Source organism: Leopardus geoffroyi, chromosome E2, assembly GCF_018350155.1.
Source record: "Leopardus geoffroyi isolate Oge1 chromosome E2, O.geoffroyi_Oge1_pat1.0, whole genome shotgun sequence".
In the NCBI taxonomy this organism is placed as follows: Eukaryota; Metazoa; Chordata; class Mammalia; order Carnivora; family Felidae; genus Leopardus; species Leopardus geoffroyi.
The window spans coordinates 23445429-23517517 of NC_059335.1; the positions used below are offsets into that span (position 1 = coordinate 23445429).

The 72089-nt window shown below is 44.1% G+C and overlaps 1 long non-coding RNA gene across 1 annotated transcript; it reads right to left on the reverse strand.

The window, feature by feature from the left end:
- Nucleotides 1-5567: 5567 nt before the first annotated feature.
- LOC123578390 lies at nucleotides 5568-20473 on the reverse strand. Its single transcript, XR_006702356.1, has 3 exons — nucleotides 20296-20473; nucleotides 13795-13801; nucleotides 5568-5580 (listed from the first exon to the last, which is right to left on the reverse strand). It is a non-coding gene; the product is annotated as an uncharacterized LOC123578390 (long non-coding RNA).
- Between the last annotated feature and the right edge of the window lie 51616 nt (nucleotides 20474-72089).

The following is a 72089-nucleotide window of genomic DNA, read 5'->3' on the forward strand; positions in this document are numbered from 1 at the left end:
ATGCCAACTCTGCCACTTAACAGCTGTGAACTTGGGGAAAATTACTCTGGTTTCTCCAAATCTCAATTTTCTTATGAGTAAAACAGGAATTATAATACTTTTCTTATAAGAAGTATAATGAGCTTCCCTTGAAGGATTTTTGGAGGAATTATACGGCATTGTTTTTTAATTTTTAAAAAAATATTTATTTATTTTTGAGAGAGAGAGAGAGAGCACGATAGGGAGTGACACAGAGAGACAGGGAGACACAGAATCTGAAGCAGGCTCTAGGCTCTGAGCTGTCAGCACAGAGCCAGACACAGGGCTCGAACTCATCAACCCTGAGATCATGACCTGAGCCAAAGTTGGACACTTAACTGACTGAGCCACCCAGGCGCCCCTATATGGGACATTTTTAAAGCATCCAACATAGGACCTGTTTGTAATATATGCTCATTAAATGTTACTTGTTGTTGTTATATTTATTTGTTCATTAAACAAATATGAATTGGGCATTGTGTAAGGTGCCACAGGTACAGAGATGAACAGTCCCTGTCTTGAAGGAATTTACAGGCTAGTAAGGGAGAAAAACGAGATTCTATGAATTGCAGTTAAATGAGGTAAATTTAATGGTGGAGATGGGAACCTTCATGGTGCTGCCCAAGGCAGAGTTGGAAACTCTGCCTCATCTTGTTGTCGGCTTGGGTGTAGCTATGTGTACTATGGGCCCATAGGTTCCTGATGGGCAGGGGCAGTATTTCTTCGATTTGATTCTAAGATTTTGGTAAATGATTAAATAAACGTATAGCCATTGAATTCAAAGCAGAGAACTTGGGTGTTCCTCATCTTCCCATGTTTCCATCACAGCCCATCTATCTCTGCCTCTTCAAGCTGTAAGTAGCACTAAGTTCTGAAGGGCACTTGCAGTGAGGATAAGGCTTTAAAATTCCAGGTTATCTTGAGCAGATGACCATCCTGGATGGCATGGAAGGTCCCTGGTGGGCGCTGTGCCAAGTCAAAGTTGACTCAGTGCCCTTTCTCTCTGCCAAGGTCAACACTATGGGCAAGCGATTTCCAGGAGCGGGACTCCCACCCTGGTGGGTAGTTACTTAAGTTTTTATGAGCATGGCTTGATTAATTAGCTTCTGAAAGGACAGTAGTTATTCCCAGAGAGGCTGTTAGGAAGCACCTATGTTATTTGGTCCTTGCAAGAAACGATTAACTAAAATTCACAGTCTGCAAAATAATTAACCAAGAACTGTGACACTACATTATGCAGTCATTTTGAAGAAAAGGTCTCTTACATTGCAACTTAAAACTTTAAATTATTTTGGAGACTAGCTTTGGCTTTTAGATAGATTATAATAAAAGCAAATTATTGTACATTTTAATAACTGGCTTCTTTGAAAAGGAGATCTGATACAACGCTGATGACTGTGATGTATCTCATAAAAGCTAATTGACAATCTAGTTCTTTAAATACCACAAGAATCCATCATGGTTAATATTACTACGATGAGTTCCAAAAGAATTAAAGATGATTTACCAGCCATTGAGACATTTTGCTAATATTATACATACTGAAGGAAGTAGTAAAAGAGATGAATACTTTTAGCCATCTCCAATTGCCTAATTTGTAAACAGATGCCATGCTCAGCACCTGCAGTTCAAGGGCATGTACCTGGTTAGGATGAAAACAGCACTGTGATTACGCACATGGCTTTATCTTGTCTCTACATTGTACTTTCTCTGGAATTTCTACAGGCCCATTGGGATATGGTGGTTCTCTTCTTGGAAACAGCTGTCTCCTTTATTCATTTTGTTGTATTCTGTCTCTCTTCTCTGTGCCTCTCCTAAGAGACTCTATTGCAAGAGGTGCACTGTGATACACTGGCCCCCCTTGGGGACAATTCAGTAGACACAGTTAACACTTATTGACTTTACAAAATGAGCAGGGGACTGATAAAGGAAAGAAGGGATTTAACAATGGAATAATTCTTCTTCAAAGAACACTAGAGTGGGGTCCCAGCTCAGTTGGCCCAGGGTATTCAAATCTTGGTATATTGACTAGAGGTCACAATCTGATGAATGCAGAGCAATCCATCCTCAAAGAGTTAAAAAAGGTTTTGAGTCAATGTTTAAAAATCTAGACTTTTGGGGGCAGTCTTTCTTAGAAAACCAGAAATGTGATAAACCTAGGCTCTGAACCCCATAGAGTAGGAAGCTCTACCTGCTTTAGACAGGACACAGGTCATCTCCCTATCCTTGTCTTGGTTTAATAACTATCTTCTTGCACTTCAAATATGGAGTCTGGGGGCTCTATCAGAGACCACTAACTCTAGAACTTGAAAAAAACTCTAGGGAACTTAATTATACGACGATTTTTCTTTGCCCTCGGAAAGAGTCTAGAAACTTGCTTGATGCGTGAGGCACTTTGATTTGGCCTCCTGATTCCTAGACTCTACTCTCACCACTCCCCTCCTCATCCCCAAAGCTCCAACCATGTATTTCTCTAGCTGAGAAGAAACATGGCCCAGTTGAATATTAGAAAACAAAATAATCTGAATGCTAAAGCATGCATATATCCTGAGGGCAAAAGTATGGGAAGCCATACGCTCTACCTATGCCATGCTGACTTTCTGTCACACTTTGGGTTCTTTGTGGACAGAGACAGCAGGGGAAGTAGCAATTATGTTAGGCCTTTTCTCCTTAGTAAGAGGATTTCCCCTTCTCTCTGTTAATTCCGGTAGTTTAGTTTTACAGAATTCTCATCTTGTGATATTAATACATTGTCAACTTGCTCTTGTCACTAGTTAGTAAGCTCATTGAGGGGCAATCCATCTGGGTGTAAAGTGGGTTTCCCTAGGCCTCACTTGCCTGAAGATACAATGGAGCAACATGCTTCATTATACACATTTGGCTCTGCTGCTATCTCAGCACTATAGTATGCTACAAAACATCATTCAGCAATTCTGGAAGGTTTCAGGAGGTGGCTCATGCTTGCTCACAAATGAGAGTGTTCAGCTGTCTGGAGCTACCTGCCATTTGCTTCCACTTCTACTCCAGGCTCCCTTGGTTGATCCACCATACCAACCGGGATGCTGTGTTTATTGAGCTTGGCCACTGAAGCCCCTGGACGATTGGGCCCACCTGGTACCCAGACTCTGTTTCTGACACCACTTCTATAGCAGGGTGGGTCCACAGCTATTTCTGCTTTGTCTCCCACTCTCTCCTGACAGGAACCAAGATGGGGATAACCAGAGCAGTCTTCTAACTACAGCTCATTTTAAAGAATCAGCATTCCAAATGTGTGGTACGCACTGCACTGGAGGGTTCCAGAATGGGGGATGCAATGCACAAATCTTGTACCTCAGGAAACATAGACCCGCAAACATGCAACTACATCATGATAGGTAAAGTAGGAACAAAGAGGCAGGACCCTGCATCCAGACTCCTCTCTAGGAAAAGTAACATTAGGCTAAAACCTGAAGGCACATAGGAATTAGGTAAGAAAAGGTGGAACTAGAAGAAAGAAGGCAAAAAGGAAAGAAGAATGAATTGCAATGCATTTAAAAACAGAGAGAGGGAAAGGGCATGGGTTTTTCTAATGACTGCAAGTAGTATAATTCAGTTCCAGTAAAAAGAGGGTGCTTGGGTGATTGCTGATAAAAAGAAAAAAAAAAGGAGACTGGAGATGTTGCAGAGGCAGGAGGAGGAGCTTAAAAACCACCTTAAGGCTGTGAGTTTAGACTTAGAGTGATATGGAACCGATGACAGGCTTTAAACAGGAAGGCTGGCACAGAAACAGACACTCAGATCAATGGAACAGAACAGAGAACCCAGAAATGGACCCACAAACATATGGCCAACTAATCTTTGACAAAGCAGGAAAGAATACCCAATGGAATAAAGACAGTCTCTTCATCAAGTGGTGCTGGGAAAACTGGACAGCAACATGCAGAAGAATGAACCTGGACCACTTTCTTACACCATACACAGAAATAAACTCAAAATGGATGAAAGACCTCAATGTAAGACAGGAAGCCATCAAAATCCTCGAGGAGAAAGCAGGCAAAACCTCTTTGACCTTGGCAGCAGCAACTTACTCAACAGATCTCCAGAGGCAAGGGAAGCAAAAGCAAACATGAACTATTGGGACCTCATCACAATAAAAACCTTCTGAACAGCGAAGGAAACAGTTAGAAAAACTAAAAGGCAATCAACGGAGTGGGAGAACATATTTGCAAACGACATTATCAGGGTTAGTATCCAAAATCCAAAAAGAACTTATCAAACTCAATACCCAAAAAACCGAATAATCCAGTGAAGAAATGGGCAAAAGACATGAATAGGCATTTCTCCAAAGAAGACATCCAGATGGCCAACCGACACATGAAAAAATGCTCAACCTCAATCATCATCAGGGAAATACAAATAAAAACCACACTGAGATACCACCTTACACCTGTCAGAATGGTTAACGTTAACAACTCAGGCAAAAACAGATGTTGGTGAGGATGAGGAGAAAGTTGCATTGTTGGTGGGAATGCAAACTGGTGAAGCCACTCTGGAAAACAGTATGGAGGTTCCTCAAAAAATTAAAAATAGAACTACCCTATGACCCAGAAATTGCACTACTAGGCATTTATTCAAGGAATTTAGGCATGCTGTCTTGAAGGGACAAATGCACTCCAATGTTTATAGCAGCACTATCAACAATATCCAAAGTATGGAAAGAGCCCAAATGCCCATTGATGGATGAATGGATAAAGAAGATGTGGTACATATATACAATGGAGTATTGGCAATCAAAAAGAATGAAATCTTGCCATTTGCAACTACGTGGATGGAGCTGGAGGGTATTATGCTAAGTGAAATTAGTCAGAGAAAGACAAATATCATATGACTTCACTCATATGAGAACTTTAAGAGACAAAACAGATGAACATAAAGTAAGGGAAGCAAAAATAATATGAAAACAGGGAGGGGGACAAAACATAAGAATCTCTTAAACATGGAGAACAAACAGAGGGTTGCTGGAGGGGTTGTGGGAGGGGGGATGGGCCAAATGGGTAAGGGGCATTAAGAAATCTACTCTTGAAATCATTGTTGCACTAGATGATAACCAATTTGGATGTAAATTTTTTTTAAATTTTTTTTAATTAAAAAATTAAAAATTTAAATTAAATAATATATCATAAATAAAGCATGCATCTGGGTTATAAAAAAATAAAAATAAGCAGGAGGGGGATTTGAATGAACGTGAACCTTAGATATACCATTCTTGTGTAAAGAATGGGTGAGAGCTGCAATTCCTGCAGAATGACAGGCTAGGGACTCTGTCAAATCCTCCTGCTGGAACGCTGGATATGTAACATTGGAGAAAGCATCTTTGAATTGGCACGTTGGTTGGGAATAGTCAGAGTCAAAAACTAAATAAAATCAAGTAACCAGGAGTAAACAGGGCATGTAAGCCAGCTTCCACCTTAAGTGTGTTTGCCAAATTGAGGGACCTTGAATCTTGGATTTTGTGGCTCTACAGAGTACATAATACAAGGCTTATCCAAAGTGGGGAGTCTAGTAGGAATGCTTTCCCTCACGCTTCCTGTGTCCCCACTTAAAGCTGATACCTCAAATGGCCACACTGTCCATGAAAGTGTAAACTAGAAATAAACCACCCATCTCATCACCAACTACCTCACCAAGGAACTGCAAGGAAAATTGCCCTTCTCAAACTTTGGAGCTGAGTAGGTAAAGGGAATAAAGAAAAAAAAAAAAATCTCTTCTTAAAACTTATAACACACCAACCCTTATGTAGGTTTGCATTCCAAAATCAAACTATCCATTTACCTAAGAATTTAGTTTAAATTGATTCTGGCTGGTAGATTCCTCCAGGCATGTGGCAGAATCAAATTCAAATCTTCCCTGGGGATCTAGCTTTCCTACCGGTCTCAAATAATTTCAACAGATAAAGTTCTGGAAATAAAAAATAACACATACCTCTACACACATATAAGGAAATGAAGCATAATGAATAAAAATCAGCAGAAATATAAGTATTTGACCTGAAAACATTTCAGATAGTGGAATTATAGAACAGTCACCATAAAATAAGAATGTTTAATGGTTTTCAAGTAACAGAAATGCAAACAAAAAGTAAAACACTATAAAACAGGATGGATTATATTAACAAAAGCATTTAGATATTGAAATATGATGATTGGCATAGAAAAGTATAATGAATGAGTTTAACAGATTAGGCACAATTAAAAGAGAGAATTAGTGAACTTCAGATAGATCTGAAAAAACTATCCAGAATAAAACACAGAATCAAAGAAAAGAAAAATCTGACAGTTAAGGAAAGAAATTGCAGAGAAGAGAGAGAGAATGGGGCAGAAGCAATATTTGAATAGGCAATGATTGAGAATTTTCCAGAAGAGATAAAAGAAGCCATTGTACAGCTTTGCGAATTCCCACAAAAGCAGAATTAAAGAAAACAACAACAACAACAATGACAACAACACACCCTGCACATCATAAAGAAACACCAAAGGCAAAGATAAGATTTTAAACAGAGCCAGGCTAGAAAAAAAGAGATAATTTCCAAAGGAATGGCAATGAAACTGATAGCAGACTTCTACACTAAAATATGGAATCCAAAAGACTGTGGAATAGTATCTTCACTGTGTTGACAGAAAAACTTGTGGACCTGGAATTATATATCCAGAACAATTATCTTTCTATAATTAGAGTAAAATATAGATAATTTCAAATGAAAACTGAGCACATTTCCCCACAGCTTACTCTAATTAAAGAAGATTCTAAAGAGTTCACTTCAGAAGAACTGCAATCACAAATGAAAAAATATGATGTGAAGGGAAAAATCATGAGCAGAAGATGGGATAAATATGCAGGCGAATTTCACAAATTCTGGTGGCATAAAACAATAAAAAGATATGGCATGAGGTTTTAAAAACAAGATGTCATACACACCTGTAACAAAATAAAAGTGAGAGCGCTTGCAGTCAACATGATAACATCTTAAAAACAATGTTTATGTAAAAGCAAGTTACAAAATAATCCATGTGATATTATACTTTTTAATTAAAGTTTGAGAGCTTGCAAAGTAAGAGTCTACATCACATATGGCTGCATACCCATATAGTACAAGTATGTAGCATTCACGAGTAGCATACACACCAACTTAAGTTTGTGGTTTCCTACTGGCAGTGATCAGAGAAAGAAACAGGGAGTTTCAGTTGTAAATACATGTTCTGTTTTGGAAATAAAAATATATCTGAAACAAATATGTACAAGTTTAAGATTTGTTCAATCTGGGTAGTAGGTACACAGATATTTATGTATATTTGAAATATTGTAATAAATTATGTTAAAGTCAACATGGCCAGAAAGGAAAGTTTAAAGGGTATTAATTGGAGAATATGGTGGCTTAAAAGAGTCCTCTTCCTTCTTTTTAAAGTAAATCTGACTGAGAATTCAGCGTGCTCAAATGCTGCCAGGGTGGAGCTAGCAGAAAGGGCAATTGGTACAGTGTGATCTCTAAGGGGGATCAGATGCCTGGATTCTAGAACAATGCTTCAGGAATCTGCCTCATATAGAAGAGGAGTCCTTCTTTCTTGATAAGAGGTGTGTAGAAGGAAACCAGGTGAATTTCTGAGTTTGGTACAGTTTAAGGTGTTCCCATTTGATACCTTGAGTCAACTCAGAGAGAGAGGACAGATGTTTGAGGAGCCTGAAAGGGGCTTGGTATAAACTGAGAGGTGCCATGGTGTTCTTGGCAAAGTGGGCCAAATGTGTGTCACGTGCTCCCAGTGTACCAAAGCCCTGTCTCTCCTTTCCTCAGCCAGTTAGCAGAACTTTTAGTGAAATAGCTCTTCTGGAGGTGCCGCAGCTTTTAGGTATGAGCCTGAATGGGCTGGTGGGAAGGCTGTCTGGTAGTAGTCACCTTTACCTGAGTACATCATCCCTGTACACAACCAAGGACAAACTTAGTGGTTCTCAGATTTTACCTGGAAATATCGTTCCAATCTCTCACTGTTTCTTTCTCCTCTCTTGGGAGGCTCTTTTTTTCTCCGTCCAAATAGAGTTTTGCTACATTGCCTCACCATTTTTTAATTTTATTTTTATTTTTTTAAAATTTACATCCAAATTAGCATATAGTGAAACAAAAATAATATAAAAACAGGGAGGGGGACAAAGCAGAAGAGACTCATAAATATGGAGTCCATTGTCTCACCATTTTGCTACATGTGCCCATCCTGATCATAACACCAGGCTAAATGAAACTTTGGATCAAACAAGGTCCTTTGCTCCATCTGGGTCCCAGTGCCCAGCCCTGGTTTCTGGTCAGAGCAGGGGCTCGCTCATCACCAGGCAAATCTCACATCTTACCTCTCTCCTTTGTACAGCACAGCACTGCATCAATGTAGTCAGAAAATGAGACCCTCAGCACCTCTTTAAGCCTTTGATCACATGATCCCCACTTATCCCATTAACAGAAACAAAATCAGCAATCAATAGTACTGATTGACCATTTTCTCCAAGACCTGGAAGACCATTATATTCATGAAATATTAAGCACCTCTTAGTCTGACAGTACTTGTTCACTTCTTACATAACTTTAATTGCTTTATATTCATGGCATTATGGAAATCATGCACCACTGCCTCTGAGACTGTTTGAATAATGTTCCCACATTCAAGTAACAGGTAAAAGCTATAGATCCTGTATCACCTCAAATCTGTACAAGTCAGTAGTCTCAGATTTTAGTTTCATTCAGTTATATGATGATAACAGTCAACTCATGGGTTCTTTGATATTCATCTTATAGACTGATATCCCCTGACAGAAATTCTTGGGAAGAAAATACAGAAGTGATCAGTGTCCATAGACCAGTGGGTCTAATGGTGGTCAGTATGCTTCTAGAACGGGGTTTCTCAATCTTGACACTAATGACATTTGGGGCTGGATAAATCTTTTTGTGTGAGTCTGTCTTGTGCATTGTAGGATGATTAACATATCTGTGGCCACTACCTACTAGATTTAGGTAGCATCCCCCCCAAATTGTGACAATCAAAATGTCTCCATACATTGCTAAATGTCCCCTGATCGAGAACTGCTGTTACAGAAGATTGTCTGAAACTGAGAGACAAACACAAATCAGTTAGGTGAACTTGATGTTGGAGGATTCATTAATTTAGAGAGATTGCAGGGAGGACCCATCTGTACTATAAATATGTTATTTGCCAGTGCTATCAGTTAATGCATTAACCAATGAGGCCTGAATGCTGGTGATTCTCAGGTTTTTGCCTTGATCTTCTTATTTCCTTGATTGATCCCTGTGTATCTCATTTACTTCTAAAGTTCTAGTGATTCTTGTAGGCTGGAGAATCCATACCAACCTAAACATTTCTGGTGAGCTCTGGACCAATAAACCCAATTTCTTATGGAATCTGGATGTTCTCTGAACACTTCAAACACAATTTTCTCCAGATAGATTTATTGCATTAGCCAGAAGGATATTTTGACACTAAAAATTTGATATTTTTCTTCTTCTTGAAACTTTTGTTCATACCCCATTACTCTCAAATAAAATCCAGCCTGCTTAACACAATAGACAAGTCCCTTCATAATCTGCCTGTTGGTCCTCTTGTTTCTTACTAATACTTCTCCTTTCTCTGGCACCTTGCTCCAGCTACACCCATGTTCTTTCTTGACTTCAAGCATTTGATCTGTTTCTCCCTTCTCCTGGCTCAGGCCTGCTGAATATTCCAGTTATAGCTTGGATATTACTTCCTCCTGAAGTATTCTTAGAGCCCACAGATTGGGTCTGTAGCTTGGTCCTGTGTCTCTTCCTTTGTAGTGGAAAATTTTCCCAAGAGATTTACTTTTACTAAGAAGATCACATTTCCCAGGGGCTCCATGTACTGCCCTCCATAAAGAGAAGAGGAAGATTAGGGCAGAGAGTCCAGTTTCCCTAGTTGAGGTCCCCATGGTCACTCATTGTGAATTTATGTTGTAGAGACTCTGAATTCTATTATGTTCCTCTGAAGAGTGTTGAGTCTTTTTCAATATCAGGCAGTTAAATTGCTGGCAGGACAACCAGAGTTATTGGAAGCTAGGCTTTATGTTTTATTAGAGCTGGTGTGTTGCTTTACCCCTGGATCTAGGGAGCACTACTTAGTTTTGGGCAGAATCTTAACTTCTAAGGAATAATTATAGTATTTCAATGGAATGCCTAAGATGTTTACCAAGTCCTTCTAACTGGCTAGGATACATACTTCAAATTTAGTCTCCCATGCACTGAAGAGGAGCTGACATAGGGCATCAGTCTTTTTACTGTGTTTCTTGGAGTTCCCACCGTTCATAGACAGTTTAGGGATGGACCAAGAGATGGAGGGAAGTTTCTAGACAGATATGGGGACTCCCTCTTCTCTATAGCTTCTCTGGTTAACCAGGATTTGCATCTTGAATTACCAGCCATTTTGGCAGCTTCAAACTCCCTCTCAAGTCAATATGACCATAGCTTTCAGCTTGTACCTTAGTGGCCAGCTTGTATGACTATGGTTCTCACTCTCTCCAGCACTTTTATTTCCAAGGAAAAAATTGCCCCATGTTCTGTCAACTTTTGGGTTCTTCCCAGTTCCCTGAAGTAACTATGCTTTATATTTTTCCCCCAGAGTTTATAATTGTTTTCTGGGAAAATTCTACCATTCCTGGAACTGGAAATCTTAAGAAATATTGAAAAGAATTTAAAAAAATAATAAATAAATAAATAAATGTGTAAGTTTTGTATTAATATCAAAAGCAACATAGGGAACTTCTAATTAATTGCATGTAAACATTGTACAAAACATATTTGTGGTTGATTGGAAATACTTCTGTCTCAATTATTTTAACTATACTTTGGGATTTTTATCTTTTCTTAAAAGTGTGTTGTAGAGGCTGACTCAAACACAAAGTTTTGCTACCTCAATATTCCTTGATATTAGACAATAAATTAAAGGGTTTTTTTTTGGAAGGCGAGTTGGTGAGCCAGCAGATCACCTAAGTACCTAATGTAACAGCAAAACTCTAAGAGTGGTTGATATTTTCTGTTTCCAATTCTTCTTTTCTTTATTTTCATAGCTACACTAAAACTGCAAGTGACCTACACATTGATAACCAAAATTGCCAATGATCAGTCTTTATTTAACTTGACTCTTTGTAATATTTGAATATTTTTCAAATATTTGCAATATTTAAGATGTTTTTCTCCAAAAACACTTTTTTGCTTGGCTTCCAGGAAAACCAGACTTTTCTAGTTTTTCTTCTACATTACTTCCCAGATCCCTTTGCCATTTTCTCTGTTTCCCTAATTGCTAAAATTAGAATGCCCCCAGGTAAAGTCTTTATACACAATTTCTTTTCTATTGACATTTTGTGCCTCGGTAACTGTATCATGGCTTTAAATATCATCTATACAATGACAAATTCCCAACAGTCCTCTCATTTCCATCTCAGAAATCTCCTCTGAACTGTAGAATTGTATATCCAGCTACCTACTCTCCTTATTCATTCTGATATCTAATTAAGCATCTCAAACTCAACATGTCCAAAGTAGAACTATCTTCCTCCACCCCCTCACAACCTGGCTATTCTACAATCTTCTCCATATCGGTTGGTAGCAACTCCAATCTTTCATTTCCTTAGGCCAAAATTCTCAGAGTCACCCTTGACTACCCTCTTGGAAAGTACCCAAATGCAGTCTTTCAGCAAATCTTGTTAGTTTACCTTCAAAATCTAACCAAATTTTCCTAGTCACCCCATCATTTCTAACCTAGGTTACTGCAGAAGTTTCCCAACTGGCCTCCTTGTTTGGTCCTTTACCTCTGTAGTCTACTCCAGAGTGATTATTTTTATTTATTTTTACTTCTTTGTCTTTATTAAACTGGACAATCCCCCAATTTGACTCAAGTATAGAAAATACTATGTTTCCCAGACTTTGTTTTGGAGTATTAAAAATATCTGTATTGTACATATTAGGTTGTAAAGCATGCAACATGAAGGGTTTTGTGTGTGTGTGTGTGTGTGTGTGTGTGTGTGTTGTTTTGTTTTGTATTTTTTTTTTTTAGTTTTTATTTTAATTCCAGATTTCAAACTACATTGCAAAGCTGTAGTAATCAAAACAGTATGGTCCTGGCACAGTAATAGACACATAGATTAATGGAACAGAACAGAAAGCACAGAAATGAACTCACAACTATATGGTCAATTAATCTTTGACAAAGCAGGAAAGAATATATGATGAAAAAAGACAGTTTCTTCAATAAATTGTGTTGAGAACATAGGACAGCAACATGCAAAAGAAAGAAATGGGACCACTTTCTCACACCATACACAAAAATAATTCAAAATTGATTAAAGACCTAAATGGGAGACCTAAACTATAAATATCCTAGAAGAGAACACAGGTAGTAACCTCTTTGACATTGTCCATGGCAAGTTTTTTTCTAGATATAGCTTCTGAGGGAAGGGAAACAAAAGCAAAAATAAACTATTGGGACTTCATAAAAAAAAAAAAAAAACTTCTGCAAAATGATCATTATTTAAGGTACCCACTTTCTTCCCATCCATTCAGAGTAAAAGCTGAGGTCCATACAATGTCTACATGTTCTTCCCTACCATTCTCATCTCATGTACTATTCTCTCCTCTCTTGTTATGCCACACAGGTCTTCTTAAAGAGTCTAGGCACACTGCTGCCTCAGGGCCTTTGCACTGGCTGTTCACCATGCCTGGAATATTCTTCCTTTAACTTCCTTTGCTTCATTACCTTCTTCACAACTTTCTTAAAAATCCCTACCATATGATTGTGATGCTATTCCTGTCCACTCTATTTTAGTCATGTCTTTCCCTCCTCCCCTACCCTGTTTTTCCCCAAGCACTTATCATCATCTTACATCCTACATATTGTACTACACTTTTCTATTTATTGTCCACATTAACTGAGTAGACTCTAAGTTCCATAAGGGAAAGGATTCTAATCCTGGAATATAGATGAGTACCCAGTACAAGAAATTGACTCAATATCTATCTATCTATCTATCTATCTATCTATCTATCAATCTACCTATCTATCATCTATTTTTATTTATATTGAAGTTAGTTAACATACAGTATAGTCTTTACTTCAGGAGTAAAACCCAGTGATTCATCTCTTACATATGTACTCAGTACTCATCCTGAAAAGTGCCCTCTTTAAGGCCCATCACCCACTTAACTCACCCCCCATAACCTCCCACTCCAACAACCCCCAATTTGTTCTCTATATTTAAGAGTCTCTTATGATTTGCCTCCCTCTGTTTTTATTTTTCTCTACTCTCACCCATGTTCATCTGTTGGGTTTCTCAAATTCCACATATGAGTGAAATCTTATGATATCTGTCTTTCTCTGACTGACTTATTTCGCTTAGCATAATACCCTCCAGTTTTATTCACATTGTTGCAAATGGTAAGATTTCATTATTTTTCATTGTCAAGGAGTATCCCATTGTATAACTTCATTGTATCGAATAGTATCCCATTGTCTAACCCTCAGCCCAGAGAGGAGGCCAACTCTCTCCCCAAAGACCTGGACCAGCCTACATACAACTTCTTCTGCTGGGAAAGTTCAAATGCCCTGAGCCTCTGGATATCCACATAGTTCTAAAACCAAATTAATTAGTTAAGAGTGGGCCCTGTGGCAAAACCTCTCCCACAGTCACAAGGTCTGGACATGACTCCCACGTTGAAGGCAGAGGATGTGTCTCTGAGACACTCTCTCTGAATGGATTCAGGGAAGGACTTATTTCTAAAAAAAAAAAAAAAAAAAAAAAAAGGTGCAAAGAAGTGTAAAGGTATATATGGAAAGAAAGAGCCCTTCAGACATTGGAAGGGAATTATGTGGAGAAGGCAGTGCCCAGCACAATCTCCTAACAACCTGGCTGTGTGAAAAAGAAGAAACATCTGAGGGCTTAGGGAAAAAATCCCTCTAACAGTCTCCATGTGGGAGCCCTATCAGCAACAGGCCTGTCTTCTTCTTTCAGAAGGACTGGAGAGCCCTGGAGCTTTGTCTGCTTTCTTGCTTTTCCCATCAGGGAGTGGAGTGAACAGTGACTGTGCTGCACTGTGAGTTGAGCCCAGCTGTTGATCCAAAGTGTGAGAATGGGCATTGGTGCCATCTTCCTCTAAAGGGCTCTTTCCTTGATGACCAGTTCCTGAGCCTACTACCCTGTGTGAACTGTCTGCTTTGCAGGATGAAGTCACTGCATTTATACAGGCTATTGAGGCAAGCTGGCTCCCATCCACCCCACCCACATTCCAGAGAAAGCCTACCACCAAGCTTAGGGATCGGAGGGCTTCTCCTTTGGGATATCAGATGGTGATGGCTGTAACTGAGTGCAGAACAGAGTGGGAATCATCTGCCCATCCCTTGGTGCTGGCTGAGTGAGTACCAGCTTCTTGGCTCCAAAGGGTGAAGAAAGATATAGCTACAAGTGCAGTAAGGGGAAGGGAATGGCCACACAGGGGACCAAAGTTGGTTTGCCATTTCCATCCAATGGGAATGTGATCAATGTAGAAAGATGTTTAACTTCATTTCTCCTCTGCCCAGAAAATGGGCTACCTCCCTCCTAATACCTCTGGCTCAGCCTCCACACAAACAGTTCTCAACCAGATCTCTTCCAATGCCTTAGGGCTTTGGATGTCCATGTAGTCCTGAAACCAAAATTCCAGGGACACTGTGTCTCAACCTATCTCACAGTCAAAAGGGCTGGACCAGATTCGACATTTGCAAGCAGAAGATATTACTCTGGAAAACTGAATTTATATGCACCTCAAGAAAAAACCTAGATTGATAATAAAGCAATGTGGTGAAAATGGATACATGCAAGGCCAGAGTTCTTCATTATGGGTGAGAATTGGATAGTGTTGAGAATGGACTGACTAGCAGAATGTATTGGCAAGGTGGCTGCGTCAGGAATCAGAAGAATCTTGTGTGGGTTTTGGCTAAGGAGTACTCTACAGGCTGTCTCTTGGCTCCCTGTGAGCAAGAGGCCCACATTCTACCTTAAGAAAGTGAGGGAAACCTTTGGCTTTTGTCATGTTTTTGCCCCTAAGATCAGTAGATAGGAGCAGGGGTGATTCTGGGGTATATATCAATTACATATTCTTAATCCATTCATCAGTTGATGGACATATTTTCCATACCTTGACTATTGTCAATAGCATTGCTATGAATATTGGGGTACATGTGCCCCTATGAATCAGCACTCCTGTATCCTTTGGATAAATTCCTGGTAGTGCAATTGCTAGGATGTAGGGTAGCTCTATTTTTAATTTTTTGAGGAAATTCCACAATGTTTTCCAGAGTGGTTGCACCCACCAGTTTTCATTTTCACCAACAGTGCAAAAGGTTTCTCCTATCTCCACATCCTCACCAACATCTGCTGTTTCCTGAATTGTTAATTTTAGTCATTCTGACAGGTGTGAGGTTGATTTATATTTTCCTGATGATGAGTGATGTTGAACATCTGTTTTCCATCTGGATATCTTCTTTGGAAAAGTGTCTATTCATGTATTCTGCTCATTCATGGTATTATTTGTTTTTTGGGTGTTGAGTTTAATAAATTCTTTACAGATATGGATACTAACCGTTTACCTCTGATATGTCATTTACAAATATCTCCTCTCGTTCTGTCAGTTGCCTTTTAGCTTTGCTGATTGTTTCCTTCATTGGGCAGAAGCTTTTTATTTTGATGAGCTCCCAGTAGTTCATTTTTGCTTTTGTTTCCCTTGCCTCCAGAGACATGTTGAGTAAGAAGTTGCTGTGGCCTATGTCAAAGAGGTTGCTGCCTGTTTTCTTCTGTAGGATTTTGATCGTTTCCTGTCTCACATTTAGGTCTTTCATTCATTTTAAATTTATTTTTGTGTGTGGTGTAAGAAAGTGGTCCAGTTTCATTTTTCTGCATGTTGTTGTCCAGTTCTTCCAGCACCATTTGCTAAAGAGACTGTCTTTTTTCCATTGGATACTTTTTCCTGCTTTGTTGAAGATCAGTTGGCTATATAATTGTGGATCCATTTCTGGGTTCTCTATTCTATCCTATTGATCTATGTGTCTGTTTTTGTGCCAATACCATGCTGTCTTGATGATTACAGCTTTGTAATACAGGTTAAAGTCTGGAACTGTGGTGCTTCCAGCTTTGGTTTTTCTTTTTCAACATTACTTTAGGTATGTGGAGTCTTTTGTGGTTCCATACACATTTTAGGACTGTTTGTTCTAGTTCTGTGAAGAATGCTGGTGTTATTTTGCTAGGAATTACATTGAATGTGTAAATTGCTTTGGGTAGTATTAACATTTTAACAATATTTAACAAATTGCTTTGGGTAGTATTAACATTTTAACAATATTTAGCAAATATCCAATTTTTCCCATTTCTTTGTATCATCTTCAATTTCTTTCATAAGTTTTCTATGGTTTTAGTGTACATATCTTTTACCTCTCTGGTTAGGTTTATTCCTAGATATCTTATAGGTTTTGGTGCAATTGTAAATGGGATAAATTCCTTAATATCTCTTTCTGTAGCTTCATTATTGGTGTATAGAAATGCAACCGATTTCTGTACATTGATTTTATATCCTGAAACTTTGCTAATTCATGTGTCAGATCTAGAAGGCTTTTGGTGGAGTCTTTTGGGTTTTCTACATAGAGTATCATGTCATCTGTGAAGAGTGAAAGTTTGACTTCTTCTTTGCCAATTTGGTTGCCTTTTATTTTGTTTTGTTGTCTGATTGCTGAGACTAGGACTTCCAATACTATGTTGAATAACGTCATGAGAGTGGACAACCCTGTCGTGTTCCTGATACTAGGGGGAAAGCTCTCAGTATTTCCCCATTGAAGATGATATTATCTGTGGGTCTTTTATATATGGCTTTTATGATGTTAAGTTATGTTCTTCTATCCTGAATTTTTTGGGGGTTTTTATCAAGAAAAGATGCTGTATTTTGTCAAATGCTTTTTCTGCATCTATTGATGGGATCCTATGGTTCTTAAACTTTTATACATACATTGTATATAATTTTTAATATATATATATGTATATATATATATATATATATATATATATATATATATATAATAAGAATTGACCAAAAACAAATCAGAAACTCTGAGTCTGATTCCAAAAGAAAAAAAAGAAGAGGGAGGAAAGAAAAAGAAAAAACAAAAACCACAACAAAAAAGGAAACAGTTGTCTGTTGGTGGCCGTGCTGGTCTGGAAGAGAGTTGAGTCAGTCAGACCCACTCAAGTAAGAAGTTGCCAGACAAGGAGGGGAGGAGTTTGATGTAAGCAGGTCCTGCCTCCACGGGGGCCTCTGTGCTGCTCTCTGAAGTCCCACCATGTTGGTGTTGGAAGGGAAAATGGCGACGCTCCAATCTCTCCTCCTTGGACCAGGCATCTCAACCCACACTGTTCAGGTAGCCCTCAGAGAATAGAGGATGGTCAACTTGTCCTGCTCCACAGTTCTCCTGCACTTTCTAGGTGCTCAGCTGGGATTCAAAACAAGAAATCTTAAAGGACCCAGCTCCGTGTAGCTCCTCTCCCCTGTTCCAGAGTAGAGCCACTCCACTCTGCTGATAAAAGGCTTTTGGCTGATACCTGCAAGGTCTATTGTCCTTGGGGAGGCAATAAACCCTTTTCCCAAAGTACTCCAGGAAGGGGACTGTTGTCTCTCAGTGTGCCTCTGAGATCACTACACTGGGCTATACATACCGGGGCTGGCTCCCTCCTCCCCAGGAGTGTGTGCTATGGCTTCCAGTTCTGTTCCAGAGGAAGTCATGCACTGTGAAACCTTCGAGTTTCAGCTCTTAAGGCTGTTTGAAAAAAAAGAAACTGGCACTCTCTGTACTTCTCATTCCCCTGTCTGTGGTCCAGAAAGGTTTTCCTCTTGTGCTAATCAATGCTGCATTTTCACAACCCTTCTCTCTTTCTCTCCCTGGTCTCTCCACAGAAAGGGTTCCCTCTCCTCTGTGCCTATGCTGTTTTATTTCCCCAAATTCACATACACACATCTCAATCTTGCCAAGCTGTCTCCCTCCAACTGTGGAGATCCTTCTGCCACTACACAGATTGATTTCCTGGGAGTTCCAAATGATATCCCCTCAATACAGCTGTGTTTGAGGGATGAGAAAATCCTGGTTCCCCTACTTCTGTGCCACCTTAACTCCATCCTCAATAAACATTTATTGAATGACTACAAATGCATTATATTTAGGTTGATATAAAGCAACTAGATTCTTAGGTGCATGGTGGTTAGGTACTGAAAGAGATGACTCTTGATGAACATATAATGGTTTATGGGAAAACAGAGGATCCAAAGAAACTAAACTCAAACCAAGGAGGCTCACAGATTCCTCTTCAGCTTCAGCAGCATTCTTGTTACAACACTTCTATTCTCTCCCCCTTTGGATGCTGACTTGTATTTCTTTTAGAACATTTGTAGGAAGCAACTGTTTTTTGCCTATTTTCTCCTCATTGTGATAATAGCACCTTGCTTTTCTCTGAGGGCATTACCCATCCTCAGAGTTCAGTCCATGACTTTTGGATGGAGCCATGATCTTCTTTCCCCAGGCTCTTGGAATGAGTCATGGACCAGTCCTGGGCAATGAAATATTCCATCTCCCTGAATGGCTATTAGATTAGGGATGGCTTCATAATTCAAGTTGATCCAGCTAGAACAAGCAAATTCTGAGATATTTGCTAGAAGCATAAGGGAAACTTTTTTTTTGTGATTGTAGTAAGACTAATGTAAATTTGACCTATAGGAATCTATCATGTAGAGACAGTCTATCTGAGAATAAAGCCAACATAGGAAAGGAGAGTAGAGAGATACAGACTGATTTCTGACAATAATGTTTAATCTCCTGGATCCATCTATCCTTAAACCCATCCCAAGCTATTCAGTTATATGAGCCAATAAATTCCCTTTTTTGATTGAGTTGAAGGAGGTTATGTCACTTATAACCAAAGAGTCCTGAGACAGTACTTAATAATTTTGCCATCAGTTTCTTATGTTCATGGCACTTCCAACTTCCATAGAAGCCTGTTGGATTCATCTTTGAATCTCCAGTTGCACTCATAGTGATCCAGGTAGGAGGTGCTTAATAAATAAATACTGAGATGCATGGATGATGGATGGATGCATGGATAAGGAGAAATGTCCTGGTCCAAATTGTTTATGCTTTATTTTATTTTTATTTTTTAAATATGAAATTTATTGTCAAATTGGTTTCCATACAACACCCAGTGCTCATCCCAACAGGTAAAGCAGGGACTGTAGTTTATCAAATGAAATCTGTAATTGTATGTCCTGTGTCTATAAATTCAATATACTTGAAGGAAAATATTCTTTCAGTTAGTGAAATTTTTTTTTTAATTTTTTTTTTCAACGTTTATTTTTATTTTTGGGACAGAGAGAGACAGAGCATGAATGGGGGAGGGGCAGAGAGAGAGGGAGACACAGAATCGGAAACAGGCTCCAGGCTCTGAGCCATCAGCCCAGAGCCCCACGTGGGGCTCAAACTCACGGACCGCGAGATCGTGACCTGGCTGAAGTCGGACGCTTAACCGACTGCGCCACCCAGGCGCCCCTCAGTTAGTGAAATTTTTAAAAAACCTTTTGAAAACGAGTTTCTGGATTATCTTCTGGGGCTAATACTATCAATGATAAAAATCCGTTACGAGTAGGAAGGCTGTGACAGGATAGTAGAGATTCTGGGATTCTGGCTGGTTTCTTAAGAAATGATATGAATGTATAAGAATGGTTAATTACAGCCAACAAGGGGGAGGTGGTTGTGACTTAAGCTGGTTTGTAGGGTGTGGTTTTGTTTTCTTGTAACTCCTAGAGGCTGTCTGGGGTATAGATGTCACAGATCAGATTGCTCAGTAATCTGATAGTTATCTATACATCCTATTAGTGTACTTTGAATTAAAGACCACTACTTCTTTAGTTTCCTCATATTGAGAGTGCTTGCTATGGTAGTCCCTAGATCTTCCTTCGCAACTTTTTTGTGAATGTATGATTATGATAAAATGCTTTTTTATTTTTATTTTTATTATTTTGGGGGGAGCAAATAATTTTTAATTTTTTTTTAAAGCAAATACACCAAAGAATCGTGCAATGCTGCCAGCACTGGATGCAATCCTGACCCACAAGTCTGCACACTTCTTTGTAGCTGGTCCTGTGATAGCAGAAGCTTTCATTTCACCTTTGTTGTTTACTATGATCCCTGTGATATCCTCAAATAGAGAAACATGCCTTCTTTTCTCCGGTATGAATTTCGTTGTCGAATTACCACTGCTCGATGTAACTTCTTTCTCAACTCTGGTTTGCCTTTGTTCACTGTGGCCATCACCATGTCCCCCACAGCAGCAGCAGGAAGTCTGTTCAGTTGCCTTGATCCCCCTTCACAGAGACGACACACAGATTTTTGTCTCCTGTGTTATCAGCATAGTTGATATTGCCTCCTGCCAGAAGACCCAGAGAAATTTGGAATTTCCCACTGGACCACACACCATGTCCTCGCTTTGACATCTTGAACACCAGAAAGGGACAGAAAAAGCAAAATGTTTTTTAACTAATTGCTTAAATGGAATTATTTTACATTGTTTTGCATATTAAAATGGATACCTCATTCAAAGGCTTAATTTATTCCTCAGCCTCCATTAAATCCCTTGTTTTAATGTTAAATTAATGTTAACTTAATTTTCAAATACCACCAAAAAGCCTGTGGTAGCTTTGTTAGTGATAAACTCATTCTAACGCTGTCAATTTTCTCTTATTAAGTCTTTGTTCAAATGTTCTTGCCACCAGAAAAACATAAGCAAGACTTTCCTCTAGGCAGACTCATTTTGCTTCCATGCATTCTTCTGTGTTTCCTTGGCCTCAGGATGGCTGATGTTGTTGGGGCAGGTTTTAAGAAAGCCCAAGGTTGTGACAGAATGATGTTGGAACCATTGCCTCCTTGGCTGCAGGTGTGATGAGGTTGCATGAAACCAGGCTCCTTGAAAGTGACTAGCACTTTCCCTGTTCCTGAGAGGCATCTGCTTTCTTATGGCTCGCATTTCCTCAGACTTTGCAAGTCAGGTCTGTGACCACTGAATGGGAAGGAGGATTGCTAGTCCTCTTCCCAGAGGCTGACCTGTGACAGGAACTGTGACTGACCTGTTTGGGGCAGCCATCCAACTGCCTATAGGACCAGCACATGAAAAGCTGATGAGTGAAGTGGCCATTTGGCAGCAGGAGACTACATACCCTGCAGAGCAAACGGTTGCAGTTAGCTCTGTGCATTCCCAGAGCAGTTGGGTCTTCCTGAGATGCCAATTTTGAACTCTTTTTTTTTGAGGTGGGGGAGGTGGGGGGAGGAAGGGACAGAGAGATTGAGAGTCCCAGTTAGGCTCCACACTGTCAGTGCAGAGACCAATGTGGGGCTCCATCTCAGGAACTGCGAGATCATGACCTGAGCTGAAATCAAGAGTCAGACGCTTAACAAACTGAGCCACCCAGGCATCCTTCCAATTTTGAACCTCTGTATGCAGGTACCTAAATGGAAAATATTAGCAACTAACCCAATATTTTATAAAACTCGGTGCAGCACTGTGTGACCTTTCCTTTGTCTCTCACAATTAGTGGCTGAGTTCTAGCCCCTGGAGCCCTGCTCCTCTGTCCTTGGTCTGCTCCTTTAGAACCTCACCCCCTCTCTGGCCTGCTGTGTGAGTTTGGCAGTCATTTGGCTTCTGTGTCTAAGTTCATTCTCTAAGAACACTTCAGCCCTCCCAGTAATCGAGGGATAATTATAACCATCATGATGCCACCTCCAAGGACTGGGATGAAAATTAATGAAGTGCTTCTCACATGCTCTCAAGCAACTTCAGAAGAAGTTGCTACTTTCTCACAGAATGTTATTCATCCCCTACCAGGTGGAAATTAGAGAACTAATAGGACAATGTTTCTGGAAGCTTGGCAAGCCTACCATCTGCATCAGGATCCCCTGGGGGAGACAAGGGATTGAGTGGGGGAGGGACTTCCTCCTTGAAATGCAGGTTCCCAGCTCTACTCCACTCCCACAAAATCAGATCCTGAGAGAATGGGGCTTGGGAACTTGTGTTTTAACAAGCACACTCTCACCCCCAGGTGACATTAATGTCATTAAAGTTTGGGGAGGACTTCTGAGCCTTCAGAGGAAAGTGAAGGGGAATTGCTATGGAAAAAAAACTTTGGGTGAAAAGGGGGCATCTCACTCAGCTTCCTTGAGCCTGTGAAAATGGCTTAGTAAGACATTGGAATTATTTAAAATAGAACAAAAGGATAAGCCTGGAGATTTTAGGTGGTAAATGTAGGTAGTGTGGACAGTTTATGGAGACCTAGAGAGCGGGGTTCAAATTCAGGAATGAGGCGAGAGAAAACTTACTTTTCATCTCTGAGCTTCAGTCTCCCCATATGGTTCAAGGATGAAAGGCTAGGGGTACAACTCTCCCATAGGAGTTTCTTGGGATCAGAGTACCCACATTTAAGCCAGGAAAATGGACTGTGGGTGTGGCTATTGCTACCTGGATCTGCCTGGAATCAAATAGATAAGAAATAAATAGATCTTCCAGAGAGTTCTGCTACCAAAAGAATCACCGACCAGAACAAATACAGGCCAAGGCTGTTTGCAACTTAACCCTTAAGCCTCCTCTGGCCAGGAAGCAGACTGAGAAAACTAAACACTTCCCCCAAGTAGAGCATATTCTCTGTTGCCTTTTTTAGAGATGGACAAGAACAGCAGAACAGAAAGGACCTGAAACAAAGGGCTGCAGAAAGCAAGGCCCTAGGGGCCCTCTTGAGGAGCAGGATTGGTGTGCACCAAGTAGGGCAGCTGGAGTGTGCTATGGGTCCATCCCTGTTCCACAGCTGTATGTGGGGTAAGAGAGGCTGCTCCTGCCCACAGAGACAGCCCCAGGAGATGGCCTCCCAGTGATGCCTTGAGGGGGTGGGCCATCTCCCCTGGGTAAGGGGTGTGTGTTCCCCACATGGGAGGAAAGCAAACTTCACATCTGTTACTAGGGGAAAGGCTTAGATGAGAGGATTAGCTTGTTGTTCATGATTATTTGCTTCCCCTCCTGGGGTGGAGGAAATGGGAAGGGGAAAGTGGGGATTATTCTTCCCTTTCCAGGGATGTTAGGCTTTGGCCAGTGAACTGTGAGTGGATAACTTCTGTTATTTCAGAGCAGAAGCCATGTCTGTTCTCCCTTTGCCAGCACAATTGGCAAAGCTCCAGATAGGACATGCCACTATAACCAAGGCAGAGAAGGAGGGTTGCAGGATCCATGGCTGCCTCCAGTGATCGGCAGTGGGAGCAAGACATAAACTGTAGTTGCTCTAAGCTGGGGTCAGCACCATTTCTGTAAAGGGCCAGGAAGGAAATATTTTTGGGTTTGTGGGCCATGTGGCCTCTGTCACAACTACTCAGTTCTGCTTCTTTATCAGGACATTGGTCATATACAACATTTAAACAAACGGGCACGGCTGTATTCCAAGGAGACTATTTACAAACAGAGAATGGGCTGGCTTTGGTGCTTGACCATAGTTTACCAACCCCTGCTATAAGACATTGTGATTTGGGGGTCCTTCATTTTCCCTAGGCTGCTGGATCTCATACTTGAACATATATCAGAATCACCTGGGGGCGTGTTAGAACATAGATTGCTGGCCCTGCCCAAAGGTTCTGGTAGATATGCCCGTATGGGGGGCCCACGGATATACATTTCTAACATGTTTCCAGGTGATGTTGATGCTGCTGATCCTTGACACCTCTTGAGTATCACTGCTCTGGTCCTTCTTGATTGATATATTATTTGTAAACTGGGGATAATATCAGAACTTAGCTCATGGTGGTGGTGTCCTAACTAAAGGAGATAACGTTGTAACATTATTAGGGGAAGTCCTGGGACTTTGTAAGTTCTCAGTTAGGCACTGTTACCATAACTTACATACAAACACACTCTCTTTCCTGTCTGAAGACACAGAATAGTAAATAAAAGGAGGACCGTTTGCTTCACAGGTGAGTCCTCACTTCATCAAAGACTCTACCATAGGATTTATTTAAAAAACACAGTGTTTTAGTCCGTTTGCAATGGGCCCTCAATGTCAACTTCATTTCCAACCAGGAAGATCGCTATTACTAGGAACAGGTGGGCCTTTACCATCTCACTGAGAAGGTGGTCATTAGCCCTCTGGCTTCTTTGAGGTCAAGACACTCTAGATAAACTTGATTTCTTCAGGTAAGCACTAAAAATAAAACAAAACAGTTTAACCCAACACAATTTGTGGCCAGGAATGTTACAGCTGTTCTGAGAAGGTATTGTAAGCACTATCAGATGGAGACATGGGTTACAACTGTAGGATTAGGGTGTTCTTGGGAGTCCAGAGGAGATCCCACCAAGCTACCTAACATCTATGACCTGGATCCTCACCTGCAATGGGGATAATATGATTCATCACAGGCTCGTTGACAAGATTAAATGAGAGTGTGTGTTTGACACTTGGGAGTCAGTTACTCTCAGGTTCCGTGCCCTCTTCTTCCTGGAAGTCAGCAGGGTGTAGGAATCAAGGATGTAGCCTCTGGATTCAGCTATCTGGGTTCAAAGCGTGCCTCTTCCATTTTGTTGGCTGTGTGTTCCACTCACATTATTGAGCTGTGCAGTCCTCCAGTGACACTATGTTCTCCTCTCAGTGATGATGACTATAACCTTTATTAGACTCACCACATGCCAGGGATTTTGCTACACAGCCCTTATATCTCCTTTAGTCCTCCACGACACCCTAGAGTGGGTGCTTTTATCACCCCCATTTTATAAATAAGGAAACTAAGCCCTGGGGAAGTTAAATAATTTGCCCAATACAGGCAGTCTGCAGGTTATGAGGGCTGAATTCTGATCTTATGTTTTGGGAGTAGAGTCCACCCTTTTGGCTGTGACACTGTATTGTTTCAGTCCCAGTTCTTACTCTATCCCCTGGCAGTGTGCTTTGGGGCCCACCTATGCACCCAACCCCCATGAGGCTTCCTTCATCTGTGCCTTCTCAGTAAATGTTTGTTGAGGGAATGTAGGAAGGTATAATAAATGCATGTATGAATGTTAATCTGTCTTCAGCCTCTGTGGTGTGTGCCCAGACCTTCCTGGGGAAAGAGGCACAGACACCAGAGTCTTTTTTCACACAGTAGTGAGAAGAACAGACTGTGATCCTGTCTTGGGAGTTGCTCCCAAGTTCCTCCAGGTTCTGGTAACTGTCTCCCACCTGATGTCAGCTGTAGGCACATCACAGTTGGGCCTGAGCATGGTTAATCTTTTTTTCTGTCTCAGCCAGCTAAATCCACATTTGAGTCTCCCAGAAATGCTTCTGAGGATGTACCACCCTCCCCTCCACAAGCACCAGACTTAGTGGCAACACAGGAACTGACAGATCCAGTGCTGAACTGGGGCTGGTTGTTCTCAGGCCTGTGGAGAGATAAGGATATTACCTTCCCTTCAAGGAGGAGGAGAGAGCAGCCAGTTCCCTGAGCAGCCCAGCTTGGAGGGCATCTCTGGTCAAAAGTGAGGAAAACCAATGTCTCTGTGATTTATGTGAGTTAACGAGGGTCATGTTCTTTCTTGTGCTTCCTATTGGGGGTCTTCTATATGTTAGGCAATTTATGTCAATGATTTTTATATGATTATTATTGTCAAGGAAATTAAAGCCATATTTAGATTGGATGCATTATTCAGTTTCTTCATTTATTTAAAAGTCAGTGTTGATAACCCTCTCTTTTGAAGCAAATTTGGAAGTACAGGCTACAAATTGGCAAATGAAATCCTAGTTCCAAATAGCACAGTGGCATTTGCAAACCCTGTGGCTTCTAATCTGTGTTTGCTTTGGATGGAATGAGAACTGGAAAAGCTTTGGAAAAGCCATCTGCTCAACTCCCAGAAGCAGGTTTATGCTTCTCATTTGGTCTGAAATTTGGACTTGAGTGGGGGGAGTGAGGGGCATGGTGAACAGTCCTTTTCCTAAACCTACTCATCCCAAATGTCAGGAAGCCATCCTTCTCCACTTCCTGACTCCTCGCTTTCTCAAGGCTCCCTAAGTCATGATCATGTAGCTTAGGGGATGAGATCTGGCATTCCTACTATCTCCACGTCAATTGGGTGTTGTGCCCCTCACCTAGCAGTGCTACCCCTAAGCTGTCTCTTTTTTGTTTTTCCTTCTCTAGTGCAACTTAGCATGTTCATGTCCCAAAAGTCAAGTTCTGGTCAATCCTGTGCTTAGGAAACTTCATTACATCCCTACTGGCTATGTGGCAAAGTCCAGACTTTTTGGTCTCTGGTGCCCTATGCATGTCCTTGTCTCATCAGCTCACACCATCAGTCCTGGGCTTCCCTGCCCAAGGGCTTTCTCTGGTCTTTGGAACCCATGATGCCCACCACACAGAGTTCCAGAAAATTAACACCTCCCTATTCCACCACCCCTGCCCCCTATCATGATAGTGGCCCTGAACTCACGGGAGTTGGTTCATAAATACCCAGCTCCCTTGCCTTGCAGCTGGAGGTTCTGCATGGCCTTCAACATTCCCTAGAGGCATCCAACCCCAGTGCCCTCAGAGGTCCCTGGATTGATAACACATTGTTTGTTGGCTGTCTTCCTATCCCTGCCTCACTTCCCTTCTCCTCCACCAGTGTTCCCAGACTCCCACTCTCCAAGTCTACTTGTGCTGTGTCTTCACCCCATAGTGGACTTCTGAAGGAACCCAAACTACAATGCTCCCTGTACTACTTTCCTAGGGCTGCTGTGACAAGTTCCAGACACTGGGTGACTTAAAACAGCAGAAATTTATTTTCTCAAGTTCTGGAGACTGAAAAGTCTGAAATCAAGATGTTGGCAGGGTCACACTTTCTGACAGCTCTTGAGGAAAATCCTTTCTTTCCTCTTTTAGTTTTCTGGTGTTTGCTGCCACTCTTTGGTGTTCCTTGGCTTGTAGATACATGACTCCAGTCATATAGCATCTTCTCCCTATGTCTTCATGTTGTCTCTCTGTGGATGTGTCTCCATCCAAATTTCCCCTTTTTATAAGGAAACCAATTCCGTTGGATTAGGACCCACACTAATGACCTCATTTTTACTTGATTACTTCTATTTCCAGATAAGGTCACTTTCTGAGTCACTAGAGGTTACTACTTCAACACATATTTATGGGCAACATAGTTCATCCCTGCCTTTCCTCTTGCTCTTTTGGAGCTGACATTTGTTTCTGCTATTTCCTTGTCCCAGGGTAAGAACATCATTCCCTCATTTCTGACTGTGAGACTCAGATGTGTCTTCAATTCTCACCTCTTCTACATATAGCACTTTGGGAATGCTTATCCACAGGCTGTACCCCTGCCTGCCTGGGGCCATGGTGTCTCTGAGGCTTGAGGGTGGGCCCCAGGATGACACAGCTGAGCCCACAGTGGTGACAGGCACAGAGGCACTCTGAAAATACTTCTTGCATGATGGTCAGAAGGATGCTGCAAAACCTCAGTAAGCTAAAATGCTCAGGAAATGGATTATTTTACATTATTTTTGGAATCAACTTGGGCTCAGACAAATAACTATTTTCATTTTCATTTCAACACTTATTGGCATTCTTTCTGGAAGATACATGTCTTCTTTTCTGCCTCAAGAAATCTAGTTTAATAAATACAATTTAACCTTCCTTGGATTTTGGACACTAGCAGCACCTGAGGGTTCAGTGTGAGCATAGCTCTCACATGCAGACAGCAGATGTAGAAGGGGCAGGTGACTGGGAGGTATCTGTGGGGAGGGAGCAGACCCCAGGAGTGATGTTCCAGGACTACATTACCAGCCTTGTTTTATGTCAGCTAGTACTTTCTCCTCAAAGCCAACTATGGAGAAAAATAATTCTGGTGACCTGAAGGCCATGAGACCTTGAACAACTGGGCCTATACAGACACAGTCATAGGTAGGTCCTAGGAAACATTTGATAGTAAATATGGACAGCAGATGGTTCTATTTGAGATTGCAAATCTTACAATTCTTTGCTGGATTTTTAGGAAAATATAACCAGTCCACAATTCTTTAGAGTCTACTTGATGGAGGCTCATTTCTGTGCTTCCTGAAGTGCATGGGGATAATAAATGGAGGGGCTTATGGGGTTTAGCCCAACATAGCATTGTGGCCCCAGACATGTGAGCACCACTCCCCATTCCTGCAGATCAGAGCCAAAGAATGAGAAAATAAAACCAGTGTTCCCTTGAGAGCTATGACTGAAAGTTAGCTATGCCCCACCTCCTCACAGACCCCCCACCCCTACGGGGTTCTGGCTGTTAGAAAGACCAACTCACATTGGGCTCTTAGCACATGGGGAATGATCCCACTTATTATTCCATCTAGCAGTATGGCAGATGCAATCACATTCAATCCCACAAGACCCTTTGGGAAGGACGTTACTACTCCATTCTGGCTGTGAGGAAACAGAGGTCCAGCAGGGTTAGGTAGAGTACCTAAAGTCATGTGGAGAGTGAGACGAGAGTTGGTTCAGGGTAGCCTGCTGGTCCCCAACTTACAGCTGGACATGTTATCTCCCACACTCAGGGCATCTCCAACTGAGTAGAGTGCTGGACCCAAACCTGGGACTCTGATTTGAATTCCATGAGTGAAGGCTCAACAGAAAGCCAATTTCAGAAGTCCTTGGCTACCAGCAGAGAGCACATGAAATGAAGAAGGAATGCTAAAATTGGCAAGGCAGAAACTTCCACCCCCAATATTGTCTCATCTCTGGGAATATAAATGATATCTGAGAAACAGCAACTTCTCTGTGCCTTTCCTTCTATCGCCTGTGCTCTGCCTTGGATAAATAATTTACTCTCCAGCAAAGAGAACCAAATTTGATTTATAAACCATAGTTCAGATACATAAGACAACTTGCAAAAATCTGCCTATATAAATCCCAGCCATCCCAGGGGGGTTTATCGTTTTATGCATATGGAGAACAGGGAAGCAGAGATTTAAGCCTTTTTAATCTGTGTTTATTGAAAAGTGCTTTTGTCTGTATTTATTGAAAAGTGTTTTTGAACTACAGGCATTCAGGGCCCCAAAGGGAAGCAGTAATGTCTCTGAGCCACAAATGACCATGTTTCCTTCAGAGTTCTCCTGCCTCCATGCTTTTCTGCTTGGCTTCCATTTGCCACAGACCTTTCTTTGCTATCTTTTGAATTCATCCTTCAAAGCCCATGCCAGCCCTGTGTCACTGATGGGCTTTCAAACTCAAACTCTATCCTGGACTCATTGACCTCCCCCCACCCCGCCCCTGACACACACCATCCTCCTTCTTCTCCTACACTCTGCACTCCCTCCTGGTACTTGCCGGGCAGACTCTGCCATGGATTCAAGGTCAGGGAGCACCCTGTGGTGTGTTCAGAGAAGGCAACACACCCAGTTCCACCGGGCTCATCCACAAAATCTGGCACCAGTGGGGTGTCTGGCTGTAGCTGCTGAGTTAGGCAAGAATCACCTGAGAGGGAGAGGAGAACAAGTATTCTTCCAGGGCTCACTTAGGTGGGGAGCAGGGCAATGGCTGAACAGCTCTCTGGCAATAAACAAAGGCCACCCAAATGACAACAAGCAAAGGTTATTTATTCAGAACTCACAATAGCAAGGGAGTCAGCTATTGTCACTTATGTTTTGGCAGCAACTCAAAGACAGGTGCAGGAATGGAAAGTTTTATGGTAGAAAAAGGGAAGGAGTGCTCTGTTGGCACGGGGAAGCTGTAAGCAGGCTAACCAGAGGCAGGGAATCCTATGTGATTGCTTAGGGGTGCATATTTGGCTCTCTGGTTGGTGTTAAGTTGGAAGCAAAGACAAAAATTGGAGTTTTGTCAGTTACAAACCATGTCCTGGCCAGTTTAGGCCCATAGTTACAGGGGTTATTGTTTGGCTTCCTGGACCAGTTGCTAGAGATAGTAGGCTGACTTCCTCTAAGTCTAACTTGCAGACAGTAAGTTGGCTTGCTGGACTGGTTACTATGGACCATGGATTGGTTTCCTGGGCTAGTTGCTGCAGATTGTCAGAGTTCTATTTTTATGTTTGGTGTGGCTATTATCTCTTCATACATTCAATCTCTCAGGCAGTACTTACCCAGCTCTTGCCCATGAGGTCAGGCCACATGGGGCCCCCCACCTGTAAGAAAACAGCCCAGCCAAACAGACTACAGGCTTTTGACCAGACCACAAAGGGCCCAGAACAGTGAGGTGAGACTGGCAGGCAGGGTGGACAGTAAATGACCTAGAACCTAGGAAGACTGTCATCCTGTTAGCCTGGGTTGGGAGCAGAGGAGTAATCCCACCACAGTGCCAAAGAAGGGGGTTTCACAGGCCCTTTCCCCCAATCCTGACTTCCTTACTGCTGACTCCCTGCCGGTCTATGGGGAGGGCACAGTTGTGGATGTTGCTCTCCCATGGGTGATCTTCATTTTAAGAGAGTGTTGCAGGATGGGGTTCCTGGGAGGGAGAAGGAGGGGTGGTTTCCATGATGTTCAAACAACTTTCACCCTCAAAACCTCTTTCCAAGTGGATCCCCAAGGCATTTGCCTGCTCAGCATCCATGCCCCCCACCCTAATTTGGAAATAAGACCCCATTTTTTTCTCTCACTTTGTGAGTGAGAAAAACTGCTTATCCTTCAGGACTCTTGGGTGGGTGTGGAATGCAGATCTGGCCATTCAATGCATTGAATACTCCTAGCCATAGTGATTGCTTCAGAGGTAGAATGGGACTGAAAGCAGTCTGACCAGAGGTAATCCTGGTACATGTGCAGGACCACTGGGAAAGGTGACTTGCCTTTATTGGGACGACTAAGCTCATAGGGTATAAACTCAGAGCTGTTGGCAGTCATTACAAGAGGAAATTATGTTTGGAAATGGGTCAACACATAGGAAAATAGAATCAAGAAATAGTAAAAATAAGATTGAGTCATGATGACCTCGTTGAGCCCCTGGATCCACCCTTGCCTGAAAGCCCTGCTCCTGGATGTTTTGATTAAGAGGAATAACATACGTCCTTTTTAGCTTAAGCCTGTTCAGTCAATTTTTGGTAGTTTTCAACCACAGAGCTGTGATGAATATACCCCCTTTGGGGAAATAAAAGCACAATTACTCCTCATCTCATCTGGGGTATGTACCCCAGACTCTGTTAGTCACCCTCTGGCTCTTTTCTCTTTCTGCGGGAGTCACTGGTGAGTTCCCTGTTCCTGAAAGTGTAAGAATTTGGTGCCTACCTGGTAATGATATGGCTTAGAGATTAAAGTTGGCTTTGGAAGGGAAGTTTAACTAAATGATCTCTAGTTTTTCTTCCTGCTCAATCTAAGACTTTGAACCACCTAGCTATCAGATGAGAAAAATTAACAATCTTAAATGACGAAAGTCAACATTTACTCTGTGTCAGGTATTGTTCTAAACACTTCTTCTATGATTATTTAACAGCCCCCAAAAGGCAGGTTTTGCTGTCCCCTTGTTGGAGGCTGCATGGCTTGTGTGGTGATGCGTGGATCTGGATTGCACAGATCTAAGCTCTTAACTGCCGAGTTACAGAACTGGTACACATTGTGCTTGCTTTAGCACCCAACCTCTTCCCACACAGATGGACAGCTTGCCACTTGAGCTCTTGAGCTTCTCTGCTCTATACAGGACCTCTTTCTTCCCTGCCTCTCAACAGGACCTGGACCTTGATGGAGAAGATAAGCTCACAGTGGTGGGGCTTACAGGGGAAGACCAGGGAGCAGATAGCAGGAGTGAGGAGGGAGAGTGCTGAGGCAGGGGAGGGTGGGGTTTTCTTTAGAGGTTGTATCAGGGGCTGAGGGACATGTGGGAAGAGATGGGTTATGTCAGGGTGTGATTGTGTGTGTGTGTGTGTGTGTGTGTGTGTGTGTTATAGGTTAAAATTCCTTTTAAATGATTTTGGGGGAAGGAAATTAAAGACTTTAAGTTATTATCAGTAGTAGCTTTTGTAAATGTTTATTTATTTTGAGAGAGAGAGAGAGAGAGAGAGAGAGAGAGAAAACCCCAAGCAGGCTCTGCACTGTCAACCCAGAGCCCAATTTGGGGTTCTATCTCACAAATCCAGGAGGATCACAACCTGAGCTGAAATCCAGAGTCAGATGCTTAACTGACTGAGACACCTAGGTGCCCATCAGTAGTAGTTGTTTTTAACCTAGACTGTGTATCTATGTAAAGACTGGACCACAAGTTCAGTCTATTTCCTCTTCCTTCCTCCCTCCCTCCCTTCCTTCCTCCTTTCCTTCCTTTCTTCTTTCCATTCAGTAAGTTAGTGCAAACATTCTGCCAGCAAGCCATGGAGAACATTGCAATGGAGATAAATGTGGAGAGATAGGATACTAGTATGTGGGGCCAGTAAGCCAAACTAAGCTGTCTGGGTCTTACCCTTGTGGCTTAGGTGGGAGTAAGATGCAGACAATGTTCCCTCTGGCTTAGGGACATCAGCTTTAGGGGAGGGTAAGGCTCTCTCTTGGCTCTTGGCTGTTTCCCAGCCCATTAGGGGTAAAGGCCTACCCTGAATGTGTACTGTGTGACACTTTGAGGGCTGTCTTGGCTCCAGGTGAAAGGAGGCATCAGTTATTTCTGGAAATTCTTCTCTCAGGCAGCAATTAGTTCCTGCTTTCAAGGGTGAAGCCATGTGCTCTCCTGGGGTGATTACACTAATGGAATGAGGGTCCTCTTCTGATGGATAATGCTAACTCTGTGGTCAGAACCAGGGTCAGTTGGCATCCTAGCTCTGATATAAAAGGAGTTGGTTTCATGCTGACAGAAAAGTAACAGACATCCCAATGGGTCTGAGCACAGAGTCTGGCATTGTTTGCAGGAGAATCAGTCTCCTGCAAGTCCCCAGCAATGACAGACTGGAGGCAGTGGCCAATTACTGTGTAAGTGGTTTCAAGGCTCATAGTAGGTGCTCAGTAAATACTTGCTGACTTGAACCAAAGGGAATTTTGTGATTTGGCTCCTTAAAGTGATGCTCATATGACCAGCCTCTAAGGCAAAGCAGCAGAAGCTGAGATCAGGAGGCAGGGCCCTGGTGCAAGTACTCTTTGAGACTGATGGCTCAGGTGTTACTGCCACTGGGAGTGTGCTGAGAAGGGACCTAGAGAGTGTCTGTATGGCCCTGAGCCTCCACTTTCACATCTGGGAAGTGGGGCAGTTCCATGAGTCCTCTTTTATGGGACAGTTCTGAGAAGTAACTGAGGCAACATGCTTAGGAAACTGGTACCTGGTAAGCATGCAGACCACAGCCCCAGGATCCGCTTCTGTTCCAGGAGCTCCAGCTGTTTTGCCTTGCTTTTCCCACCAAGGTCTGTCCTCCAGTGTGCTGGGTAGAATCCCACTCGTGGTTTTACTTTGTCCCTACAGAGGGACATAAAACCTCAGCCTTCCATGAAACCATTTTTGTTCCATTTGGACCAAGATTCCTGCTGTGTCATGCTCATTTTCCAATATATTTGCTACTCTTACCTATTAAATAGCCAATAGTTGGGGTGCCTGGATGGCTCAGTCAGTTAAGCATATGACTCTTGATTTCAGCTTAGGTCATGATCTCATGGTTTGTGGGTTTGAGCTCCACATCTGGCTCTGATAGCACAGAGTCTGCTTGGGATTTTCTCTCTTCCTCTCTCCCTGCCCCTCCCCTGTTTGTTCTCTCTCTCCTCTCTCTCTCTTTCTTTCTTTCTTTCTCCCTCACAAAATAAATAAACATGAAAAAAAATAAAAAATAAACTAAAAATAGCCAATGGTCAGTCTCCTCCTATTTTGCCCTCTTTTCTCCCTAATGCCATTTTTTTCTGTTTTGTCTTCCCTGGCACTTCAGATATATCATGAATTGGACCATACACACATAAGCAGAGCTAAGACCCTCTCAGTCCCTGGCACAGGTGATGTGTAGTTTTCAGTGGTGGGGTGGGGAAGGTGCAACCACTTTGATACTGTGCAGTCATGGGTGGCTTCTGTGTGAGCTGGCCAGGCATAGGATTGGTTATAAGGTAGAGGGGAATGGCTGACCACTCAAGGTCAGCTGGAAGTGGGATCCATCAGCACTTTGCTTTCAACTGGAGCCTGAGGAGGCCTTCTCCTTCCCTCTGGCCATCATCTAGGCTGGGCTGTCCATCTATGGTGGCCTGTGCTCCATCAGTAGAGGCCAGGGTCAAGCTCAAGAAAAGGGTTCTATTTCAACGGGAGGATGTGGGAGTGCTATGTGTGAACACAGGGACCCTGGAGGATCCTATCCGTGCTTGGCTGGGGTAATGTAGGAGGGCAGCATCGGGGAGAAGGACACTCAAGAAGGGGGAGCAGCATCGGGACATGGAGGTGGAGTGTATGAGGTGTTAGTGTGGGGAAAGAAGGAGAAGGAGAAGCACATCCCAGTGGTCCCATGTGCCATGCATGGGGACAGGTTCAGGGCACTTGTAGACATGTTTATAGACAGTTCTATGGAGCAGGTAGGGTTTTTTCCAGCTTTATTGGGGTATGACTGACAAATGAAAAGTGTATATATTTAAGGTGTACAATGGGATGTCCTGATACATTGTTTAATGTATGTTTACATTGTATACCTTTTAATGTACTCATTGAACATTTAATGTATACATTGTTTAATGTATACATTGTTGAATGATGACCACAATCAAGCTAATTAAGACATTAACATAGTTACAATTTTCATGTGTGTGTGGTTAGAATACTTAAGATCGACTCTCAGCAAATTTCAAGTATACAATCCATATTAACTATAATACTTTGCATGTGAGGACATATTCAGAGAAGCTCAGAGAGGTAAACCCTTTGCAGAAGGTAGGTCACCTCACCAGACATTTGAGCCTCGAGTGTCTGATACTGAGGGCACACTCCTCTTACTTCACCCACCTGCTCTGGTCAGGACACTGCCTTCCTCTGGTATCCCTGGAGGGAAGGTCCAAGCACTTACACAACAGGACCAGTTGGATTTTCCCTCAAAGACATGCCAGACCCAGGAGAGCTTGCAGGCTGCAAGTGCATCCTCCAATTATGCCAGCATGCCTCTCTCTCATAAATCCCCCTCAGTGGAATGGGGCCGTGTTTTCTTTGTTTGGAGCTAAATCCTGCTGCTCTATTGATTACTATAATTCAGCCCTAATTGGACTTCTGCAAAGCACATGCACGGATGACAGTGGGCCTTTAGGCAGCATGGCATCCATTATTAACACAATGATGACGGCCTTTGCCCTGCTCTGTGCCTTCCCCTCAGGGAGTGCTGAGAAGCAGACCTGCTGAGTAATGTGCCTTCCCTATGAATTCGTCTCTTCAAAATATTTGTTTCCTTTTGGAGGAGAAGGATGTGAACCACACAGCTAGCACACTCCTCTAATTGCCTCTCTGCTGGCCTGGGCTGGGGAGCCACTTAGGCCCTCTCAAAGCAAGGCACTGGTCTTTTGAATGACAGGGCTGCAGTGGAGCCCTGGGCAGGGCCAGGAGCTGGTGAGGTTTGAGAAACTGGTGGGACAGAGACCAAGAATCTGTACCTGGTTGCTGATGGGTTAGCCAGAGAAGAAAAGTCACAGTGGGCCAAACACCTGAGACAAGAAGCCAGGGCTGGGAAGGTGTCTACATTCTGTGGGCTGAAGCAGAACAGATTTTCATTATTAGGACAGGTCTGGGTAGTTTACTTCCTAATAAGAGCTTGGAGACAAGTGTAGGGTTTTGTGACCCACTGAGGACTGAAAACATCAGCTGGTGTGGCTGGCAGTCTGCACTTAGCACATGCTGGGGTGCAGGTTCTGGATGGTGGGCTGACCTTCTCAGCATGGAATCTGCTCTGGTACAATGTAATGGTCAGGAGGAGCCATCCGACGGCCATAGGCATCTGCTTTGTTAATTAGAGAAGGGAGTTGCCCAGACTTATGCCTTCCATGCCTTCTGAGCCTGGGTCCCCTTACCTGCCTAGGTGGATGGAGTTGGGCTGTCACCATGATGGTGCTCAGATGGGGCCTCAGGGAAGCTGCACATGCTGCTCAGACCCTGAGAGGACAAATGACAGGCACAGGTCAAGGTGGGTTATGGACTGACACCAGCATGGACCCTGGGGGGTGTTTTTTCTGAAGTCAAGTCACATACTCTCTGTTAACATTGGCAGGCAGGAGACGGAATCCCCTGGATCCTCTAGCCATCCTGCTTCCCATCACTCAGTCAGTCGACAAACCTCAGTTACTAGAAAACTCTGACAGGCTTTGGGGAAATAACTGCAGGTAAGGACTACAAAGTCTATCCTCCTGCAGCTTACAGTAGGGTAAGAAAGACAGACACTAAACAAGTAAAGCATACACATGGACAAGGGCTTCTGAGAACCCAAGGGCTGGAAAACAACTGAACAGGGATGAAGAGATAGGGCTTCCCTAAACTTATGTCTTCAGGCATCATGAGTGATAGGCCATGTTTCTGTGCCCAGTGCTACTGACTGCCTCCTAAGGGCTGGCTGCAGAGGCAGCATGGCTCTGACTCCACAGTGCACTCTGTGCAGGGAGAATGGAGCAAGGATCAGACAGGCCCTGTGGAGTGCTCCTTCCTGAGCCAGCCACTCACAGGACTCTCATATGGGCATGCACTGACTTGCTCTTGCAGTGGACAGAGGTGATCCTTAGGAGCAGGGACTGGGCAGGGGCCTTGCCTGTCCTCAGTGTTCAAAGAATAAGTGGAGAAAAGATGACAGGGAAGGGGGCACTAGTGCTGGTGCAAAAAGAGATAGGGCACTGAAAGTCCTCATACGAGTGAAGTCATATGACTTTTGTCTTTCTCTGACTAATTTCACTTAGCATAATACCCTCCAGTTCCATCCATGTAGTTGCAAATGGCAACATTTCATTCTTTTTGATTGCCAAGTAATACTCCGTTGTATATATATACCACATCTTCTTTATCCATTCAGACAAAACATATGAACATAAGGGAGGGGAAACAAAAATAATATAAAAACATGGAGAGGGACAAAACAGAAGAGACTCATAAATATGGAAAACAAACAGAGGGTTGCTGGAGGGGTTGTGGGAGGGGGGATGGGTTAAATGTGTAAGGGGCACTAAGGAACCTACTCCTGAAATCATGGTTGCACTACATTCTAACTAATTTGGATGCAAATTAAAAAAAAATAAAAAAACAAGTTAAAAAAAAAGAGAGAGAGATAGGGCACTGAGACCCTTGTTTATACAGCTCTGCGAACCAAACATGGCATCCCTGAGAACCTTCCCAGGAGTCTTTGAGCTAGAGCATGCCTACTGCAGCAGGCAGCCTCATGCATGCTCATCTCCTCACATTCTCCCACTGGAAGCCAGGAGACCACCTGCACCACCTTCTAGCTCTCCCCAGATGGGTCCCTGGCCGCACTGGCAGGACCTGGTGGCCGCTGACTTCTTGGCCCTTTCTCCTTTTCTGCCTCACCATTCCTTTCCCTGGAATGGATGTCTGCCAGGACCAGAAGCTAAGTCCTAATCTCGAGACAACAAGCCTGGGGGCAAGAGGCTATGCCACCTTCCTGAGGTGAGTGTGGGTTGTGTGTCCATCAGGGACTTCTTGCAGGCCTTGCATGTGCCACCACCTTGCCTTCAATCGGGTTCCTCATATATCTCTGCACACTGGTCCCTATATCATGTCAGTACAAAATCTCGAATCATTTGTTGGAAAGTCAGTGTCTGCTCCCTTCTGGTTTTATTTCTGTGGGGGAGGGACAGAGGTTTATGGGAGAGCAGGTGAGAAGTAAGGCTGTCTCCCAGACTCAGCACTCCTGGAAGCAGCCCAACCCCGGCCCTGCCCCCTCCACCTTCTTCCACCGCTCCATCCTCCTTACTCCTCCCTGGTGATCTGAACCAGTCCCCAGGGCCCAACAGCCCTACACCCTGCTCATCTCACCATCCCATCAGAAGAGACAGAAGGCCACAGGCTGCTAGTACAGGCAGTGGAGCCGTGGCACCTGGCTTCACATCCCAGCCAGACAGCCACCTGCTGTGTGTACTTAGGTAGTTTTCTTAGCCTCCCTGTGCCTCAGTTGGCTCACCTAGAAAATGGGGTAATCCTAGCAGTTGTGAGGCTCAGTGAGAGTCTGTAGAGGCCTCAGTTCAGTGGCTGACAGGTGTGAGTGCTGCAGCTATTAGCTGGCACTGTCACATACCCTTTGTTTTCTGTCCCCACTGCCCCTGCCCTTGCCTAGGCTCCCCTTCCTTTGTCTGAATGATTACATCAGCCTCCCCAGGGAGCGCCTCTCACCTCATGTCCCTATCCTCCTTCCCGACATCATCCTTGCTGTTCCAGAGGCCCTGTCTCTGCACCGCTCAAGACCCTCCACTGGCTCCAGCTACTGCCAGGACAAAACCCAGCCCATGTCCTTGTGCCCCCATGCCTCTCCAGCTCCCCATGTGCTCAGCACCCAGGCCTCTCAGAGCCTCCCTGGGGCACCAGGCTCATGGGGCCATGGGCCATCCTAGTTTGCTTTGGCATAGTCTATAGATTGAGATAGCATCCTGCTCTTGACTATTGTAGGAAATGCCGTGTGACAAAACACACACATATAAGTGTCACTGAACAAACTAAATGAAATCTATAGATTTTGGAAGTAAAATGACTGCAACATTTTTGATCTCAGAAAGAGATTTTTATACCTGAGCAATATAGAAATCTCATTCCCCTCAACATGCCTGGCACTTTCTGGCCTGTGTTTCTTCATGCTGTTCCTTTTCAGAGCACCCTTCCTTCCCCTTGTCTGCAGGCACCTCTGACACTGGGCTGAATGTCACCCCCTCTCTATAGCCTGTTCTCGTCCCCACATAACATCGTAAGAGCCTGGGGATTACACCACATTTGAGTGATGCTGCTTTGCAATGCCAATTTGTCTCAATTCAAAACCAGACTGTACTGCTCACCAGCTGTGTGAGTGACTTAACCTCTCTGTGTCAGCATCCTTGCCTTTGCGATGGCAGAACTTACTTTGCAGAACTTCTGAGAGGTCTGAGTGTGTCAATACATGTAAGACACTTCTGGTAGTTCCTGGAACAGTAGTGCTACTTAAGAACTTACCATATTATATTATTTAAATAGGGTGTTTTGTGTCCTGCCTTTCTGGGCCCTGGGATGGAGTGAGCCTGCATACAGCAGGGGCTGTGGTCCTGGATGCTAACTTTTTGCGTCCAGGCTCAGAGGCCACCAGTGTTCAGGAGAGCTGGGCCGGGGAATTGTTTGTGGTGCCCAGTCTCCACCTCAGAGTCCGCTCACGGAGATCACATGAGGCGCCAGGAGGACAAGGTCACCAAAGTCTGACATGGACTTTGAGGCACTCAGGGCTTGTGAACTCCATCTCTCGCTGCTCCTTCCCCTGTGGGGACCCTCTACACCTATTCCCCCTCCCTCTACCAACCAGCTTTGCAGGAGGATGCCCACAGTTCCATTCAGAGGACCTCCACATCCTGCAGAGGAATTGGGTCACCTGTGCCCAGAAGCCAGCAAGGCCACATCTGAAGGGGTGAGGTGCTGCTGTCCACCCTCCCAAGTATTTCTCAGAGCCCGTTCTAGGAGAGGTGTATGCACACCTGGGGACAAGATACACTGGGCTCCATAGAAGGGGGGATGGGGAGCAGGTGAGGGGTCTGGGTCAGGAAGGTGGAATCTGAAGTGGGCAAGAACCTTCCCTGGTTCAGGGAGGGATCCAGGGCACTGTAATGGGAAGGAACCAGCTCAGGTCCTCACCTGCTCCTGGTGCAAAAGCCCCTGGCAAGTGGGGACAGGTCTATGCCTCAGGTCCTCTTCTGGTCTGAGGGACTGAGATTCTACTGTCATGCAGCCAGGGGAGATCTGGGTGAGCAAGTCCCCGACATGGAGCTCCAATGTCCTTCTTTAATGGGTCACCTGGCAAAGCAGAAGGAACAGCACGGAGATGCTGTGTGGATGATCTGGGGAGGGGGAGGCAGGGCCCAGAGACCCTTGGAATTCTGTCACTGAACTGAAGGGAGATTGAAGCAAAGCTGCTAAGTGCTGCCCGCTGCTCTCATTACTGTCCCCATGGGAATATGAAGTGGGAAATCCTTTCTGTGTGGGACCATTCCAGGTGGTTGGGTACTTAGCATCCCTGGACACTGCCAACTCTGATACCAGTGATGGCTCTCTTCCCACCCCAACAGTCCCTGGATCAACCACAAACACTTTACACATGTCCACTGTCCACCTTCCTCTGTTCCCCAGAATTTGGCAAGAGACAGGCAGGAGTAGGCTGCTGCTGACTAGATCCCATCCCCAAGGGGCTCCGGGGAAGGGGTGACACGGAAGTCCAGGGGCCCATTCTTCAAGGATAGGCTTGTAAACATGGGCCCCCATGCTGGCCTCGAGCCTCACTTTACCCCACAATGTCCCCTCCATGCAGGGAGGTAGAAAGCCTCTGGTAGGTCCCTGCAGGTTAACTTAGGGGCTGGGAACAGGTGAGGAGATGGGGTTGGCTGTGCCAGTATCCCACCTTGGGGCCACAGTAGGCAGTGAGTTTGTCCTGTGGCCTTGGAGCCTGGACTGCCCCCCTCTCTTTGTGGTCCGCGAGGGCATCCCACGCTGATGTTCTCTCCTGGAGTGACTGCCAGAACAGCTTCTGGTCCTTGATCTGGGGTTCTTTATCTTCCTCAGGTAGAACAGAAATGCCTGGGTGTTTTTCTGGACATGACACTGGTTATGGGTCATCATGAGACTGTGGTGCTCATCTTGCTGCTCTGTGAACACAGGACTTTGAGGACCCAGGAGACAGGGTGGCTGCTGCAGCAGCTCACCAGCCCCAGGCAAGCCACCCTGCACACTGGCTTCCTCCTTCCTTCCTCTGCTCCCCTAGAGCTGCCTTTGGGGCACACCACCCCTCACTCTACTCAGCAGCCCTACCCCAAACTCTCCATCATCATCCCCCCACTGCTTTATCCTATGAACCCTCACCACTCCACACTGTGAATCCCAACACCCCCAGCCCCTGCCCTGCCCCTCCCAGCACTGTCCTGGGGAATCTACCCATCCTACATCTTAAGTCCCTCTTACCTCCCCTTTTCAATGGATTTGTGGGAATCTGACTCCCCTTCCACCTTCTTTCTCTTCTTCATTAAGGCAGAAAGAGATTGTTGCAACCCCAACAATCAACCCCAAGCTGAGACCACCACTCTAGAGTTGGGAGACAGTTACGAATCATCCTGAGACCCTGACATGGACCCCTAGTCCAGATAGTAGAATGAAGTTAAGATAGAATGGCCCTGAGAGAGAGAGAGAGAGAGAGAGAGAGAGAGTCCCACAAACCCCATGTGAAAAGAATCCCATTTTAAAGGCATTCAAACCCTGTATTCAAAGGAATCGTGGAGATGATCCTCCTTCAAACCTAGGACCTTTGATAAAGCAAACCATTATTCCTTTTCCTTTGTAAACTTTTCTTTGGAAACTTGGTCAGAGTGGCACAAACGTATTCATTTGGGAACCATAGAAATCCTTGAATGATAAAAGGACTGTCTACATGCTAGTCTTCAACTCACATCTTCTTAGGGTGAAGGTGGTCACAAATAGTGCACTGCTGGGGTGGGAAACACTAGTTGGAAGGAAATCCACCCCTGAGAGAACGCTGTGCTCATGACCTTGCCTCCTCTTTTAGGGTCTGGAAAGAAGGTTTTATGCCTGTCTTCCCAATCTCAGTCTTATAGCAGATGGCACAGAAGGCTTTTCTGTTATCTCTTGAAGAAGCTGTGACATGGTGTACCATTTCTCCAAACAGAGAAAAATATAGATGACATGTCTAATGCTGGCTGAACACATAGCTCTGGAGACAGGCCACAGAGGTGTTCACCCCAGCTCCACTGTCTCCCGGCCCATGTCCTATGATGCCATGTGCCTGCTATACCCGGGTAAGCTGGAGATGCCCAAGACCTTAACTTTTAGAGTTATTCCCAGGATTGAATGAGTTGGCACATGTGAGGCACTTAACCTGTTCATAGCACATCCTTTCCCTGGCTGCTGTATTGCCAACCTGGAGACCTTTTCATCCACAGCCACTATCCACAAACTTGGGGCTGGTTCTGGACCACACAGTCTAACAGGGCTGTGTCCCCATGCTGAGGAGAATTCCAAATGGGGAGCACCGTGCCAGCTGGGGAGGTCATGAGCAACTGCCTGCAGGGATACAACATCTGATCTGGGATTTGTGGGCAGGATGGACACAGGTGCATGAGGCAGTGAGAGCTTGACAGAGGGGGCATGGGTGTGGCAGTGGGGAAGTGGTGTGGGAGGAGGCTGACAGCCCGCCACTAGACCAGTGGGCTCCTGCATGTCCAGAGAATGACCCTGGATGTTGAACTACAGGAGATGAGAAGTATTCAGGGTTTTGTTTTAATTCTTATTACTCCTTTTCTGCTGACATAAAAGTCACAGTGAAACAATTTTGTAGGTGAAAAATGAAAGTACCATGTAAAAAACAAATAATGAATGGTCCTAGAATTGACCAGAATTTTAGAGGGCGTATATCCAGAATTATGTATGTATCCCATGAATGACCAGGGAGGGATGCAGGCTCTGTCCCTCACCATGGAGGATCCCACCCTGCTCATGAGGGAGCAGGAGTGCACAGGGAAGCCAGAGAGCCTTCAAGCCTCCAGTCAGTCTGTGCCAGTCTCCCCTCCCACCATGCCCCAAACATACCTCCCTGTCTTGCTTTACCTCCTCCTCCTCCCAGTTTTGGCCTCCCTGATCTTCCCTTCATCGGACTGAAGCAGCTGCAAGACTGACAGGTCTTTCTCATGTTAATTCATTGTTTTTCCTGCCAAATGACTCCTCCAGTCACTGGTGGAGGGAGAGGTAGGACTTGGGGTGGGGGGTGTTGGAGACCTAGTTCCCCTTCTGTTCCACTGGAGGCACAAAGTACTGCATAATGGGGCAGAAACCTCCAGCCTCTCCCCAGGCTTTTTCCTCCATCACACCTCCTCTCCCAACTCCCCTCCTCCCCCTTCTCCTCTCCCCTTTATCATCCTCTCAGAATGCTGCCTGGGACCTTGACGGGTATCAGAATGGAAGAGCTGCCATCGGATCCACCCTGGACCGTGGTTGCAGTGTGGGACCACTTCACATAAGAGAATACTGGTGTGATTCTTGACTCTGTTCCCCTCTAGTTCCAGGCCCTGCAGGAGCCACTGAGTTCTCCCCCACTAACCTCCAGGTACCCGTGGTCTCCAGCATCAGGTAGTTCCTGACTGCCAGTGGAACTCGGTGCTTTCACAGTGGGGTTCTTCCTCCTGCTGGGTCTCCAGCACTGATGGTCTTTCCTCACATCTGTATGCCTGCAGGGAAGTGGGAGCTGGTGAGGGTTAGGAGTACAAGCTCATATCTCTGTCTTACAAAGAAATTTTATGATTTCCTCTAAAAGGAAAAATCAATATATCATTAAGATACCTTTAGAGAAGATGAAATGAATGAACAAAGCTTATTCTTACCATTCTCGGAAGGTCACACTTTACAGACCCGATCACTGCTAAAAGCTCTGAGGATCTCCGGGATGGTCTGGCGGCTGCTCTGCTGTCTTGCTAGCCCTGCAGAGGGAGGCTGTGGATTGATCCTCTTGGCTGGTAGGTCAGTGGCTACCCCTCAAACCCCTTTCTTAATGGGCCCCTTAGGAAGTTAGTCAACCTGCCTTTCTGTGCACATGGCCAACCCAGGCCTTCTTCGTGTACTGTACTTATTTTGCAGACAGAAGCGTTTTCCAAAGTCTGAGAGTCTTCTCTCTCTCCTGGGCATGTGACAGGGTTAAGGGTTGGAAAATTACTGAGTTCCTGACCTGTAATGAAATCTGGATGTTTAGTTTCCTTGGAGGTGTTGGTTTGTTTATTCTAAAAGATCTTCAAATTTCAAGCAGCAATGGGATAAAAATAGCAAACCTGCCACATTTGTAAGCATCTTTGTAACTCACCAATGACAGCACAGCCAGGGCTCATTTGCTGCTTCCAGTTTAGGAGAGGCAGCTAAGCAGGGATTACCAATCAACCTCCCTTCACAGATGAAGAATGGAGGTGAACACAGGTGAAGTAACTTGCCTAAACCCACTCTGTAAATTACTGAAAAAAAAAAAAACTAGGAAACAACCTCAGACCCCTGGCTCCTACACCTGTGAATTCTATGCCAACCACAGAGATTGACTTCAGTTCCTGGGAATTAAAAGATTTCAGGAAAGAGATATTAGTTCTAAAGTATATCTTTGACATTGATGAACAATCTCCTAGCCTAAAGTCTAAAGAATATACCCCAGTTCTTCAAATCTTGTGGACTTAAAACAACAAAGGATGGAACAAACAACAACAGAAATTCCTTTACTCCCTTAGATGCATTTGCAGAGCACAAGGAAATAGGTGTGGTCCCCAAAAGTCTACTCTGATTATACCTGGGACGCAGCCTCATCCTCCCTGCTCTTCTCAGGGAAATACCATTCCCATCACAGTTTTATTTTCAGTAGGTTTCAATAGTTTGAAATTCAAAAGCTTAAAAAGTAATGAGTACAGTGAAACTCTCTTTCTTATCCATTGTCAAGTCACCCAGGACCCAGTTTATGTTCCAGAATGTAACCCATGTGTCTGTCTCAAGTGTCTTTGCAGAGAAAACAGATACATGCAAATAAGCATCTATTACCCCCTTTTGTGTGACAGGTCTTAGTGCACTGCCATACACACTGTTCTTGGGCTTGTCTTCACCCTGCATCTTAGAGCCTGGCAGTACACTTGGGCATCTGTATTCCCACCATGGTTATAGTATCCGTGTTGATGGGAATTTGCAGGATTTCCAATATGTTGGTATCATAAGCACTGTTTCAATGAATAGCCCTGGGCATTTGACATTGAGCTATTATTCCTAGAAATGGGATTCCTTGTACATGCATTTATAATTTTGACAGAGGTAAACTGCCCTCCATAGAGGTTGTGCAATACATACCCGGGGCATCAATTAGTCCCCATCCCTCTTCACTCAACTGATTGCAAATCCTGCTACTATACGCCACCTACATCATCCTTATAAAGCCTGAACAGTGTGAAAAAATTAAAAAAAAAAAAAAAAAAAAAAACTTCAAAAAGCCTGGGTGGCTCAGTCGGTTAAGCGTCTGACTTCGGCTGAGGTCATGATCTCACACTTCGTGGGTTCGAGCCCCGCGTTAAGCTCTGTGCTGACAGCTAAGAGCCTGGAGCCTGCTTCAGATTCTGTGTCTCCCTCTCTCTCTCTGCCCCTCCCCTGCTCATGCTCTGTCTCTGTCTCAAAACTAAATAAACACTAAAAAAAATTTTTTTTAAAGCCTGAACAGTGTGACAGCCACATCATCGCAGTTCCTGAGAGGCCAACGAAGAAGGTGGTGAACACCTCTCAGCAATGTCACCAGTGACTTTCATGTTGCTAAATCCAGTGAACACTTCAGGTTCTGATCCTACTGACCCTCAGCAGCACTTGGCACTGTTGACTCTCCTTCCTGCATGATGTTCCTCCTATTTCTTTAGATGATACTTTCTGTTTCCTTGGCAGCTCTTCCCAGCTGTTAAGTCAGTAGTTTCCAACCTTGGCTGCACATTAGAATCACTTGGGGAGCTTTAAAAAATTGGAATGCTCAGGTCACACCCAAGACCAATTCAGTCATAAAATTATAATCTCTGTAGGGGGGACCCATGTGTCAGCATTTTTAAAGCCCTCTGCATGACTCTAATGAAGAGCCAAGGTGGAGAACAACTTTGTTAAGTGGTGGACTTCATACGGATTGATCCATTTCTGTTTTCTTATCATTGTATCATCTCTCAAGAAATTACATGCATGCTCACAGCTTCAATTGCCCTCTACATATGGATGGCTTGTAAATTTATACCTCCATCCTAGATCTTTCCTGTGTGATCTGTGCCTGAGTATGGATCTGGCTTAATATCTTTCTCACAGACACCCCACATTTAATGATCCAAAACCAAATTCATGACCTTCACCCCTTAAACTTGGTACTTTCCACTTGTTTCCATTTTGATGAATGGCACACCTTCCATCCAATTGTACAGCTCATAAGCAGAAGGACTTTGTGTGCGTGAAAGGTCAACTTTAGAAAAAAAAATAGTAGCCTCCATTTTTTACATTCAAAATAAAAACAAATTTAGCAAGGCACGTGGAAAAGATGTATTTTTAGATTCTTACTATGTTGAACAGAAAATGTTAATTAAAACAACTGACCCTGTTTCTCTAGTCATGCATGCATTACTTGTTATCTGGGCATAACTATAAGTAAGAAGCACAGAGGACCCTTCCTAGTCTCTCATTCCATACTTTGTCATGGCCTGGTACTTCACACCCCATCCACACATTCTAATTGTCTAGGGAACTACTAGAGCTATTTTTTTTAAATGCTGCCTGGGATATCCTCCTCTCAGCCTCATACCAGCCTCCTTGCTGGCCCATCTGCTTGTGCTCAGCACCCCCTCCAGTCGCTACACCATATTGCAGCTGGAGTGATGGCTTCCAGAGCACATTTGTGTATAGTAGCCCTTCCCACTCTGCTATAAGCCCTCCAATGGCTCTCCCTGAATAAAGATACATCTGCCATGCTGGCCTTCCCTGGTAGGGCTCTTGCCTTCCCCTCCAGCCCCCCTCCTACCATGCCCCCCATCAGTCTTTTGTCTTCTAGTCACCCAGTCTTCTCTCAGGTCTCAAACACTTTGCTCTTTCTCCTACACCTGGACCTTGCCTCTGCTCTTCCTTCCCCTCTCAGCCTATTTGAATCCTTCTAGCTTTATAAATCTTACAGATGTCAGCTCAAGGGTTTTTCCTAGGAGAACCTTTTTCTGCCCTTGTGGACTGATCCAAGGCAGGTCTCTCTCTCTCTCTCTCTCTCTCTCTCTCTGAACAACCCGCAGTGAACTGCATATCTTTCATTTATGGCAGTTGCACATTTACAGTTTTACATTTGCTGTGTGTTCTTTGATACCTCTGACTGGTTTTGGATCATAAGCTCTGTGAAGGAAGGGATGGTGGCTCTTTTTCCTTGCCATTGCATTCCTAAGGCCTTGTACAGTGCCTGGAATCATGCAGTAGGTGCAACACATGGTAAAAAAAATAAATGATATACAAGAATGATTGCCTCTTCTCTTTTAACTGGGGAGATAGAGGCCTAAGGAGTCAGGGAATTTTCCAGTGATCACTGGGTGAGGTCAGGATGGCCCAGAATGCCTCAGTTCAGAAGGAAGTTCCAGGAGCAGCTTCATGCATCTGACCCTGAGGGGAATTTTCCCCTCTTACCATCTTTAGTTTGAGTCAGCTGGAAGCTCCTTCAGAATGAGAGTTATCAATGAAAATCATTCCCGTTTAATAACTTCTAACAGCACTACATAAATACTTGAACAAAATATGGAGAAGTGTTTACAGTAGCTGCATCTAATAAGGGAGATTTACAGGACTATTAAAAATTATTAGACTTCTCCCACGACAGAGTAGCTTTCACAAGCTGTACTGCACGACTTCATATACAAGCTCTGTGGAATGTTTATTTTTGTGTTTTCAAAATACCGTATTTCTTCCACCATTAAATTTTATCTCAGCAGCGTTGTTTTAAAGCACCAATTTCCACAACTCTTCTTATCTTCTAATTCAGCTCCAAACTATGTTGCTTTGGAAACCCTCTGGAGACCATACGGGTCCAGGGCATGGCTGCAGGGACTACACTAGATAATGTACTGCATGAGGCTTCTGAGGATTGCAGGAATGTGTGTGTGTGTGTGTGTGTGTGTGTGTGTGTGTGTGTGCGCGTGTGCGCGCACGCGCACATACACGCATGTCACAGGCCTGCTGCTCTACCACTGGCTTGGACTTCTTGGCAGAAGTAGAGTGTTCTAACTGTGGGTATGAGAGCTAGGAAGGAGCAAGAGAGAGCCAGTCTGGATCTCAACTGGCTTCTGATTTCACTTTGGCTATGGAGGCACAGACCTGCCTGTTTTTATTTCCTCCATGATGTCTGCATTAAAACTGGTCTTTCCAAAGTGTCAACCATGCCTTCTTCCCACATCCCTTATCATGCCCCAGCATTATCAAGGGCTGATGGGGATTCCTTCCTTCTTGAGGAGTTGACCTCCCTGACAGAAGCCAAGGCTCTCAGAGCAGATGAAGGCATCCTTGTGTGGTGATGTGATAGTGACCCTACTTCAGAGCACAGGCTGCTTGAACCATATCAGATAGGGGATGTCTGTGGTGTGTTGAAATGTGCCAAGGAAAGAGGTTTGGAAACCTCTTTCTATTTCCCTAGGATTTAACATCCCTGTAGTCAGTTCTTATGAAAGTCCCTGGACTTCCCCATCCTGATGCCTTGGCCCTGCTGTCCCCCTGCTATGCCTCCTCCAACCCCTTAGCCCATCTGAGGAATCCAGCACAAATGCCACTCCCCTAGCTGTTTGGAAGTGACTCTTCCCCACTGGGGTAACTCCTTGTTGGCTCTCTGACCAGGTCACATGCTCTGTCCTGGATTCTTGGATGCTATCAGTCCAGTGCCTCTTTGGCACAGCTTCACTGTCTAGAAGGTGGGATTCACAGACTCAGGTGTTCATGGGGGCCAGGCTGGTGAAGTAAATAAGGGAAGCAGGTCCACAGGTGGTTGGATGAATCTCTTGTCATCATGAGAGCATGTGGGCTCAGTGCGGCCAAATTTTATGATTTTCCAAATGAAGCCAGAAGTCTTGATTTTTATGTGAACTCTGATTTTTGTTTTATGTTGACCAAATTTTAAAATATTGCAGTCTGCATAAAGATACAAAGCGGATGACCAACTTTTCACTTAGACTCTTAGGGTCCATGACTTCACTTCCCCAACCCCCAGGTCCTTCCAATGTTCCCAGAGTCCCTTTCTAAGAGGCTTAGGCAGCTCCAAAGCCAGCAGTAAGGATGTCCAGGAAAGGCTGGGAAGTGGAGGGTGGCCACAGGATGGCAGGGCAGGGAGGTGTGGGTTCTGTGATTCTGTGGCAGACTCTGCAGTGGGCTCCCAATCTCCCTGTGGGCTCTGTCACTCCATTGCCCCAGTGGTTAATTCTGCTACTTAGGAACCCTTTCTGCAGTGGAAGAGCGGGAAAGGAAAGAATCTTGGGAAATCCCTATACTCTGTGCATTAGTAGAGCCACTGAACCAGGGACTTGGAATCTCATCTCAATTGGGCTCCATTCCCTGCTTCCTTAATGAGGCTGTGACATCTGGTTTTGAGCCCAGTGTAGCAGTGCCTGGAAGCCTCAATTAGCTGCACTTATGCCCTGCTGCCCCTCTGCCCACTGGGCCCAAAGTGAGGGCCACCATCAGTGTTCAGCCCCATTAATTAATTACATTTCAGGTGGAGCAGGAGTGTCCATCATAATTCACACAGCTTCATCAGGGCCCAACCTCTCAATGGTAAATCAAGACAAGAAAAATAGTTTATTCAGGGTAATCCTAGTTAAACCAGATAAATTTTCTACATATCCCACTGGCCCCATTTACAGAGGAAGGGGATGTGACTGGAATTGCTGAGGACAGATTCAGTCCCAGAGATACCTGCAAATAGAGAGGCACTAAGAACCCTGCCTGGAGGCATAATAAAGCTGTTTCAAGGGACACTTTGGCTTTCATTTCTGTAGGTCAGGCCCCCTTTGGGACCACTTAGCAAAATTTGAAGATCACTGAAGCCTGGGTGGAGAGCTCACCTTCACCATCAATGCCCTGGAGGGCTAGGGTGGGAGGGCTGCAGCTGGGGACCAAGTTGGGGGGAATATCTTGGCCACAAGAGGATAGAAAAGTCTGTCAAATGCTTCCTTACAAGGAGCCAAAGCTCCTTTTGGCTCCCACCCTTCCCTTGAGAGCTAAGCCCCTGATTCTATGCTTGAAAGCTCCAGGCTAGTCATTCTAGCTCCAGGGTGGACTTCCCAGAAGGGAAGAGTCTTCATGTGAGCACAAGGCCAGCCCACCTCACAGTCTGTTTTCTGGGAAGTCTGCTCCTGGCAGAACCCATCCTATCTCTCTGCATGGTCTCATGGTACTTTCCACACCTCTGACATCATCTTGGACAACTCCCCATCTGCTCCAGCCCTACAAGGGGATGTGTGTGTCTGTGTGTGTCTGTGTGTGTCTGTGTGTGTCTGTGTGTGTCTGTGTGTGTGTGTGTGTGTGTGTGTCTGTGCTCCTTTACTGTTTTCTAGACATGCTAAACTTGGAGCTGTTGGTTGCACTTGCTGCTCTGCCCTGGCCAGACTCATCCTTCCCCAGACACTCACATAACTAGTTTCCTCTCATGGATCAGGACTACATCCATGTGCTGCCTCCTCCTCAGCAAGGTATTCCGGACCACCAACTCAGGTACACCCCTGTATTTTATTATATCCTGCACACTCTTTTGCAGCCCCAAATTCCAATTTATTTTCTTGTTTGTCTGTGCTCTCCACAACAGCAGAGACCTTATGCACTTGATAATATATAAAACCCCCAATGCCTGGTTTAGTGCCTGATACTTGGTAGATGCTGGACAGATAGCTGTTGAATGCAAATGTGTGTAGCTGCCAAGAGGAGTGTCTGGGCTTAGGGTGGTGAGTCCCTTGGGAGAGGTAGGACATGACTTCTTCAGGTAGAAGTTTGGCTCCCACACTTCCTGAGGATGGGCAAACTCCACACAGCAGGTGTTCTTTCTTGTACTTCAGGATCAGCTCAAATGCTGCATTCTCCATACAGCCTTCCTAAGAATTATTCCCTGCTCCAACAGCCTCTTGCTCTATCACATTGGGCACTTCCTGCTCTGTGCTGTGTACCTGGGTATTGTTCTTGGCTTTAGCATCCCTTTTTACCTCTCTGATTCAGCCCAGCCTCTCCAGCCCAGATCAGGTGCTCAGAATGGGTTTGGGAGTCAAGTGCTGGAGGTGTCTATGAGAGGGCCTGGGAGAGCTCATTCTCTGCTTGGGGATGAAAAGTGTGAGTGCCTCAAGGAAGTATTGCTCCTGTACATCTTCAGGATAGGAAGCAGGACACAACAGGCATGCGGACATTTTTGAACCTGATGAAATTTAGAGTTCTCCCATTTCATCTTCTGTATCTCAGCTTTCCTAGGTGCTGTAGCCAGGCCTGCTTTCTCCAAGTGAAACACTGCTTTTCCTCAAGAACTTTCCTTCAGCTGAAACCTCACCTTCCATGTTCTGCTCTTATAGTTGGACTGCAGAACTGCTGTGTCAGAAAGCTATCAGAAGAGGGGACCCAGCCAAAGACCTAATAGCATGGGGAGACAACCATGCCTGGTAGTGGAAGGGTCTATAGACTGAATGTTTGTGTCTCCCCCAGAATTCATATGTTAGATCTTCTTAAAAATTTTTAATGTTTATTTTTATTTTTGAAGGAGAGAGAGAGAGAGAGACAGAGCATGAGTGGGGGGAGGGACACAGAGAGAGGGAGACACAGAACCTGAAGCAGTCTCCAGGCTCTGAGCAGTCTCACAGAGCCTGACACTGGGCTCAAACTCATGAGTTGTGAGATCATGACCTGAGCCAAAGTCGGATGCTCAAATGACATAGCCACCCACGTGACCCTCATATATTAGATCTTCATGCTCAGTATAATGGCATTAAGAGTTAGGGTCTTTGGGAGTGATTAGGTCATGAGGGTGGAGCATTCAGGAATGGGATTATGGCCCTTATCAAGAAAACCCCACAGAGCTCCCTTGCCCCTTCCATCTTGTGAAGACACAGAGAGAAAGCACCCCTCTGAGCAAGAAAGTGAATCCTCACCAGACACTAGTGCTGGTGTCTTGATCTTGGACTTACCAGATTCCACAACTCTGAGAAATAAGTTTCTGTTGTTTATAAGCTATCCCCTACTCCAGTCTATTGTATTTTGTTTAAATAGCAGCTGAAACAGATTAAGACAAAGGGGATAAGGACCTTCGGGAAATAGCTTAAAGGCAGAAACCTTGAGCATATCCTCCATAGGCAAAACCTGGTAATGGTTGTGGGGTCTTATAAACAGACTCAAAGGGAAGTGAGTAATGGTCACTGTAGGGGAGAGGTCACAGTCCTGCTGGTTATTTGTAAGGGTCCAGGAGGGGATGGGTTACAATGCCATTAATCAGAGTCCATTTGGAGCCCTATATCATGACCTGCTCTTCCTACTACTTAGTCTCCAGAGCTCTGGAAAGGGTGCTTTATTTTATTTTATTTTATTTTATTTTATTTTATTTTTTTATGGGCAAAGCAAATGAAAATGTACATAGATCACATTCTGCTTGGTCTCAGTGAGCTCTGGTTTATGAATCTTTTGGAAGAACTGAACAAAGATTCACTTTAATATGGAGTTTTATAAGACTTGTGTGTAGGGACCTCTCATTTCTCATCAGCCTGGATCCAGGCAGGACCTGGTGGGTTGAGATGGTTGGGCAAGTTGTCATCTGTAATAGATTAAAAAACTAACGGTTGGTAAGAGGACAAATGTACTGTTAGCAAAATACAACCAAGATTGTGTTTGTAAGGAGAATGACAAGAACTGTGAAGGGTCTGAGATTGCAACCTACTTGCAAGCTAACAAGTTTGCCCACCACAGTGTCATGGATATTGGAAGAAGACACAGGGTTCCTGGATCAGAGACAAATAACTTATTACTCACAGCAATAGCAGTAGCAAAAGTATCAATATATATATATATATATATATATATATATATATATATTTTTTTTTTTTTTTGCTGCATGCTCCTGAGCCCCAGTCCTACAGGGGGATATAAAGGAGGCACGTGACATCTGCATACTTGGTGGATATGTTATGGGAGAGGACTCTAGAGCTTAGAGAACTTGAATTTTTTTTTTATAATGGGCAGGAAGCAGACCTAGTCTTTGATTCAGAGAGAGATACTCTATCTTCTGAGGCTGTTGACCCTACAGTCATTATTTTTAAGATCACTGAGGACAAAGGCAGTCAGTATCTCTGCTTGCAAGATGTGCACAAACATGGAGATCCAATGAGGATAAAAATCCCACTGAAGGCTTTTGCAGATTGTCTTTGCAATATAAGATGTGACTCATTTATTTTAGATATTTAGAAAGAAACAAAGAGGAACAAACTAAAATAAAGCAGAATGCAGCCCAGTCTGGAAGATCATCCTATCCCTCCTCTGTCCAGCAGTGGAAAATGGCAGGGGAAATAAGCCACACCTGGGGCCATGATCATACCATACAGAAAGAAACTCAGGTCTGGCACAAGGTCTGGGGAAGGATAAAGGTGGGGAATTCATGTGGAGAGAAGTTGAGGGAACATGGCCTTTGAGGAAGAAGGTAAGAGGTGATGTGGTATTTGACTGAGGGTCAATGCCTGGTATTTCTCTTAAGTCTTCATCTTCAGTTTTATCACTAAAAACTTAGGAAGATGACTGAGTCTTCTCCAGGATTCTGAAGATGAGGTGTCATATAAGGAGGGAAGAAGTTACCTTTCCTGATTGCAGACATGTCCATGTGGGCAGCAGGTAGTGAGAGAGAATAGTGGTGATTCTCTTAACATTTATTCCTCTTTTCCTCTGAAAGGAGAGAGAGAGAGAGAGAGAGAGAGAGAGAAGTGGCAGCTCAAGTAGCACCTAGGTGACTTGGTAGCTCAAGTAGCACAAAAAGTGACTTTTGTGACTGTCATATATGAGACAGCTCCTGAGGTCACGTGCATCCAACTCAAACAAAAAGGTAGGATTTGGCAAAGCATCAGAGTGGATATGAATGTAATAGAAATTCCTTCTCCATGTGATAATTCTGAGTTAGCCAGGACCATAACTTCCTTGTCTCTGGGAGTGACTAGGTCTAGAAATGAACCTGCTGGGAAGGAGGAGGAACACATGGTGATGCCACCCCAAATTCCAGACTTGATAGGCTCTGCAGTGCATTTTTCTCAGTATTTACTGAGCCCAGCTCTCTGCCTGAGGCTGTGGCCCCTTTTGATCTCTTTTCTTGGGGGCTGGGCATGTTCTTCCATGTGAGGCATTAGATAACACTTACCAAGGGCCATTGGCCCCAGCTCAGAAGGATGAGAGAGAAGCAGTGCACCCAAGCGGCATCATAAAGGCAAGGGGAGCTCCTTGTCATGCTCAGTGTGAAGCTGGATGGAGAACTCCCCTTCTGCGGTCAACAACATGCATTCCCATTCTGTTGTAAGTAGTGCACCATGCCCAACAGAGCTACGTATTGTGTCAAACTGCTTTACAATAATCTTTAATAACGAATGCCAGGGCATTTCAAGTAGTGCCAAATGAGTTCTGAAGTGGAAAAAGGGAGGCTGCTTCTGAGCATGGCAGCTTTGCCATCTTCCTGCTACCAGGGCACCAAGGGGGTGGTGAATGGATGAACACCCTTAATTGCCTTGCTTGTGGGCCAAATGTTGTTAGTGAGAAATAAGTTCCTCAAATGTGGCACTTTGGAGCTGGATTTTGCTATCGGTTGTGATGTGGACATGGGCACAGAAGAACGATGGGGCAGATCTGATGGTGGCATATGCACAGGGCACACTGTTGGCTGCCAGCTGGACATAGGGGAAGCTCTGAAGCCAGACAGCAGTGTAGAGGGAGGGGGATGAGTCTGTTGACCTTGGTAGTCTTTTCAGCTGAGGATTTTCTGTTTGTGTACAAAGAACCTTTTATTTAGTATTACATTGACTCAGGTGGATGGGCTTTCAAGGTTATCTTGTCTTACATCTCTTTTTTGGGGATGGAGAAACTGAGGTCAAGACAAAAAATTTAATGAAAATAATTCAACTCAGAGCCACCTTCTTTTGAGACTACCCCACTGCATGGATGGGGAATAAAATTTGCTCCAAACCAGCTGGTAAGTTAAGGGCAGAACTGTACTCGACCATCAATATGTGAGATCAGTGCCTCTCAAGATTAATATGAACATATTTGGGCACCTGCTTTGGGCAGGAAACTACTTTGGGCATTGAAAATATAGTGGGAGATATGATGGAAACATCCTGTTCTTACAATTTTTCTAGAAATTATAGAGTTATTGGGTTCCTGGGTGCTAGGACTTGGCATTGTTTGTGAGGCTAACACCCCCCCCCCGCCCCAGTCAAAAGTGATTCCCCTGAGGATTAAAATATATGGAGCCCCCAAATGACACATATGTGAGGGGCAGTTTCCTCAGACAAAGGGGATTGGGGTGGGCAACAAGAAGGAGGCTGTCCACCCAGAAATCGCATTTGGAAATTAGAAAGTGATTTTCACATTATTGTGTTTGGATGGTTAATGCTCTTCTTTGTTCTTTCCCACCTCTCATCAGGAGTGCTGTCCCTCCTCATCAAAGCAGGAGTGGAGTATTCAGAAAGATTTAATTTTACAGTGCAAGGAAACTGATACTATTTATTTATTAGTATAATTAGGACGAGAGACAAAACACATCTCAGATGTGTTTGAGCATTTTGTTGCTTCAGGTATCTTCTTTCAAAACATCTTAAAATGAAGCCATGAAGCAGCATTCACAATCCCTAAATTGCCAGCAGGATAAGTCTCCCTGGGAAGGCAAGGGGAGCTGCTACAGCTGGATCATATGCACTTTATTCATTAGGCTGTAATAAGAATTTTACCATTTTCCATAAAGGTGCCATTTCAGATCCCACCAACAAATGAGCCAGGATTCCAACAGGTGTGAAATTCTTCATCAGCATATGCATGAGGGAGCAGAATCACACCTCAAATATTTAAGATAAAACTCCTTAATAACAGCATGAAAGCAAAGCAGGTGTTAAATTACTGCAGAATTTGTACTATCATCTGGGACCAAATGTGGATGCTTCTGAATGATTGTGACATTCCTGCCACAGAGAGCTGGGTGATCTGAACTTGCTAAATCCAGCTAGGTAGGCTCTGGGGCTAAGGTGATGAGGACCACAGAAGAGAAGGCAAAAAGGATCACACCTCAAGAAATGGAAGTTGATGATCAAAGTCTTGCCTCTCTGCCTGAATCATCTGGTTATACCAAGAGCAGAAGGCAAGAAACTTCTGCAAAAGTCAAGGATCATTTGTATCAGACATTTGTTGACTTCTGTATCTTATCCATGCCTTCTTTTCTTAATAAAAATATTTTTCTTGCTATTTGGGAAATCACTTCTGTTCTACTGTGTTAAAGCTCATTGGGATTGTCAAAGTACCCTGCCACCCTCACCCCATTAGATAAGGGACTAACCTGATTGGTTTCTCTCTTGAGACTTTGACTCTTGAGTGGCATAAAGTAAGATGAATGGGATGGTTAGGGCTGATAAGCCACCACTTAGTTTCAACTGCCTGTGTCCCTGGAGCAGCCATTGTTCCTGTTTCTTTTGTGCCTGTTTGTCTGGATGGGCCTTTGATTTGGTGAGGTCTCTAAGATCTTCCCATTAAATTTTACTTTTGCTTAAGTTAACAACCAGAGTTGATTTCTATTGCTTGCAATTAAAGAAACTTGACTGATATAAAGATAACAAAAACAACCACAACAGATGCAGGTGTTGTTTATTGAGCACTAGGTTTACATATGTTACTGCATCTGAAGCTCACTATGACACTCTAAAGTAGATATTATTATCTCTGTCTTATACACTGGGGTAGTCAGAGGCATAAGCAGCCCAGGCCAAATAACTCTTTAAAGCCGTATTTGTGATCCCAGATGAAGCCCTCTTTGGCGAGCCTCTAACTCACCCTGCACAGTCTCGTTTGGGAGAATTACAACATGTCTCAAGTTCCCACTCTTTTTTTTTTTTTAATGTTTATTTTTGAGACAGAGAGAGACAGAGCATGAGTGGGGGAGGGGCAGAGAGAGAGGGAAACACAAATTCTGAAGCAGGCTCCAGGCTCTGAGCTGTCAGCACAGAGCCCGACGCAGGGCTTGAACTCACAAGCCATGAGATCATGACCTGAGCTGAAGTTGGACGCTCAACAGACTGAGCCACCCAGCCGCCCCTCAAGTTCCCACTCTTAAGGTGAAAGTGGCTTGAAAACCATTTCCACTAATGGTAAAAGGTCAGAAGGAGAACTGACTGACCATAACCATTTGTCTTTCTTCTGAATCAGTTGTTTATGGGAATCAAGAAATTTCCAAAGGGGAGAGATGAATGCTTAGTGGAGTAGCCAGAGAGCTGGCTTCAAACGGCCAAAGGTCTGCCATTGAAGAATAAGCAGAAACAGTATCCAAGATGGGATAAAACAGGGAGGTGTGATGTCTCTGCACTGGAGAACTTCCTGGGAAACAGGTCTATCCAATGTGCAGCTATGGTCCTGCAGAATGTCCTTCAGGCCTGGCTTCAGGCCACTTGTGGATAAAACCATGCACTTATCCAAGGCACACCATGCAAATGGCCTAGTTCAGAGATTGCAAATTCAAATATCAACACAAGCCAAGTGCAAGTGGTCATATACAGAGTGAAATGGGTCATATATAACACAGACCATGAGGTCTATTGTGCAATGGAGAGTGTCCATCTCACGGGGGTACGCTGGACCCACTGCTGGAATTTTAAGACCTTGAACAGTTGGAGACAGAGTTTATTTGGAGGCAAGGACCCTTCCAGGAAATGAGGAGGGAACATTTTGTTCACTAGATTTTCTTAGAAATATTTGAGAGTATGGATTGACACAGGCTTGTTAGGGGAGAACTGCCCTGTCTTTCCTCTATGCATTGGTAGCCCACAATTACAGATTGGCATTGCACTTAAAAGTCTGGATTCCTGACTTATCTAAAATTCTGGTTTGCTTTTTTCTTTCTGTGTATCATCCCATGTTAGCTCTGATTAGGTAGCAGGCTGATGAGAAACAGGCCCCACGAGGCTAGGACACTGTAATTACTGGGACACCATAGAGGAGGGTGAGCACATGAATACGTGGGGACTTCACTGTTTTGTTGCAGAGCTGTTCTTCACACAGCATGTTCCCAGCTTAGGATGGCCTGTCAGGGCTAGTGATCAATTAAGGGACCGTCATTTCTGGCACCTCAGGTGAGCCTGGGGATATTCTGTCTCATGGGGCAAGAGATATTTCTCTCCTGTAAGCAGAAGCCTGCCAAATGATCTTGTTTGGTATCTCAGAGCTGGCTTGTACCCCTAAAATATGGCCAGAGGCATCAATGGTGTTTCATCATCCATGCTCAAAAGATCCAAATATTCCCAATTATTCTGGGCAGGCTGTTTTAAACAAGGGATTCTGATCTAATAGTTGATCTGTGTAAATCACTTTAGGAGTCATTTCATTTGAATAATGTTTGCATTCACACTTAAATTCTCTATGATCTGAAGAAGAAATAGTCATTAGACACAGACAGGGCTCTGTGTTTTACTTACACCCCAGGGCTGAGCCATCTGAGAACAAAGGCAGGGAATGAAATTTTCATGGTGATAGCAGGTTGGGTTATCAGTGTACTCCTTCCTAACCTCATTGCTCAGTTATGGAAGTGTGTGTGCTATGCTTCTAGAAGCTTGTACTTTGAGACTTCCGCCAATGCTGAGACTCCAGAGGAGAAGAGCAGAGGGAATAAAAAGCATCTTTTCTTTCCTGTGTCCCCATTTGGGTTTGTGTGGGAGGAAGGTGAAGAATGATTATGATGCTTCCCAAAGCCAGACAGACATAACTGAGGACTGAAGCAGCCCCAGCAGTCAGAGGTGAACTGGGAGCACACACACTTTGATTAAAAGAGACAACAGGGGGGCGCCTGGGTGGCGCAGTCGGTTGGGCGTCCGACTTCAGCCAGGTCACGATCTCGCGGTCCGTGAGTTCGAGCCCCGCGTCGGGCTCTGGGCTGATGGCTCAGGGCCTGGAGCCTGTTTCTGATTCTGTGTCTCCCTCTCTCTCTGACCCTCCCCCGTTCATGCTCTGTCTCTCTCTGTCCCAAAAATAAATAAACGTTGAAAAAAAAAATTAAAAAAAAAAAAAAAAAAGAGACAACAGGTACTAAAGAGCCCAATGTCAAATCCTCTTAATATTTTTCAAGAGAACTGGTATCTTAATTTTTCTGTGAAATCTCTAAGTGCTTAAAATGTTGGTAGAAACTCAAATTTCAAGAGGAAAAAAAAGTCCTCAACTTTTAACCACACTCTGGTACCATTGCAGGCTGGATTAGAGTCACAAGCTATGCATTCCTATGATCCAGGCAGGCTCATCAGGCCTACAGTTGTTCTTTGCACTATCTTCTTTGCCAGCAGAATGGGATCTGTGGTGTGGGTCCAAGATGGATGAGATTTGGTAAGATGCTTTGAAGGTAAATAAGAATTTCATTGTCTTTATGCTAAACACCATTCATGCCAATGCCAAACACATTTTAGCAGTGGAAATGTTGGCAAGTGGCAATGTGATAAGGTAAGTTTCTGATCTGTAACTCGATGTTTTCGGAGTTTTCTTTCACAAGAAAACCATCTTGACTGCCTGATGCTTCTGAGTGTTGTGCCTAGAAGGCTTTGCTTCCTGAAATTCTTTTTTTTTTTTTAATTAATTTATTTACTTTGAGAAAGAGAGAAAGTGAGAGAGGGAGGGGCACAGAGGGAGACAGACAAAATCCCAAGCAGGATCCACGCTGTCAGTGCAGAGCGGGGATGCAAGGCTCAAACTTACAAATCGTGAGATCATGGCCTGAGGCCAACATCAAGAGTCAGACACTTAACAGACTGAGCTGCCCAGGCGCCTCTGCTTCCTGACATTCTTGAGCCCCCTGGGAGGTAAGGGCCACCCATTATCTTCAGGAATGCATGCACTTCAGGAAGCTGTGTGCAAGCCTTTGTCACCCTGTCAGGCACATTTTACATCTCCGAATGGTAAGGCTTTCTTAAGTGTTTATGCAGGCTATGAGCAAACCATAATTTTGAGTTCTTAAAGCAGAGTTGCAAATTATAAAGGTTGTAAACTGAGAGAAGAAGCCAGCACATATTTGCCCTGCTAATGGCTACAACCTAATGCTGCAGAATAGTGTTTATGCAGAATGCTGAGGGCAAAATTGGCAATGTTGTGTATAGGCAAGGAGAATTTCTGTGGAGATAAAGACAGGGAGAGAGATATTAAAACAACCATTCCCTGCTCTGATCTTGTAATGTCTCCAGTGAACCAAAAGGAAGGCTTTAAACAAAAATTTTTTTCCAGTTACAAAAGCAGCTCAGAGCCAGTGTAGAAAAAATTATAGGAAAGAACAAAATGGGGGGGAAAAACTCTAAACCATCTTTAAATTCACCACCCAAAGATTATCACCACTGGCCATCAAAGATAAACAAATCCAGACACCAGTCAAGCTGGTAAAAGTAGATTCTAATCAGTAATACACTATTGTAATGGGGTGAAACTCCAGCGTGAACTGAAGTTTGATTTGTAGAGGTAACAGGGAGTCTTAAAGGGAGAATGAGGGTATAGGAGGGGGGTGAGTGGGGCCAAGCAAGAATCAGGGAAGTGAAAAATTACAAGCAGGAAGGGGGGTCGGCCAGTGCGATTAGCCCATTTGGGTTTGCTAATAGGCGTTTATGGAAATCAGAATCCTTCCCCACCATAGACACTGGGGAACAGGGCCCTATTTTCAGGTTGGCTGGAAAAAACAGTAAATTCTCTTGGCAGCCTTGAGTTTTCTCAGGCAGGCACTTTAAGGGGCACTAGGGTCACCCTAGGGATGCGGCCTTGAGCTATCAAAACTCTGCTGGTGTTTGATCATATCTTCACAGGCCAAGGTTGAGGCCTAGCAGGGAAGAGTGTTCAGAGGAGCTTGTCAAGAGTTTGGTCAAGCAGAATCCTTGTCATGTTTCAGAGTGGAACCTTCCAGTATGTGGGATTGTGTGTGGACATTTTCCTGTATGTTTCTTCAGCTGGCTCACACCTCTCAGAAATTTAGCATGAACATCTGTCTACAACAAACATCAAACATCCCCTCTCATTACTATATTTATGGGGTTATGGCTGTAGAGTATTCCATGCTTTGGAACAAAATTGGACTTTACCTTTCTTGAACATTTCATTTCCTTTTCAGAAGCATAGATAACTCTGCTATGATTATCCTTAATTATACCTCTCTGCATATTTCTGATGATTTCTTTAGAATAAATATCTAGAAGTGGGTTTGCTAGGACAAATGGCATGCAGCTCCATTAACACTGGTCACGGTTTGGCCCACTTCCTCCACACTGTCTCCTCCATGTACACAGCCTCAAATGTCCTCGATCTGTCAACAACATCCAAGTGACCTGTGGCTTCAGGCCCCTAGGGCCAACAGTCTCAGCCACTGTAGAGTGGACATGCTGGAAATGGAGCTCAGTCTCTTTTCCAACCCCTGTCCTGGATAACTTGTCTTCGCAGAGTGTGAACTTACCATTTTCCAGGTGGTCAGGACAGAAACACAGCAATCATCTTAGTGCGCCCCCTCCCACATCCAATAAATCACCAAGTCTTGGGAATTCTTTCCCCTGAGGGTCTTGAATATATCCACACACTTTCATTTTGTCTGATACCACCTGAGAGCAAGCCACTAGCTTGTTTGTGTCAGTGGATTTCTTCAGGAGATTCCTAAACCCTGAGGACTTTTGTCAGAGATAAATCAGCCTGATAAACACATTCAAACCAATGTGAATGGGACATAAACTTCTCTCTCTCCTGGGGATTTTATCTTAAAGAGAATTGAGGCCATGTTTTACCTGAGGAATTGTGAACTATTGGGTTAATCTTGACATTTGGTCTGTAGAGAGTTTTGAAATAAGGAGTCTCTTAGTTTCCCGTTATTGAATCACTGCTTCCTTTACATCCCTTATTTTCCCTGTTTGAGACAGTGTCCAGGTCTGAGTGACCTAGGTAGGATCCTTGGGAATAGCAAGACCAGGCCATAGCCTTGTGCCTGATGCCCACCACCCATGAGCTTCTCCACTGCCAGCTGGGAGCCTCCCAGACATATATCTCCAGGCCTGGCTCAAGTCCTAGATGAACTGAGTGCTTAGCAGGTATTTGAAGGAACTGAGAAAGCACTTAGGCCCATGCTGTGCTGGGGACCTGGTCAAAGTGAGAAGCAGGATCAGAATCCTTGGCCTCCAGACTTGAGTAATGTAGGCAACTGCTCATATAAGGAAGCCCCGGCCACTGTCAAAGAGATAGCTGTGGCTTCAAGCATCTGCTGCCAGCACTGCCACCTGCCATTTCTCTGCCTTTATTACCTTCAGAGCACTGTTGAGTCAATAGCCAGGGACTCAACATGTATATTTAGGCCATATGCTGCTTGGTGAATGTTTTTATAAATGACTTGCTGTCCCCAAACCAGGGGACATAAATCCAGGTATTAGTCATCTCCTGCTACATAACAAATTGCCACAAACTTGACAGCTTAAACCAACACACATTTATTATCTCCCAGTTTCTGTGGGCTGGGAATCAAAACAAGCTTTATCTGAATCCTCTGCTGTAGGGTCTCCAATGAAGCTGAAATTAAGGTGTCAGCTGGAGTCTCATTTGAAGGCTTGACTGGGGAGGCTGTTGGCAGAATTCAGTTATTTGAGAGCTATTGCACTGAAGGCTTTGGTTCCTACCTGGCTGTTGACCAAAGGTCATCCTCATTTACTTCTGGAATGGGCACCTCCAGCATGCCAGCTCACTTCACCAAAGCATGAAAGCCAAGAGGGAATAGAAAAAGTCTACTAGCAAGAAGTCAATTTTTTGTCACCAAATCACTGAAATGACATCTCACCATCTTTGCTTTTGCTGTATCTTTGGGTGAGAAGCAGGTCACAGGTCCTGCCCAGCCCCATGGAAAGGGGATTACACAGAGGTGGGAACACTAGGAAGTGGGTACCACTGTTGGCCATCTCAGAGGCTGCCTGCCACAAAGTAGGTTGCTGGCCATGTTCTCATGGGCTCCAGCTGAGCATCTCTGCCCCCTGGAAATTAATGCTCCACCAAGGGGTCTCCTAGTTCCCAAAATTATAACCTGCCCATTCTCCTGCTTAGTTCATGAGCTCTTTGAGAGCAAGGCCTGTGTCCCTTTTGCTTTCTATAATTGTCCCTAGGGTAGTGCCTACTGACTCCCAGGTACTGACTACATAGTGGATGGATAAATATGTGGGGACCTGAGATCAGGGCAGAGCCATGGCCCCTGCCTGCATGTACATCCAACTCTGCAAGAGCCAGAGATGCTGGTGCTGAAGACAGATCAGGCTGGCCTCACTATGGGTGTGCTGTTTATTTAGATGCTTCCGCAAAACCTGTCTCCTCCAGGAAACCTGGCTCTGTTAGCCTAACCCTGACTTCTAATCCTTTCTAAACCACTCACTTGAGTTTCCCTGTCATAATGTCAGTGTTTTCAGGCTTTCTTTCTAGCTTATAATCAGAGTTCAGGAGGTTCCCTTTTCTTAAATCCCTTAAATACCAAGCCCCCCCCCACTATCACCCCCACACACACCCGCCACATACACAAAACACCCACAGCAAGATGCCTCAATTTCTCTGCCCCAGACAATGTTGTCATACAGTTGTCACACTGGTACTTCCCAGTGTTCCAATTTTTCTAGGAAATTTGGATTTTTATGTACAGTTTCCCTATTTTAAAAAATGTGTACAGGTAAAACAAACACATCTGCAGGCTTGATCTGGCATGTGGGCCATAGGTGTGTGATTCTTGGTTATACCATATGTTCACACAATGACTGTACTTTACTCTGGGATCTTTGTGACAGGACCACAGTGCCTGCCATAATGTGTGCTCCCAAAGTGCCCACACACAGTATGTACTCAGCTGCTGGGTTCACGTGCTCTTTGAGTGGGGATGGGGAATACACATTCTGAAGCTCTTCCAGGAAAAGGGCCACTGCTTTGTTGCTGCCATTTGGAATGAACCCATGTGGGGGTGCCCCCTTGGTAGTGAGGTGTAGGTTGGTGGTCCTCAGCCCTATCTTAGTAAATTATGGAACTGTTCTTTGAGCAAAGCAAATGAAGAGGAGGTTTGTGAATATCTGAGAAGCTGCACAGAAACAGCAGTAAAGAGTTTATGTCCATACTCACAAATAAAAATGCAATTGGATAGGGGCACCTGGGTGGCTCAGTTGGTTAAGTGTCTGACTTTGGATCAGGCCATGATCCCATGGTTCCTGAATTTGAGCCCCACGTTGGGCTTTGTGCTGAAGCTCAGAGCCTGGAGCCTGCTTCAGATTCTGTGTCTTTCTCTCTCTTGGCCCTCCCCTGCTCTCACTCTCTCTCTCTCAAAAATAAATAAACATTAAAAAAATTTTTTAATGCATTTTGATAATTCAAAGCTCAGAATAAGTTAAAAGTAGTGCTGGGGACAACAGAAAATCCATTAGTGGCTAATCCACATTAATGACCTTTAGAAAGCTTGGCTGCCAACAGTGGACCTTGGCAGCTGCCAGATGGCATCACAGGACTGTCCCTCCATGTTAGCTTGGCCACAGGATTGTGTATAGCCATCCACATCACTGCCATCACAGAGACTGTGCAGCACCCACGTTCAGCCAGAGCTAGGGAGGGAGGTCTCTCACAGAATGTCTGAGGTAATGTGGGGCTAGAGAAATTCTGGGGATCAGATTTGGTGAGGGCATTGTACTTTCCTTGCTTGTCTCAGGTGGGGTAATAAACTTTTCTGGCATGAAGAGAAAATAAATGAAAACAAAACTCTGGGATGAGGAATAGTTTGGTTTTAGCAACAGAAGCTGATGGGGCGGCAGGGGTGGCGGGGGGTCCTACAAAAACATTTCCCAGCTCAGCAGCAGTGAAAGACCAGGTTTTATTTATTCCCCATCAGTCACAGACTGATACTTTTGCAACATTCCATAAAAAGTGAGTTATGACAAAAATGAAATTAAAAAAAAATCATGTGAAATACAAGCCCCGGGTTTTTATTATTAAAAAATTGAACAGTCATACTCTGTTACTCCATCAGATTGCTGCTGAGGTTTCAAAGCATTTCATCATGATCACACTAAGGCAGGAGCAAACCAGAGGTTTCCCTGACATCTGGACTGTCCCACTTTGTCCTTGCTTGGCTGTTCCCCCTGCTTGGAGCCACCCTTCCTCATCTGATCTCTTCCCATGTTGAGTGGGTGCCCACGAATATCCAGAACTGTGCCTGCAATGTCCACATCTGCCACATCTCTCCACCTTTCCCCAAAGCTGCTACAGTTGGGATCTGTCCCCTGTCACCTGGACCACTCAGCTTCTCCTGGCTGGGGCCTTGGTCCCCCACAGTTGACACATTCTCTTACTTTCCCTCCACAAGGCTGCCAAAGAGATCAACTCCCTAAAACACGCATCTGATTACATCCATTGCCTGCTGGCTAAAGTCCTTCAGCAGCTTGTAGGCAACTACAAGGTGGACTCTAGTTCCCAGTTATGGGCAGAGCCCCCACATACCTGGCTGCCTCCCTCCTGGCCCCATCTCTAATAGCTGCCAGATCTCTTGCTGTGCTTGAGTGGGCTCTGCTTCCTCTTGCCCGAGCCCTCACTGTGCTTTTCTCCTCCCCTTCTCCCCCGCCCCAGTCTCCCGCTCCTCCTACCACTCCTCCTCTTCCTTCTCCCCCTCTTTCTCCCTCTCCATATGATCTCAGACCCAGGCCAGGTGCCCCTTCTTCTGAGGGGCTTCTCTGCCTCATCCAACCCCAGATCCTAGTGATCCATAGAACATTCATCTTGCCTTCTTCTAGCACTTGTCACATTGTAGTTTGTTTCTTTCCTTGGAGCCTGTCCATGGTACAAGATGGTGTCCTTCTTAAGGAAACATCTCTGAGTGTGATATCTGCCTCCTTAACCCCATATGCTAGACTTACCCTCAGGAACCACTCCACAGCTGTGTGAGTGACTAGAGGGTGGCCAGAGGTTGATGTCAGGGACATCAATGACATAATAGCATCATGCACCTCAAGAGAAGTGGGAAGATCTCAGGGAGTGGACAGGGAAGGGAGTCAGGAGATGTCACCTCCAATGGAGGGACAGATGCCCACAGACACAGACTTTGGAGGTAGAGCTGGATAAACCCAAATTTTGTCTCCCCCTGAGTGGGACAACTCCAAAGCACATTCCACAAGCCTCTGAGCATGTTGAGCCCCGGGCCACAGAGGTAACCTGCTCATCCTTCCCTACCTGGCTCCCGCACTCCCTCTCTTGTTTCTGAACATCACCTCTCACACAGACAAACTGCTTCCAAGCTCTTCTCTCAGTTCTTCTTTCTGGGATCCAGAACTGGGATAGAGAACTCCGTGGCTGGCTCCTGTCATAGTCTAGTGCCAGGGGTGGGAACAATCACTGCAAGTTGTGACAGAGACTCAGAAAAATACCTCAGGGCAGGATAGCAAATTTTCCTGAGTGGGTCAGAGAAGGCTTGTGGGGCTAAGTGACCTTTACAAAGTTGTAATCCCATGCAAAAGGTGTCATAGAGGGGCTCAGAGGAGGAAGGGTTAGTCCTATTTGGAGCAAAAAAAGTTTCAGACAGGCAGAGATTGAGCTGAGGAAAGGGTGCAGTGTAGTCCATAGCTGAGCAGAGAATGCAGGTGGCATGACTGCCACCTGGGTTACCAAGATAGTCAACATCTGTGGAGCACACCTGTGGAGGACTTGGGCAGGAGGTGCTACATGTGCCATCTCATTAGATGCCTACAGTAATTTTCTGGGCCATCCCCAACATAGAAGAAGAGGAAACTGAGGCTCAGTGCCTGGCCAAGGTGGAGCCAGGGTATGAAATCATGGGCAGAGAGAGAAGGAATGGACCATAGGGATTGCTCTTGGTGATTCCTTTTAGATTTCCTGTCCATGGAAGCTCCTAATGGGCCTGCTCTATGCCAGGACGTGTGCTAGGCCATTTGAACATGGTATTGTGTTCTAGGCAGCCCTTTCTATATTAAACATTAATATTATATAATATTTTGTCTTATGTAAATGTGCTTGTGTTGGATGAGATATGAATAATTTATGTGGCTGTGAAGTTCTCATCCCAGATGTTAGGGACAAAGAGTTGTTCATCCCTCTTGTCCTGTGCTACTGTGCCCCAACCCACTGAACTGAGAAAGGGCTGCCTTTGCCTCCCTGCCACTTGCTGTCAAAGGACAAAGATGAAACAGAGATAGAGAGATGAGCAGAAGACAGCATGGGGGAGTTTCTGAGATCTTGAGCCACATATAGGCAGAACCAGTATCTCCACTGTGCAGTAAAATGCCCCAAATCCCATCCCTCCTCTCCTGGGAGGCTGGGCTTCTCTTCCAGGGCCACACTCCTGCCCAATCCTCCAGGAAAATCCTAAACTCCAACTTGCACTGATGGCTAGCTGCCTCTGTCTCTGCCTCTGTTCTCCTCTATGTCTCTCTCTGTCTCTGACTGTTTTTCTTTCTGTCTCTGTCTTTCTATTTGTCTGTGTCCTGTCTGCCTCTGTCTCTCTGTCTGTCTTTCTCTCTGACCTCTGGCCACATTCTCATTCTGTTCACCTCACACCACTTTGGAGATCCTGGCCCTCACAGGCAGCCAGATTCATTGTTATTGGCTCAAATCAGAGCCTCTTTTCTTCATATTTATCGCAGACTCCTGTGTCATGGTTATACACAAGGCTCTTGGAGGTGGAGCTGGGAAGCAGGAATGAGGGAGTGAGCAAGTGAGACAAGGAAGAGAAAAAAATCCAATCCAAAGTTCTGGAGCTGGTTATTACTGTGGGCAGTGGAGGCTAGATCCCGTGGAGGTTCCTCTAAAAACTCATCAGCTATGTGCCTAAGACATGCCCCATCTCTGTGAAGGATAGGGACTTGGGCTTCCCTGGGAGGAGCTGAGGGAATATGGGGAGTGGCCAAGGGGTGGGGGGAGTAGAAAAGTGTGGAAATTCAGCAGGTGCTGGGGGGATGGTTCTGGCATGTGCAGGAGAGCTGCTCCCCACAAATGCAGCTGAAATCTGAGCTCAGGTAGGGACAATACTTGGTACAATTCCTGGTTGACTGCAAAATGACACCCAACACCCTTAGTGTGGTATTCAAGTCCCCCAGGACTTGGCTTTGGTTGACCAATTAACCTTTATCTACTACTGTTAACCCTACTGTCATTAAAGTAGACTGCTCCTGTGGCATGTGATAGCTCTTCATGTTTGGCCATCTCAGAATGTTGGTTTTACCATTCCCACACCCTGAGATGTACTTATATCCTGTACCCTTCCATCTGCATCCATCTAATACCTGTTCATCTTTCAAGTCACACTTCTACCAAGAAAACTTTGGAAGCCTCTCTATCCCAATGTGAGATCTTGGCTCTACCATCAGTAGCTACATTTCTCTTTCACTGGCTTTTCTTCAATTAAATTTCTTCAATATTACCAGGCTTCAATTTGCCAGGCATGACACCAGGGACCAAGGTCACAGAAATGTATGCCTGCCCTTGAAGACCTGGTAGCACACTGAGGTATCTGAGCACAGGTAGAGTATGAGTTCTTAAGGCAAGAACTGTCATTGCTGTGGTATTCTAGAACCCAGCAAGGTGCTGGCTGATTGAAGGTGCTGCTGTTTTCATTCTGGGTATGTAGCTCTCTCTTTTCCATTTAGTCTAAATTCCTTAGATAAAATGGCACCTGCTTTGTCACACCTTGCTTCAGTCCTGCAGCCTTAGGAGTTGGTGGAGTTTTCAGGCCCTGTTGTAAAAATCTTCTGGCAGCCTGGGCACCTGAGCAGTTGCCCTGGGCTCTCTAATGAAGACTACAATGGAGGTAGATAAGTGACCTGCCAGAGGCAGGGCCAAGAAGCTCTGCCAGACCTCCCCTGAGGGGTGTCTGCATTCTCCTGGCTAATGGCAAACATTTCTCTCTCTGGCTGCCAAGAATCCCCCTTTTCTGGTTGCTTTTGGACTCCTGGCATGACACAAGCCCTTTGGGAGGCTGCAAGGTCACCTCATGCCAGCATCAACATCATTGTCTGTTGGCCAGATGTCCCAAGACAGGTGTCAGACTTAGTGACTACAGGGAGTGTGTCCTGAACCCAGAGATCTGGCAATCCTCAGTGCAAGTGAAGATGAGCTTTAAAATAGGTCCAATCAACTAAAGGCTTGGGCTGATTAGATGGGAGTTTCTGATTTTTAAAAGTTTTTAAATTGTAATATACATTCTATTTTAAAATGTATATATTTACAGTTTAAATAATAAAAGGAGAAGCCATGTACCGACGATCCAATTTAAGAAATAGAACATAATCCTCTGTGCTCCTCCCCAACCTCATCCACCTCCAAATATAACCAGTACCCTGAAGTTCATGTTTACCATTCCTTACTTTTCTTTATAGCTTTATCACATTACATGCATTCCTAAATAAAATTTTAGTTATGCCCACTTTTGAAGTTTAAGTGTTTCTACTGTATATATATACGTTGTGTGATTTGTTGTTTTTGTTCCACATTTTTTTAAAAAATTGCCCACATTCATGAATATGGTTATAGCTCATTCATTTGCACCATGACATAGTATTCCACAAAATGCATTTATGCATGCATTTATCCAATTTGCTTTTTAAGGGAGATTTGGATTGTTTTCAGTTTTTTGCTTTTTTTATATCATGCTGCAATGAGCTCTTCTATACACGGTTTCTGGGGTACATATGCAAATGCTCTTGTTAGGGCAGTAGTTCTCAACACCAGTGCCCCCTCTGTGACAAATATTTTGTGATGTTTTTACTATTTTGAAATGAATTTTTTTTATCTTATACCATAGCATATTTATTGAATTTCAAGAAATCAATCTGTTGCTCTAATAGTAATATAATAGAGAAAACATAGCAAATTATAACAACAGATGGTTTGTACCAATATGCAAATTTGGGATAACAATTACACCAGGTGCCAGAATAATGATGTCCAATGTTTTCACCTGTGTGTAGACTTACCATGATTTTTCTAGCTACAAATGCAAGCAGACATAGGTGTTTTGAATTGGTGACCCAAATACCATATGCAAGGTTCTCAATAGAGATATGATTTTCTGAAATATTGGCCAATTTTGGGCAAAGTTCCAAACACCAATGGAAAGCACAGTCTTCCTTCATGTTGGAAGGTAGTTGCAGTACTAGAAAATTCAGTATGTTAAAACTCATTAACACAACATGTGTGTTATATGTAAAACAAAGGTAGAGTAGGATTTCAGGATCAGATAAGTATGAACAGATGCTCACCTGTATAAATTATGTAGTCACATGGGATGAAGGCTAATTCACCTTTGTGTGGGACTGCTCCAGAAACTGTAGGACACCTACTGTTCATTGTCCCACCTACTAAATGTCAATGTGCCCCTCACTCTTAGTGACATCCTCCTAGGGTGTGGTAACGAGCCTGTTGGGAACCACTTTTTTAGGGTACTTAAGAGTGAAAGTGCTAGGTTTGAGGGTAAGTGCACATTTAACTGATTAGATAATAACAAATGGCTTTCCAAGATGGTTAACTCAATGTACTGTTCCATTACCCATGCATGAGGATTTCTTTGTTCTGCTTTCTTACTTGCACTGGGAATTGTCAGACTTCTACATTTTTGCCTGTCTGGTAGGAGTCAAATTGTCTTTAATTGTATTTTCTCAGCTTCTCACATAATTAAACACTTTTACGTGTTTATGGATCATTAGTGTTTTTATTCTATGAAATTGACTGGTCATGTCATTTGTCTATGTTTTCTTGTTTATTTTTAAAGGTCCTTTATTTTTATTGATACTAATCTGTCAATTATATGTATGCAAATATATTCTCCTAGTTGGTGACTTTGTATTTTTACCTGTTTTATGATGTCTTTTGATGAGACGTTTGTAATTTGAATTTTATACCTAAAGATACATGGAATTATCTAGTCTTATAACTTTCCCTTGGGAAAGGATCATCCAGTCTGCTCAATGAGCTCACTATTTATCCATACTTTTTCTGTCTTAGTAAAATATATCACTTCTCTCCTCATCCACCACTCCCACACATATGCACTTTGCACTTTTTAGCTCTGAGGCAGATTTCCGTGATATCCTTTAAATAGCTGTTGATATGGCAGAGTTCTGCTCTCTCTATTGTCTTGAGTGTTGATTTAACAGGTGGCCCTTGGTGAACATGGACCACAAGTGCTTAAGCGCAGAGCTGCCTATGTCCCCAGATATTCTGCAGGAAAGCAGGGGTCTTTTTGAGGATTCCAGATTAACTGAATTCACAGAACCAGCCAGTCAGTCTGATGTAAGTTTTGAAGAAGGCTATGCCTTTAAGGCTATAATGCCACTGTCTCCAGATGTGTAAATGGAAAAGATAACAAACTGAGACAGATTTCCATATTGGGCTCCCCATCTCTACAGTGAAGTTACCTTCGGAGAGAGCTGGACATATCAATGAATTGGTATGGGTAGGGAGTCTCTGAAAGCCAACGTCTAATAAGTTTGGTGCAAAGGCAGATCAAGCTCATTTTTCCCTAAGCTTTACCTTCTGATGGTTTAATTTTTTTTTTTTGAGAGAGAGAGAGAGAGAGAGAGAGAGAGAGAGAGAGAGAGCAGGTAATCAGGAGAGGGGCAGAGAGAGAAGGAGAGAGAGAATCTCAAGCAGGCTCCATGATCAGCACAGAGCCCATTGTGGGGCTTGATCTCACAGCCATGATATTATGACTTGAGCTGAAATCAAGAGTTGGACACTTAACTGACTGAGTTAAGGTGCCCCTGATGGTTTCAAATGTGAAGTGCCCCCGATGGTTTAAAATATGAAGAAAGTTAACCAATTATAATGATACAGACTTACAGGGACACAACTGCATCCCAAGTTAGCAGTCAGCTCTAGTCTCTTCCAGAGGTTCTGGAATACTTCCCAAGGTGGCTTTTCTTGAGCTTGCCCAGGCCACCCATGTTCTGCTCACATCTGGTGCTGTGGACTGGAGCCCACCAGAGCTGTCTGCAGCAGATTGTAGGATCAGGTCTCTTTGATCACAACCCTCTTGGAGGAATCTGACCATGTCTCTGCACCAAGGATAATTAGATGGATTTGTGCTTAATGTGTTTTCCAATCAATGCAACAACCTGAGGACTAATTTATGAA